The sequence below is a fragment of the Sceloporus occidentalis genome, unplaced genomic scaffold (assembly GCF_023333645.1).
Source record: "Sceloporus occidentalis isolate IW3139 unplaced genomic scaffold, rSceOcc1.0.p SCAF_100, whole genome shotgun sequence".
In the NCBI taxonomy this organism is placed as follows: domain Eukaryota; kingdom Metazoa; phylum Chordata; class Lepidosauria; order Squamata; family Phrynosomatidae; genus Sceloporus; species Sceloporus occidentalis.
In genome coordinates this window covers 1,928,866-2,000,954 of record NW_028317080.1, presented here as the reverse complement: position 1 = coordinate 2,000,954, position 72,089 = coordinate 1,928,866, and the positions used below count along the sequence as shown (strand labels likewise).

At 41.2% G+C, this 72,089-nt stretch overlaps 1 protein-coding gene across 1 annotated transcript; it reads right to left on the bottom strand.

Moving 5' to 3' along the window:
* Positions 1-11,812: 11,812 nt before the first annotated feature.
* LOC149284048 (sprouty-related, EVH1 domain-containing protein 1-like) lies at positions 11,813-40,657 on the bottom strand. The gene is made up of 6 exons (XM_089497226.1): positions 40,593-40,657; positions 23,747-23,921; positions 17,521-17,689; positions 17,059-17,111; positions 13,233-13,382; positions 11,813-12,457 (listed from the first exon to the last, which is right to left on the bottom strand). Exons 1-6 carry the CDS (start codon positions 40,655-40,657, stop codon positions 11,813-11,815), a joined length of 1,257 nt encoding a protein of 418 aa, XP_089353352.1.
* Positions 40,658-72,089: the final 31,432 nt, after the last annotated feature.

Here is a 72,089-nt window from a genome sequence, read left to right as displayed (position 1 = left end):
GCAGGTGGTGGTGTGAAGCACCCAGCATGTTATGTGACCCTGCGAGGTAGCGTCACGGCACTCGCTTAACCGCAACCCCACAGGAAAGCACAGGGTGCCGGATAGAAGACCTTGAAAGAATTGGATCTTTGGCAGTCACACTAAAACACAAAAAGCCGGAGTCTTTTGCCCCAATAAACTGTCACGACCACTAACACCACAGCACGCACCGCACAAGTTCTTCCACATAGAAAACCGCTACCAAAGGAGACCCTTGGCAGCAGCAACCAGGACTTAGATCAGGGGTGTCCAACCTGCAGCCCTCTGGCTGCTGCAGGACTACATGTCCCATCCTCCTCAGCCAGCCCCTTAGCTGAAAGAGCATTGTGGGAGATGTAGTCCTGCAGCAGCTGGAGGGCCGCAGTTTGGACACCCCTGACTTAGATGATCCCAACAGTGAGGAGGCCAGGTGTATCGGATAGAATAGATATGAGATTGCAAGGTGTAGAAGTCAGCGTAGAATAGAATCCAAAGACGAACTCAGCAATGCAGGGGTTAACACAATCAGGATAGTCAGGATAGCTGGGTTGGGACACAAAGCGGGTAGTCGTACAAGCCAGGAGTCAATCACAGAGCGGGTGGTCAGACGAGCCAAACTGTTCACCGGATAACACAGGCAAAGGTACAAAATAGATAGGCAGAAGAGGAGTCAGGCAAGCAAAGGGTAAAAAATTACCAGATTTTACTATTACATGACGTAAAGTCATGATTTTATTAATGACACCGAGGCGAGTATTAAGCTATTCTCTTTCTTTATTCCCAACAGCAGCAAAGAGAAATGAACAAAGAAAACAAATAACAACAACAGCCAATAAGCAGCCGGTGTCTCCAATAACATCACGCCCATTCCCATAATGCTCCTCTTTCTTGCTGGAACCGAAGATCCCAAAGACAGAAAACGCGAACAGCACATCCAAAAGCGTAGAAACAGGAACAGAAGAACCTCCAGAAAAACGCCTCAAGCTGAAAAAAATGGAAAGACATACGGTAAAATGGGCCCGAGACCATTCGCCAGGGTATAAACAACAATATAGATGCATGATAAAGAAAGAGAATAGCATAATATGAAGCCTCCGTAATAAAATCTCAGGCACAAAATGTCAGCCCTACAGATACACGAAGGCCACAACAGGGCAACTAGAGAGAGCACTTGCGGATTTTTAAATCCGGCGACTATGCGAAGCTCCACCCCTCAGATCACGTGACCGCAGATTCGGTCGGCCATCCCTACTGCGCCTCCCACCCTGCCTAGCTGCCCCCCTTTGATGTCGCTGCAGGACCACCGGTGGACCGTAAACCGGTAAGTATAGTTCTTTGAGGGTCTCTGCTCCATCGTGCCTCCGGATGCCAGACGGTAGCAAGACCCCCAGACCCTACCGCTTGTCCCCGATGTTGGCGGCCGGCTACCCGACCACCCCGCATCAGGGACATACTGGAGCCCCTTAGGTGACCGACAGGCTCAAGCAGCCGTCCGCCCGCACTCGTCCGGGACCGAAGAAGTGGCTCGTGGCGAGTACAGGCAGCCGTCTACTCGCACCTCTCCGGACTGAAGGAGTGACATAAACATCCTTTAACTTACTGCCAGGGGGGTAATCTATAAAAAAACATGATTCGGAGGGGGGGCAAGACTCCTAAATATTTTGGACATACACATTCAGATTCCAGGGTGCTGCTGAACCGACCAACAAACAGCGAATACCATTCATCAAGAAACCACCAGTCTAAGGCATAAAATATCGGAGTCACGCTATCCGTCCATATATTGCTTAGAACCGCAACTACGTCAAAGTCTCCCAATTTCGATGCATCCTATATAAACCTTCACGGTTATATCGCCTACCAAGAAGTGGTCCTTAAATACCACCAGCGGGTAACCATCTGCCGGTGGATGAACCAGGGGCAGGTGAGTGAGAATCATGATTGCTCAGCGTGACTTTTCATTCTAGGAAAATATAGTTGCAGATGTTCCAAAGGAACACCCAAGGATTCCACACCAAGCAGGATGTAATCCAGATGTTGCTGATCTCAATGGCTGCGTCACAGAACACTGCGCATGTCTGAAAACCGCAATCACGTGGTTCTTTTATGGAACAAAAAAAAGTGTAATTCTTATAATGAATTACTAGGAAGCAGCAGATGTCATTAGTGCCGGCTTCAATGGGTCCACTTGTGTAGCGAGAAGTTTTGGAGGCTACCAGAGGGCCAACATTCCACCCCAGTTTAGGAAGCAGATCTCTAGCAAATAAAGAATGACAGGGACCCCTCAGATTCTATAATGCCTTCGATCCAAACAGAAACCTAAGGCTGAGCTACTTTCAGACAAACATCCAGTTTGTAGACATAACCATTTACATGAAGAACAAGTCCATCCACACATTACTCAACCGCAAACCTTCCCGAAACACCACAGACATCCCCAAAACCCAGCCGCCAGATATCATCGCATGCGTTCAGATTCTACAGAATGGGATAAACATCTTCAGAACCTCAGGAAGGAGTTCAGCAACCATGGTTTCCGTATAAAAATCACAGACTCTCAAATACAGAAAGCCTTGAATGTCCCCAAAGAAAACCTCCTGAGATACCAGCAGCCACAAAAAGGAGATTGCGGACAATTCGTGGTAACCTACAGACCACAAATGGAATCCGAACACACTGCCTGTGTGACACTCGCTACAAAGTAACGCCGTGTACAGCACAGAACATACATCCCACAGGTCGCTGGTGGGAACATGTATATATTCAATGTATCATTAATCACACCAAAAACAGAGAAAGGCTACTTGTACAGCAACCACGTCACCCAGACGGACCACAAGAATAATAACTGCACCGAGGCCGGCTACTGAGTCACCCAGACGGACCACGAGAATAATAACTGCACCGCGGCCGGCTACTGAGTCACCCAGACGGACCACGAGAATAATAACTGCACCCCGGCCAGCCACCAAGTCACCCAGACGGACCTTGTATATAATAACTGCACCCCGGCCGGCCACCCAGACGGACCACGTGAATAATAACTGCCCCCGGCCGGCCACCCAGGCGGACCACGACAATAACAACTGCCCCCAGAAGCCGCTCTATTGGGGTCCTCAGAATAAAAGCACTGAAGGGGAACTATAAAACACATTTGAAATAGATGATTAACCATTTCAGCACTGATTACATGGACTAAACATGTGCACCGGATTCGTTGCATGTTACCGGAGCTTCGTATGACGTTACAGTGATTTTATATATACACACACACACACATGCTATATACACAATATATTTATATACATACACACACAAAATCTGCCTCTTCCATTTGACCCATACATTTTATAAGCCCAATCATTATTACTTACAGTAGAATAGTAAATGAAATAAAGAACTCTCATGCGTCTCAGTCAGTAGTTTGACTTTTCCTAAAACACGACTAGTCAGGACATCACCTGGGGGCTAACTTAGAATCATTAACCTAAATCAAACTGCAATTGCCTGCTAAAGAGGGCAAGGTGAGGGCAATTTATGATAAAACTTAGTTAAAATATCATATATGGTAAGGGTTCTGTACCTTTTAACATAAATACCTAACACGCAGGAAATAATCGCCCAATATGCACACACACAAATATATATGTGTGTAATATGCAGGATGATAATAGCCCATTATAATGTGTTTGTGCATTATATGCAGGATACAGGATTATAATAGCACATTTTAACATATATATATATATATATATATTAATGGTCTATTATTATCCTGCATATTACGTAATATGCAGGATAATAATAGACCATTAATATATATATATATATATATATATATACACACACACATATATACCTAATATGCAGCATAATAACTGCCCATTATTATATATATATGTGTGTGTAATATGCAGGATGATAATAACTGCCCAATATTATATATATATGCGTAATATGCAGGATAACAGCCCATTATAATATGTGTGTGTGTGTGTGTGTATATATATATATATATATATATATATATATAAAGGTGATAATTGTTAACCTTATTTGCATGCACCTACCCAGAATCCCTTGTGGTTGTGGAAGCACCATGAGATTTCTGAGGGAAAAACAAGCCTTCTGGCTTGTCTGGTGTCTGTAGATGAGTGTTTAATAATACTTCTACTACTATATATATATATACATATATATATATATCTTGGGTGAGCGAGGAAAGTGGGTTTTACTCAAAGTATTTTAATCTCGTAACCAGACTTCTGATTTGTCCACAGATTTGATTCCTATAACAAATGATAACGGCCAACAGGATCACCACCACCACCAAGTCAGATCACAGACCCCGCTCGGAGGGGCAGGCTGTACTTATAATATAATTCACACTTACGCTTCTGTCACAGAACACCATTCGCTGGTGGACTAAACTACGAGGTGCTCCGCGCGGGGAGGTCCACCGATTCTTAACTTGCCACCAAACCAGGCTCTGGGTGCTCGCTGCTCTCTTATGGGACGGGATAAAGATGTTCTTTTAATGAGGGGCCATCTGCGGAGCCTGGGAAGTGGTAAGATTTGTCCCCTGCAGGTGTTAAAAGCCCCCTTGAGCAGTAATGAGGAGCAGGAATGGTACTGCTGCTCTGTAACACTTGCCCTCAATGAGGTTATTTTGCCTCACAGTGAGCTGTAATGATGTCACTGCATTGCATGCTGTGTCTCCACGCTCACTATGAACATCAGTTTCTCCCCCTCCCTTGTGTCCAGACTCTGTAGTCCCACAGAATACGGGCACCAGCATGGGCGTAGGAACCGGAGGGGACGGGGGGGATAGATCCCCCAAGTAACTCATGCGGGGGGGACCGATAATTAAGAAATCCCCCCCAGGGCCAGGGCAACCGATCTTACGCGGTCCGCACCTCGAGCCCTGCTACTTACCTGTGGGAGGGTCTTCTGTACTGCACAGAGGAACCGGAACCCAGCAGAGTTCACGTGACATTACATCACATCCTCTGTGCAGTACCAGAGAACGCAGACGGAGGCCGCGCCCTCTGCTGAAGACTGTGAGCAGCATCGAGGAGCTGCAGTGCAGGTAAGGAGGTGGGGAGGGTGTTTGAATAAGTATGCCTGATTGAGGGAATGAATCTGTGAATGAATGAGTGTGTGTGTGATAGAATGGATGTGTAAGTGCTGGAACCTAGGCATGATTGGACTGTGATTGATGTTAGCAATCACACTCCTATCATGCCAAGTCAGCCAGTACATACTGAAACATAGCTAGCTGCCCCCCTTGTGTATTGATGCTGCCAGCAGTATGGGGTCTGCACATCACTTACAGCCACCGTGTACCAGCATGTACTGGCTGACTTGGCATGATAGGAGTGTGATTGCTAACAGCAATCACAGTCCCATCATGCCTAGGTTACAGCATTTAGTGGTTGGATGTGTAAGTGCTGGAACCTAGGCATGATGGGACTGTGATTGCTGTTAGCAATCACACTCCTATCATGCCAAGTTAGCCAGTACATGCTGAAACCTAGCTAGCTGCCCCCCTTGTGTATTGATGCTGCCAGCAGTATGGGGTCTGCACATCACTTACAGCCACCCTTTACCAGCATGACTTGGCATGATAGGAGTGTGATTGCTAACAGCAATCACAGTCCCATCATGCCTAGGTTACAGCATTTACTGGTTGGATGTGTAAGTGCTGGAACCTAGGCATGATGGGACTGTGATTGCTGTTAGCAATCACACTCCTATCATGCCAAGTCAGCCAGTACATGCTGAAACATAGCTAGCTGCCCCCCTTGTGTATTGATGCTGCCAGCAGTATGGGGTCTGCACATCACTTACAGCTACCCTGTACCAGCATGTACTGGCTGACTTGGCATGATAGGAGTGTGATTGCTAACAGCAATCACAGTCCCATCATGCCTAGGTTACAGCATTTACTGGTTGGATGTGTAAGTGCTGGAACCTAGGCATGATGGGACTGTGATTGCTGTTAGCAATCACACTCCTATCATGCCAAGTCAGTCAGTACATGCTGAAACATAGCTAGCTGCCCCCCTTGTGTATTGATGCTGCCAGCAGTATGGGGTCTGCACATCACTTACAGCTACCCTGTACCAGCATGTACTGGCTGACTTGGCATGATAGGAGTGTGATTGCTAACAGCAATCACAGTCCCATCATGCCTAGGTTACAGCATTTACTGGTTGGATGTGTAAGTGCTGGAACCTAGGCATGATGGGACTGTGATTGCTGTTAGCAATCACACTCCTATCATGCCAAGTCAGCCAGTACATGCTGAAACATAGCTAGCTACCCCCCTTGTGTATTGATGCTGCCAGCAGTATGGGGTCTGCACATCACTTACAGCCACCCTGTACCAGAATGTACTGGCTGCCTGGGTATGATAGGAGTGTGATTGCTGTTAGCAATCACACTCCTATCATGCCAAGTCATATTGCTAATTTTTTTTGTCCAATTGTGGTGTGTTACCTACTTTTATTAAAAATTTGAGTTTTTATTATTATTTTTAAAGGTGGGGGGGTCATTTTCGGTTTTGGCTAAGTGAACCGTGAATGTTTTGGTCCAGAATTTTCATTTTGGTGCATCCCTAGTTCTATTTATTCTATTTCATTTTTAATTATCCTGAGCCCTGAATTTGTAGTCACAAAACTTTCTAGGCCCAGAAATCAGTGAGAGGAAAAGTAAAGGTTTTGTGTTATTTACTTTATTTTAATCTGCATATTTTATTAAAGGCCATATTTTCTCACAGTGAAAAATGAGTGTGGCCCGCGCACGTATACAATTCTGATGAAGTGGCCCACTGCAGAAAAACCTTGGACACCCCTGGGGTAGACAGTGAGAAGGGGGGGGTAGGGAGAGGGTAGCTAGTCTGAAGGGGGTGGTAGGGAGAGGGTAGCTAGTGAGAAGGGGGCGATAGGGAGAGGGTAGCTAGTGAGAAGGGAGGGTAGGGAGAGGGTAGCTACTGAGAAGGGAGGGTGTGTAGATAGTAAGAAAGTGTGAGAGGGGGTAGATAGTGTGAGAAAGTGGGGATCTGATGGGGGAAAATGCTGTCCCCCCCAGATTTTTAGGGGTTCCTACGCCCATGGGCCCTCTCTCTGTTCCTCACCCTCTACCCTTTTAAGGGCTACACTAAATCCTTCCTCCAGCCTCTCAGAAATAGAGTCTGGCTGTGGGCACATACTGCCATCACTTTTCACAATACAGGGGAAAAAAAAAGGAGGAGGAGAAATAAAAAGTGGGGAGAAAAGGGAGAGAGAGAGAGACAATTAGAGATAAAGAGAAAGGGTGGGGCTATAGAAAGGAGAGATACAGAGAAAAATGGAGAGATGATAATAAGGGGGATCAAAGAGCAGAGGGAGAAATAAAGAGAAAGGAAAGAGATGGGCAGAAACAGTAGCAATAAATCGAAAGAGGAAGTTCAATGATGAAAAAAGGGAGAATTAAAGAGAAGGGGAGAGAGGAAGAGAAAGGGGGAGATAAAGGGGGGAATGAGAAAAGGGAGAGATAATTACATAGGAGAGAAATTATGAGAAAGGGGAGAGAGTGTGTGTGAGTATTAAAAGTGTTTGTATCCTGAGTCAAGAATGTCTAAGGGCAAGTGTAAGCCAGGATGTTTATGTGTAGGGGCAAATGTGAATGTGAGTGTGCACTTCCCAATATATCCACTAGAGGCTGATCTTGAGCCATTGTTATGGTATTTAAAGGGACATATACAAAAAAATGTCCCTCTGGTATAGACACTGGGGCAAACGTTCTGAATGAGCTGATCCAGAGACACTTCAAATATCGATACTTTAATTAACCATCACAAATATGTCGTTGCAGAGACCTAATAACAGTTCTTGTGAAAAATCATTAATTGTCTAGACGTAAAATTCAGTGAAAAATGCTCAAAATCATTGTAGAATATGAAGGAGTCAGCTCCTCGTGGTATGTTAGAAGGTAAACTTGCGTACCTTAGAGTCAATTCCTTTAAGTTATCATGTGCCCTGACTTTGGTGTAAAGCATCGGTTGCAGATCTTTCATATTACCTGTAGTAAAGTAGCAGCTGATAGGTTGCCACTGATTCAGTAGTGTCCTTTCACAATAGCATAGGAAGTACTCACTGGTTGCTTCCGAAGAGGTCCGCTTTTGAAATAGAAAAAACAGGCAGCTGCCCAGGGCCCATGACCTTTGGGGCCCCGTACTGCACCTTTCACCAGCCACTTTTCATGGGGTTCTGTGTAACCAAAAGGAACAATGACAATATTCCACTGGTCATTAGGATGAAGAATATTTTTACACCAACTCTCTACCTTTTTATTGAGGGACGCCTCTGCAGATTCAGATACTGCTATGAACTTACAGGAATAAGTGCATCCCTGACGAAAAAAAGATGGAGCAAGTGTTACAAGGCCAGTATAGAGGTAAAAAGGAACCATAAACATGTATTGAGCCCCAATATGTTTCACCTCACATGTCATGTGCCCACGAGGATTGCATGAATGAACACGTATGTCAATGGCTTCAACGTCTTCTTCTAGGGTTCGCAGCTTCCCAGATAAACCATTCCTACGACGAAACCGCCTACATTTACTTGCCTGCAAATATAGGAAGCAACCTCCAACTAGGCCTTCAGCACCATAGGCACATGATCAGGTCGCCTATATGGTGGGACTGGCCCAAGAACTAGAACCTTCCTACTTTATGGAAAAACTGTTGTGGAAACGCCAGCGGAAGTTGTGCAGAACCTTCAAACATCTGCTCTCTGACATCACAACGCGCACAATGATACATTTTGTGCATCGTAACGTTAATGTCACAGATGACATCACCAACCAACTTTAGACGAAAATAGCATTTTCTGCCATGTTTAGAATATGGGCAAGAGGTTTTTGACCACTTCTGTCCGTTGTGGGTCCTAAACCACATGAACCTAAAGGAACATATGTGGATGGGGAAAAAAAAAGGTCTTGGAGAGCGGGTTCAGAAATTCTACGTGGAATGAAAACTTTTAGCTCTTGGCACGAGATATGCTACGTTATACACCGTCAGCCGGCACTTCCTTTGCCCTAGAGGTAAAAGCCATCAGGATAGGCGACGCAGGCACAGCGCTTAAGAGGGTGTAACAGAGAACATTGCCATAGTAATCAATCTATACTGCAGTAATTACTTTGAACTCTTGTGACAAGCCCTTATTATATATTCTGCACCATGGGTTCATTGTTTTACGATGCTCTCCAGTATCTTACAGAATCCGTAGCATATGCGTGATACTCGTTTACTTTAAATACTTTAAAATACTTTATTTACGTTAAATACAAAGACAAAGACCAAGGGCCAATTAAAGGACTAAATGAATGGCTCTTTTCTGCCGTCAGATTCTGTGTTTCTATGCGATATTACTTTGCAATATAAAATGCCATTCCAATTGCACTCCTGCATGCTAGCCCTGCATAATGCATAGTTAAATCAGCCTTTACTCGTCACCTATTTAGCTATACATTTTGCAGCTCTTCTTGTAGGAGATGCAAAAGTTAACCCTGGTTAATAACTATAAAGTGTACTAAAGATATTGTATCACAAGGTTGCTTAAATTGTTTCTTGAATGTCACAGCTAACCGGCTTGGCCTCATTCCAGCCTGTTTGCAACACCAATGACACTTTAGATTCTATTGTGAAACAACGGGGACCCCCCCCAAAACAGCCACCCCTTCCCAGCGCAGTATGACTGCCTTCATTCTAACTACATTTAATAGACAAATCTCATTATTCCCAGCCAGCCAGGTGCTTAGAGGATGATGAGAATATTGAACAGCTCCAACTATCCTATCTGTATTCAGTATAGCGTGTGAGATGGATTTTGAAAATTAAGTGCATGTAACTGCACTTTTGATGTCATCAGAACATTTTTTCCGCAAATGAAGCTGTACCTTTAGGTAGGGTATGCTATAATAGGATTTATTATATATATACCAACCTGTCAATCTTGAGACATACACTTGAGTATGTACTCTTTGCTCACCCTTTATGATCCATAATGACAGATCAATGCATGTGAACTTTAACTGCCAGAAAGGCTGTTTGTCCGACTGAAATGCATAATTCATTTGAAGCGATTTCTTGAATGTCAATTTTACCTTTTACCAGGTGTTACGCAGGGCCAGCTCAGCCCTTCTGGCAGGAGAAGCTCACCGGGGTTGGTCCTTCATATTACATTATGGGGTTTATTCACTACATGGAGAGTTGGAAAGAGTTGTGGTTTGAACGCGCACTTCTCTATTCATTATGAAGGACCAACGCTGGCAGGTTTCTCGAAAATGGCTGGGCTGGGCCAAGTATAATTTAATGTAAAAAGAGAATTAAAAAAAAATCTTAACTATACATTATACGGGGCCAGTCAAGCTCTCCCTGCAGCAGAAGCTCGCTGCAGTTGGCCCTTCTTAAGGTATAGTGATAGTCAAATCCACAACTCTCAACTTTGGCAAACTCTCCTACCAACTACCCCTATAGTGAATAGACCCCAGTGTGATAGGTGTCCTTTCCAAAAAAGCCTCCTAACACCATTCGATCCAATTATTGGCAATGAATTACAGACATCAAATAAAATGTATCACACTTTCACGACAATAATGAATATTTTTGTTCATTGATTTTTTTTCCCCTGAAGAAAATAATACTAAAGGGTTTATATTGTGATTTAAAAAAAATAAATTTTTCATTATACACAGCTCAAGAAAGTCACACAACACGGATCTCTTGACACTTGTGTTATATTCTATGTACCATAGTGTATAAATAATGTGACATAACACAGGTAGATCTGAGATTAACAGTAAACCATCAGAAAAAAAACAATGCACTGGGGAAAAAAACCAGCTATTTTTAACTGTTCTGCTGCCGTAGCCATGAAGGTCACCTTCAGGGCGGCAAGATTATGCCCTTTAATGGAATGTCCCCATTTAAACATCAGGAAAACAGCAGGGGAAGATGGATAAAGAGCATTAGAAACACCCTCCCGAGTCATAAAGTTCTGCGTACCGTACATTTAGTTAAATATAGACTTTTGTTATTTATACATAAAATCACTTGAATAAAACTAGAAATGATTTAGTTCCACTAAAAACCCATTTAGATATTATGCATCTGTTGTTTGCCTCCCACTTTCCTTTAATTTTCATTTGTGTACAATATTAATTATTCCTGAAAATGCATACTTTTTTTTTTTTTTAATCATGTGTTAACCCTTGGCAGGCCAGACATATAGGAAACACATTTACTTCTAAAAGTGCGTGCAAACTTTTGGTCTTTAAAGGGTTAAGGGCCAGGAGATGTGCGGGGGTGGGGGGGGTTAACAGATATCTTTTGTTCTCTTATACGTTTGCCCTCCTATTTTTGTCCTTGTTTAAGCTATCAAATATTTAAACCAGATCAATGTGCTGTCTAAGCCTTTCTTATGGTTAATTCATCTGATCATTAGCCGGTTGGCTTAAGCATTTTTTTCTGTTTGAACAGGAATGGCAAATAAAAATAAAATAATATTAATTACAAAAGGTGTGTGTGTACATATATATATATATATACATACATACACACACATACATACATATAAACTCAGAACTGGCACTGTTACATATTCACGCTGGTCCGTTCTGAACCCAGACAACTCCGGTAAAGTTCTCCTCATGTAGACCTGTCGAGGCGTAACGTAAAACTGCCCACCGCGGTCCAGCAGCCACCTGGCAAATAAAGAATTCTTCCTGGGATCAAAGAATCAGTACGTCATCCAGCTGCTTTATGCTTCCCCCCACAGCAGCCACACATCTCCCCACAGTGGTGACAAGCGCGTAGGGGCAGGTAGCAGCACATACAGGGGGCAATAAATGATAACGTGACTAGAGCCAGCCAGCGGAGGCACAAGTTTTCATCGGAGGTGTCACAAGAGCAAGGGTCGGAGAAGTCTCCTTCGGAGTCCGACATGCAGTGGTAGAGCATGCTCTCTGCACATAGCATACAGCTGACCTGGTAGATGCACCGACGGATGGGGTCGGGAGCATCTTGGCACTTCCCCCTCCCATTCTCTTCATGGTTGAAACGTTCCTGACAGTATATACACCTGGAGCGCTCTCCATCTTCTTTCCGCCTCTTCTTCAGGGAGGACGTTGGTTGAGTCTTAAATACCCCAGGGACTTTCTGCTCTTTAACAGAGTCTCTGCCATTGGGCGGGGAGTAAACGTAGTTGCATTTTTTACTGTCTGTCTTGGTGGCGGGAGGACCGACCTCTGGCTCTTCTCGCTCTGGGTCATTCCTCCAGATATCTGGGTGACGGTAGTCTGCGTATCGCCGTATAATGATGTCCCGGGGATTGATACGCACAATTTCATCTTCATCCTGGAAACTGACATGTCGCATTTGCTTCAAAGGGACCTGAGCGAAGGGAAACACAAACTGTTGGTGATTCACCTTTTTTTGCTGATAACCAGCAGTTAAAGAAGACTTTTCTGGATTTAAAGTAAATCCGTCACCCTGATATGCAGTTATCCCCAGTGCAATACAAAGAACAGACGGGACAACTTAGTTTACAATTAGTAAAGAAAACTCCCGGTCCTTCTTCGCACTTTTTATTTTAAGAGGCATATGTTGAAACATATAGCAATGTTTGGGCATGTTCAAAAATATCATTCAACATTAGCTCTTATTGAAAAGGTACTTTGATAATTGTATATTTAGATTGCGGACTTTTGAAAAATGCTATGACAGACGAGACATTTTTGGAAATGTTGCATTCGTTGTGATGTCATGAGTGATCTCATGATGTAAAAGTCTCCACACACATGTAATGCAAAAGGCAGCTGTTATATATGGGCAAATGTTTTCTCCCAGCTCTCCTGTGTAGCAGAATGCTATTCTTACGGCACAGACAGAACTTGTGCAAGTATGGTCGCCACATCCCCTGCACGCATCGGCACACGTGTGTGTGCACAAACATATACACCAGGGGATCCTCCATACCAGGAGGGAAGCAATTGACACACCACTCGGTAGAGAGGGACAATAAAGCAAATGTCCGAAGACAACGGGCAGGGCTGATCCTTACAAATATCTCGACTTTTATTGGACATTTAAATGTTTTTTTCCCAGGGTCTGTAGGGAGAGGATATAATAAATCTGCTGCTTTGTTCTGCTACAAAAGCCCACTCACCTGATTGTGCACGTAACTCCTTCTGGGGTTGAGATTCTCAAACGGAGAGGGTCTGATGGCGGAGCTGCGGTACAACTCGTCTATCGGGAGTGGATCATGTTGAAAAAAGGAGTCAATGTTTTGAGAGTTGTAATGGTCTTCTCTGCTCACCTAGATTAGGAATACAGAAGCGTTATGCCGTTATCAAAAATGTACAGTTAAAATTAACAATGAGTAAGTATGCAAATAGAAAGCTATTCCTCATTAAAATGATCAATTAAAAAGTACTATATATTAAAAAAGATACCACCAAATATTTGTACTGATTCAAGCATTTATTTTGATAAATAGAACAAAAGGAAACATTGAATTTTACATTTGTTCAACTCTTTTTAAGTTCCTGTTCAGTGATCTGACATATTTTCTAGGGTCTACGTTGAATGCTGACCCCTTTCACGGCACCATGTGTCGCAGAATGCTACAGGCCAATCACAATCCACTTTACTAAATGCTACCAACCAGACACATTGCACTGAACACTATTGGCCAATCACAGCCCATTATCCTGAATGGTACACATTGACCAAGACAATCAACTGACTACAAAAAGGCACGGCAGATACATCCAAAACTGAGACTTCAAGCACCACTAAAAACTTACAAAAGGATTGTTTAAATCGCAACAGAATTTTACATAATGATTATATATGGATAATTGCCATTGATATCACAGTTCGATTCAATATAACAAAGCTTCTTCACAGTGAAGACTCACAGTATAATCAAGGCAATGTTACCATGGAACCAGTCTACAGTCTCACCGTGGAACAAGCTGGAGGGAAAAAGCAAACAAAAAGAAAAGAAAAAAACCGAAAAGAAAATTAGATGTCAGGGAGCTCAGGAACGTATGGCGACCAACAACCGTGCCATGGACCACTTTCTTTCAGCAACTAAAAAGTGAAATACCCTCAAACTCATGAGAAACATCTCTGGATACTCAATACCGCTCAGATACCTTTACCCTTATGGCTCATTTTCTGAACACCGTTACACTACCTTTTTATGTGAGGATATATACAAAATTAATTGATAAGCAACAAAAATAGCCTTACTAGCGGCCTAATTAACAACTAAACCAGCCTAAACAGCTCAGTGTCCAGTGTTTCTCAGTCTTGGCAGGGTGTCCAGACAGAATAATATTACCACATCAATCGACCTCATATGCAAATATATCACTTTTTAAACGAGTCAACAAATTGAATTCTGATGTTGCATTGGATAAAATACAAGGTGGTTTTAAATGGAATAGTTTTGCCCTAGCAGTCTCTTGAATTCATAAAGCTCCCATGATGCACATATCTAAGGACCCTTTGCTTTCAGGTGTCCCCACAGTGGTCTAATGGATAAACTGGCCAAATAGTACTAGGGCTGCAACAACTAATCGATAATAATCGATAATGAAAATCGTTGCCAACGAATTTCATTATTGATTAGTTGAATCGATTTTTATCGATTATAAAATGATGTTTTTTTCAGAGCAAATGCACTGAAAAATTGCCCTCGTTTTATAATCCGTTTCATTCAGTGTGACTCACAGTCCCTCCCTGTAATCACTGTGACAACTGGCCCCGCCCCTTCCTTCTCCCAGTCCACATGGCTAAGACTCTCATCTAACTGTAAGTATAAAATTAATATTTGGGCTGCTGAATGTTAGGGGAGGTGGGGGTTAATTTAGGGGCAGTTAATGGTTGATGGGGTGTTTAGGGTTAACTTAAGGTGCAGCTGTGGTTGATGGAGTCTTTAGGGTTAATTTAATGCTGAGGTTTGAGTGTTAATTTAATAGGGTTAACTTAAGGTGCAGGTAAAGGGGGGGGCAAACTAAGGGGAATCTAAATCCTGGGGACAGTGAATATTAACCCTGTATTTATAAAAGTATTGTGTCAGTGGGCTGTGAATGAGTCTGCAAATCTGAGGGCATTATGGGATATCTGGGGGTATAATGCATACTGGGGTATAAGGCATATTAGGGGGCACAGTGGCATATCAGGGGGTATAAGGCATATAGGAGATATAAGGCATATGTCTGGGAGGCAATGTGGCATATCAGGGGGCACAGTGGCATATCAGGAGAGGACAGAGTGGCGTATCAGGGGGTATAAGGCATATCAGGGGACACAGTGGCATATCTGGGGAAGACGGAGTGGCATATCTGGGGGTATGCGACATCTGGGAGGCAGTGTGGGAAGCCTGGGCCCAAATGTGCATAACTGAGAGGGGGGGCAGGTTGAGGAATAAAAACAAGACATGCATTTTATCAAAGTTTTTTGTATTCTGCTGTTTGTTTAAACATCCTGTTTGTTTATTAAATTATTTTAAATAAATGAAAAATTTACATTTTTTTTATCCGAATAATCGAAAAAATAATCGGCCAACTAATCAATTATGAAAAAAATTGTAAGTTGCAGCCCTAAACTGTACCCCATTGTCTATTATGGGGTGGGATGGTCAATCTAAGCTCCTCTGAAAAGATAGAATATACCACCTTCTTGTTACAGAAGCGTTTTGCCTTTTACATGGAAAATTCTGGTAAGACCTAGGAACGTTGTGGATCTGGGTAACAACGTCCACGCCAAGAGCTCATTCAATGGAAGAATTATACAGAAGCTTTGATGCAAAGATCACAAAAGTACTCAAGTTCTCAGTACAGAACATTCTATGAAATGTTGACTGGGTGAAAAAGCCTCTTCATTTTAATATCACCTGCTGCCTATATGCCCACCTGCTCCCTTACACTCGCTCATATTCAGATATCGAGCCCAAGCTCACATACCTACAAACCCCCCTCCCCTTTTTTCTCTCTCTCTTTTGTGCTTATTTCCTCCAGGATTTGCACTCCTCAAACTTGTATGCTCACTTTCACATTGGTTACTGCAGGCTATGTAAGGCTAATTGTATGTGTCTTAGGAAACCAAAGTCTGAAATAGTATAGAGCAGAGAGGAGTCTGGCATCATCTGCACCTTGCTTACTGCCAGCTTTTAATGCACTTCGGAAATCTGCTTTCTCCCAGCTGCTGGTAGAACAATTATGGTACTGTGGTTGCTATGAGATGAGCTTGATTCCTCCCCAGCCCCCTCCTGAAGCCACAGTTCTGTGCAGGGGCAGGCAAGTCTGGGGAAAGCTATAAAATGTCTCCAGCTGCAGAAATTGCAGCCAGATGAGAGAAGAGTTGGAGGGGGGAGATGGAAGGAAAGCAAAGCATCCCCTCCCCCATTCCTCGGCACACAGAACTTTCCTCCTGTCATCCTTGAGCATCCTACAGGCAGCTGGAAAACTTCAACCGAGTGCATGCATGGGCCAAATAGGGAGAGCGGAGTAGACACAACCAGGGTACAACGGATGCTTGGGGTCCCTATTGATCCACCACCAGAGGATGGTCTGATATTGGAAATGCAACGCCTGCCGCTAGCAATTCTTTTAGGATGCCATTAGGCTTTTTTTGTTTTACTCCCTATAAAGTGGGCTGTGGTGGGATTTACATTCCAGAACCACTGGAGCCACACAACTAGGTGATGGCCTGTGAGTCAGGCCTCTGCTCAAGCAAATGATGTTTGGCTGAGTGTTGGTAGTTGTAGCATATCATGAGCCTGGTCTCACCGAAAAATAAAGTCAATCTGAAAATGTACCCAAATAAGTGATTTCCTTGTCCCCTCCAATAGGAACCGGACCAAAATCACTTCAGGGTGAATAATATTTTTTATTATTATTTAGAGACTGTATTATATATTATTTTTTTTGTTGTTGGAGAAATGGCTCCATTCCCACACAAACTAAAATCACTGCACGTACCTGGGGTCCATCCTCTGGTGCCTCTGCTTCTCCATGGGAGGATGTGGGGCAGCCTACAGTAAACAGGAAGAGATATAAAGGAAGGTTAAACTGTTAATCACCGATCCCATGTACTCTGTTTTACCAAGTATGGAAGAGCTAGTCACTTGTGACATCGCTACATATAAACATCTTAGTGCATGAACGTTCAAGAAAAGTCCAAGAAGTTTTTCTGATAGACAGTAAAACACCATGATCTCTACGTGGCAGCTTTATGTACATATGTATGATGCATGTATCCAAGAAAAGGTAGAAAAAAGACAACTGACAGACGTTAATGTGAATTAACTAATAGTGTGTCAAAAAGCAATAGATTTATTAGCCCAATTTCCATTGAGTCTTGAGCCACCAGGCAATATGCCAAACCACTAGGTTGGTTCCTTCCTTTACATCACTAAAGTTCTCTACTCTAGAAGAAAATACCTTGAGTGAGGTCTTCAATGGCACGGCGTATCCCTCTGTCAAACGCTCTTGCATCTGCAGGACTCTGGAAAGTGAGGCCAAACTTCTTGTCTCCAATCTTCCAGTGGTGGAATGTAGGAGTGACTTTATTATAGATAAGTTCCTTCCTAAGTACGCATTCCAAGACCACCTGTAGAAAAACTTGTTTAATTAGACCAACATCTTTTGAACAGAACGCAACAATACAGATTGATCTACTAAATGTTACCAGTTTGCACATGCTCTTTGTCATGTTTCTATATACCGATATTATTGTATTTCTGTATTAGGCCATAATGTTTTCTTTGGAAGTTATTGCTAAAACAACTAAATACCTTTTAATTGTTTCATTAAAACATTTCATATGTTCATTAATACCTTTCATATGTTGTGGAGACGGCCACGTTTTCACAGAAAAGGTCTTGGCAAAGCCTGACCCCTAGCCACCTCTCTAACTATACCTCCTTAAGTATATGTCCCTCTTTGGCCATTTAAAATGGCGGCAGATTTAAACCATTTCTGGGAAAAGACCTTCCTACTAATACCAAAATCGTTATCAAAGTTTGCAAAAATCAACGGATCACTTTGGACCAAACCTACAACAACCACAGAGCCAACCACCATCACAAACCCAATCTAAAACATAATGTATTAAACACAAACAGGGGTGGTTTGCGGCAGTTGTGTATAATCTTATACAAAGCCTAGAACTGTCCACAAATGTCTATACTCAACAAAAAAATCCCTGCACTTCCCTCGATATCTTTCGGTACCCCTGGAATTCTGGATCACTTTAACCTGGGGCCTCATTTTGTATGATTACATTTCCTACGGAAAGCTTTTTGGAACAGGACCAGATGCAAACAGCTGGAGAATTGTGAGGAGACATTCAGCAGTTCAGGAAAGAATCGGAGACCTCAATGCAATTCAGTCCACACTAAACGAGATTGTGTTTCTTTACACCCTGCCTATGCGTGGACTAGATCATCGATAGGCATGTAGGACAAAGCAACCCACCAAGTACACATCAGTCCGCGCTGAAACACACAAAGTCTACGCATGAGAAGGATGAGTCTGCTCAAGTGTTTCTTGTAGCCTTGTGTATAACCATATGATTTAATATCAAAACACAAATGATTTATTATTATACGTAAGACTATACACCAGTGTTTCCAAAGCACAGCCACCATTCATACCGGGACCAGGTAACTGGGATGTATAACGTGTGTATGTTTGAGTGTAATCTACCACCTTCTCCGTAACGTAAAGCCTCCTTACACTACATCTAAGCCACAGACCCCATAGTTTTAGACCACGACCTATTGTCCTAACCGTTCTCCTCCTTTGAAACATACTTCCCTCGTCTATTCTATTGAATCTCTTATATGCAAATACAAGCCTTTATCCCTTATATTCTTTCAAAGCCCTTATATGTTAATGCAAACCTATATCCCTTATGCATTTATCTATTTAAATGCTAACAGGCTGGCAACTCCTGTAGCGAGTAAATCATGCAGAAAACCAATATTGCTTGAAAAGTTCAGGGCTTTTGTAATGCTTTGTAACAAACCGGGAAGTTGTCTACTGGGTGCATTGTGAAGCGCTCACGAACACTCCCTACAGGGTGATATTATGCAGGGGACCTAGCTGGGCGCTCAGGGTGCAGCTATCGTAACACATCCAAGATGTGTAGATATCTGTGAACACACCCTGAAGCTTGTGCTGCGGCTTGCTGCACGTGTAGCAGAATAATCCAGCTAGGCAATTCGCAAAATCTCAATATATTACATATAGAAAAGCTGTAGCCCTCCTGCAGTTACTTCACGACTAAAATCCCTATTATCCCTCGTTTGCCGAGAATAGAGGCATGCCAAAACTTGAAGGACCCTGTTTTTTTTTTTATCTCCTATGTATAATGCTTAGCGGTTTATATGAGCGGGATTAATGCAACAAAAACAACCAACATGACAGACCCCCAAGTCAAAAAACTTTGGGAAATGGCTTTCCTGGAGCTTTATCCAAGGAGCAACATCTTATTTAGGTAGTCTTTCCTAACCAATGGAACCTTAAATCATAGTGAGGAACCTGCAGTCAAGAGGCCACCAGATGTTAAGTCAATGGTTGTTCCTTAACTACAGGCCCCCGTGATACTCCACAAAGTCTCAAGAGCTGCCATGCTACAGGAGCTAGTGAGTTAAAGGCTGACTTTACTAAATGTCAGGAAGTCACCCTTTCTCCTGTAGGCATTGTGGTGGCTTTGAATGCTGTGTAACAAGATCTACATGTTATAACACCATAAATCTTCACGTATGCAGACCGTGAACAGACATGTGACAAGAGAGGAACAAAACTGCATTGCAAGCACCAATACATACATTTGTTTGGTATTTAAGTATCTATTAATCTGAAAGATTTGTTGCAAGACCAAACAAATGCACATACATACAAAAGGGGAGCACACACAACAAGTAAGAAAACAGCTAAAAATGACTTGTTCAGACAGAGACAATTAACGAGTTAATTATTGTGGTTGTTTTGAGATGCCGGGCGGTACACATTCTAAGCCTACAGTATACATTTGTACACCGCTGTGTAGGTTTATTCTTGGGTGACAGAGATTATGTAGGACGTTGCTGTTGCTTCCTGCAGACTGGCTGGAGCCCGGAGCAGGAAGGTCGCAGTAATACACCAGGATGTGTGGAACCAACATGAGGTTTGACCTGACATGGGTTGGCCTCCCGCATAGATGCTGCAGCTGGTCCCAGGGGGAAGCCTCTTTACGTCTCTCTAAAAATCAATACTCCTGCTGCCTCTAGAGGTCAAATTCCTCTCCTTTATACTTCTGTATAACCAAGGAGGGAAAAGGAGTAAAAGACAGGAATCGGTTCTCTTTATTACCTCTCTCGATTTCCTGGGCTTTATGCCCCACTAATGACGCAAGAGTACTTTCTTTACTTCTAATTATGTCCTAGGGCATCATTCTTTTTTCTCTCTAACTCTCTCTGTCTCTCGTTTCTCCCTTCTCTTCTCTCCAGTGAATAATATCTCTGCCTCACACTCTATGTTTAAGCTCGTCTTGGATGAGAATGGATTTTTGTGGCTTCTAATGTATCACAGCAGTGGGAAGGAAAGTGCCGGACTGCAGCAAATTCCAACCCACAACTTCCAGCACAAGTACTAATTGTGTACACTGTGGGTCACTGACTAGGGATAAAAGGGGGTTAGAAGCAGGTGTTAAATGACAGTCTACAGTAATTACTGTATATGCTTCTACAGAAGATGTGTTACAAAATACATAATTCTGTATGCAGAAGCCTTTTTATTTTCAAGGAAAGGTCATGTTATTTTCCCCAACCTTCCCTTAGCCTGTAGAGGATTGGGCCTTAGCCTTGTTCCTTTTACTATGATGGCTGTTTAACAGATGACCTTACTTCTAGCCATACTTGGGGACTTCAGGGCTACCTCCAGAGCTTTCCTGGTAGTAGGTAGTAAGAGTACCTGGATGAGTTAAAGAGGCACACAAAGGCGAGCCCCAATAGACCTGTAAGAAGCCCGCTTCCCTGCCCGGAGACCAAACTAGCATCTCTGTAGGCTATTTTTTCCAATAGTGTCCCCAGATGAAGAAGACATCCGGCCACTGCCACCTCTGGCAGGAACAAACTGCTTCTTAACTTGTTTAACAAATGATTGATGGGGAGTCCATCCTTTGTATTAGTTTATGAGCCTGCTATACTAATAGATACAGTGATATAACAGCAGCATTGCGCCCCCTCTACATACATACATGATTTCTCCTATAAAAGGGATATTTCTGGAGCCTACAGGTTACATTTTACCATCCTTTGAATTTTTAGAGATGTATGCAAAGTGGCCCCAACAAGACGAACATCAGGGTCTACCATTAACTTCTCCAATCACAAGAACAAACAGAATAAAGAATTCATCGACTCAAACAGCCAGGTCAGATGCGCCAGATGGTAATTAAAACAGTTACAATAAATGTTTCCGAAAGACACGGCGCTGTGCTGTATATTTTAGAGATGAGAAGATTCTACAATTCAGAACTTTGATCTGCAAGTCACTTATAGGCAAAAAAAGATCAAATCCCCTCTGCCAGTGCATTTCAATCCACCGTACCCAGCATCTTCTCCTCTCTGCACTTTACCCGCTCCACCTCCCCTCTGGCTGTGTGCCTAGCGCTCTCTCCCCCTACTAGCAACGAGATTCCAGGAGTGAGAGCTGATTCATGCACGACCCTGCAGCTCTCTCCCACTAACAGTCTGTCTCCTTCCCGAGGCTCATTATTCTGTGCCAGAGACACTGCTCTGTCGTCATGGAGATAAGCGCACAGCAACAAGCATGGCGTCCAAGGACCGCAGATGCACGCTTTATGGATATGAACGCAGATATGTGAAAACAGCCAGATACTGAACTGAGAATATAAAAAGGGAGAAAAGAAAAAAAAAAAGGATGCAGGTAGACGGGACACAGTAGGATTCCTATGTTTCGCATCATATTGCTTTGTTTTTGTAGGGTTATTGTTGACTCCATGCCAACTCAGGTTATAAGGCTCATCGTCTCAAAATGGTTTGGACTGATACATCCGATGTTGAGATAATGACAATGGTCTCCTGGTACAACGAGCCACCATGTATATGAGGAACATATGTAAAAGGTTTAAACAACCAAGGGGACTATATACCTTTAACTACTACTACTACTACTACTCCTACTACACCTAAAAAAGTCCAGCAGCAGCAGAGTGACAGCTCTGGGCTCATTCTGTTTTAGTCAGCAGACCTACTCCTCTCGCAGGTGTACCCAACACAAACCCATGAGATCAGTGGGTAGTTCTCCAGCCGTAGCATAACTACAGCTCCCATTGGATCATTGAGCTGGCCAGGGGGTAGCTGAAAGACATGATAGTTGTAGTTCTACAACCACTAGAGAGTTACTTGTTCACTACCGTGTATAGATGGTGGAAAGAATAGCAAACTGATGCTGCTGCAAGTAGTACATTTAAGAACTTAGCCTGCCGTCTATACAGTGTGTCGCGTACGCTTTCTTCCCATATGCTCCTATATATATATATATATATATATATATTTTTTACACAAGCTAGAAACACACACTTATCTTACTGCCTACCTTCAGGAAACAACATTTTGGGAAAATAGGATGCACCGATTTTCATTATTGTTATTATTTTAGGGGAGTATGGGTGTGGGCTAGCATTCTCTGTGTCCAGGAGCACATTGACAGCAAATCACGCAGATTCTGAGGCCCGGGACTGGACAAGCATTTCCAAAATGCACATTTCTGGAGAATTACTAAATGTTACCAACAATAGCTACATGTACAGCCTGCAAAATATAACATTCCGCAGACTGCTGCCAATTATCTGCATATTCCATAACACTTTTTGTTGTCTTTGTGTTAACCGGAAGACCATATCAAGGTCTTCAAAAGCTGACAAGGCCTACAAAACACGTAGGCATAGATAAAAGAAGAAGCAAGTACAGCGCGTAAAGGTAAAGGCAGGTGACACGGGGAGATATGTGTGCAAGCAAAGTGCACCCCAGGATGATAACATAGGCAAGCCCAAGGGCAATTGTAGCATGTTTGGGATGAGCCAAGCACCAATCAACTTTATTACTTAAAGGACATGAACCCAGGGCAATAAACATTGCATGCTCTTCCAATTAAGCATCTTCAGCATTAAGTTCGTTAAGCGTGAGATATTTTGTCCTGCTAAAAGTCGGCTGATGCTATTACAAGAGTAGTAGTTCTTTCTGATCAAATTGACAATGACTTTAGAATTAAGACCTTCTTTAGGTCAAAGTAATGTTTTGGGGGCCTCGAAGGGGTTCTAGCGGACTGGTTGGCTGGTTATTAGTACATATGGTAAGTGATGCGGTGAAACAAGCACATCTGAGAAGGACAACAATTCTTGCAAGGACAGAGACCAAGCACAATGCCGCAAAGAAAACAAAATAAGTGGGGCTAAAAGCTTAAAGAAAGAAGAAAATGGGTTAAGAAGGCGTTAACTGTAAGAAGCTCTGAGGAAGCGGAAACCAAAAAGATTGATAAGTGAAAAATAAGGCGGAACAGGAAGTAGGAAGAGATACTGACAGCGAGAGAGGGCCGCGCACCGCATAAATGAGCAGCAGGAGTGTGTTACGGAAAGCACTGCGCTCGGATCGCTTACGGTTTTGTCTCTAAGCCGTTCTCCATGGACGAGGAAATCAGCACAACCGTTATCTTCAGGGTGGAGATTTTTGTACACGGTAACACAGCTGAGACCACCTCCTCCTAGTGGTAGCCATCCACCACTCGAGTCATCCCGTGTCATCACCACAGCTCGCACGCGGGCGTAACTGTCACTGCAAGAGATAGAAACACAAATGCACGCTGGTTAGCTACACCAGTTCAGTTATGAGCTTAGAGTCACAGAGGAAGGGCCAGTTCAACCAGTTTACCAGTCGGTGGCCCATGAATTAGTCTCTGTTTAAGTACCTCTCAGCTAAACGGTTCAGGTGTTCTGTTAATGACCAGAATGTACACACGTCACTCAATTAATGCCAAAGACACTTTTAGAATAGAAATTAAAAAAGGTATACGTGAATATCTATAAGCGATTTTAAAGATGCCAATGTTGGAACACCAATTTACCCATTGAAATAACGTATTTGTTGCACTATACCATCTGTGTTTCAACATTTTCGTTGTTGGTAGGACTTGAGGACTGAAGGGCTACACAGCGGAGCAGTGAGATTCTGCATTTAATAGCCTCATTTCTCTAAAATGGGTCTATCTAGCAAGATTACAGCTAACTCACAATGATTATATTCATCTTGGGGTACTCACCAAAGATTGGTGAACTTGTAGTACCTTGGACATGGTGTATTTCTCATAAGCTGTTCTCCCAAGTACAGCATCCACTGACATCAAAAAATAACTTGATTTTGATTAATCAATATTATTATTATTAATATTAATTATTAATTAATAACTTGATTAACTTGAGTTCACCATGAACCCCGCTCTCAAGAGTGAAAAAGTATGCCTCCATTTAATTTGAGCGGTCAACATATACTAGCCTTGGGGACTGATAAACACTCAAGGCTGTCCTCATGGGAATTCATAACATAAGTATGATAACGCAATTTAATCCACCAGTAATCATAAGAAGATCCTGGAACCCAGCAATAAGGGGTACTCTTACTTTACTTTAAGTAAACCTATTTTAGGTTTTTGGGTTTTGTTTTTTTCTTACCAAGATTAAGAGAGAGGAAAGTGGCAGAAAGGAATGACACAATGTAAATTCCAACTCTTTACTTGAGAAATAACTGGAATCGTTTATATACCAAAAACCTACACGTTTTTGTAGTTCATTCATTCTTGCTTAGGTAAACCCACAAATCAAGTATACCTATTTTTTTATTTTTTTTTATTCTCAAACAAGACTTCAAATTTGCTGCCCCCAACCAGGTACAGTAACTTAACACATGAGGAAACAATTATGAGGAGAAACCATTTAAATCCTGAGAACGGGAAGTTGCCCTACAATGCAATTGGGAGGGGGGGGGTAGTGAAAATGAAAAAGAACATAAAAAAGGGTTACAATTTAACAATTAGATTAACACACATTAAGACTACCAGTACTGATGGAGGAGAGACCCTGCTATTGGAAATTTACAATCTCAAAATTAAGAGATCTCCTTCTAGTGTCATCCACATATGGTGGGTTTTTACTACACATACATTAAAACAAAAAGTGAACACCATTAAGTTAGTTTATTTAGTGAGCTGAGCCCCAAAATGTAATTTTAAGTTTAAAGCAGCTGTGATGGCTTTTAAATAGAACAGAGAAGCCTGCCTACTCCTTTTCATGCAGTATGACTTTAAAACACGCATTCCACCCAGAACATTTGAGAAGAGCTGGGAGGCGAGAGTGTGCATTCGCAAAGATTAAATCTGTGGGAGGGTTGCGGAAGTAAAGGGCTTTGAAGGATATAAGAAGGGTTGTGTTGTGGATCTGAAATTTAATACAGGCTGTAGAGAGATTTCATCAGGAAGAAAGCAGAGACGAATACAGGGATGGTGATATTATTCTTCTAGCAGGATCTTCAATAGACTAAAGTTAGAAGGATGTGAATCCAGCGCACAAAAGACAAGATGGGATAAGTATGTGCATTAGCATTTTAGAGATGCCAGAAAGAGATAACATTCTTATAAGAATCTTATAATTAGAATTACAACATTGGGGGGAAAAGTTACTATGTTTGGAAAGAAATAAAAGGGAGTAAAAATGGAACAGGATTGTCATCGTGTTACTGACTTCACAAACATTGAAATATATAAACGGCAGTGGATTGTTGGAACCATGGCTGCCAGTTGGGCATACATGTTCAGACCTCCCAAATGGCCAAGTTTTAGACTGAACCCATTGATGACGGAAGGGATTACGAAAGAGGGGTCAGTTTACTAGTTGCACCAGGAGCAGTTCTACAATACAAGAAAACTAGTTTGCTGCTCATGGGAGCAGACCGGAAATGCAATCTATGGCCCAACCTGTTCTCCGCTTCAGAGTTATGCCTCTACTGAAAATGTACTACACCCCTTCTATACACCAACAATGCAATGGCAACAACAAGATATACTTGGCAGAGTTGTTGCCCTTGTATCATATTTTATGTAACAGTTTTCTTGCTCCGGGCTTAGAAAGGATAAAGCACAGAAAATGCCATTCACAGATTCAGAAGAACCCACACATTGTGAATGAGGCCTAAAGTCAGGATAGAAAAACAAAGACAACTTTCTCCAAGCAGGGTAGTGTCAAAAAAGATGTACACAAGAAATGAGCAAATGTGCAGAATACTGAAACTCCAATATGTAATAACGTTAAAAAAGTATATCTGTCATCCAAGCAACAAGTCAGGATTAGCACAGGAGAGACACAGTTACCCATCACAGATGTGCAGTGTCTCAACGATACCCTTTTGAAAACCAGGAACATACCAGCAAGATAGGAACATTGCTTCTGTAGCTAAAAGCATGGAGCTGGTTCTCTTATGCGTGTTTGCCCTTCAAATGTCCAGCCTTGAACCAAATGCCCATTTCAGGCAGGCATTAGGAGGAGGACAGAAATGGCTATAAAAATGACCTCCATCTAGCAACCATCCTTCATGGCATCTATAACTAATTGAGCTTGAGTGCAGACTCATTGAGCACAGATGGACCCTTTTTCAGCTTTTGCATATGGTAAGAGCTGTCAGGAACAAATTGTAAGCTCACAAGAGCAAGTCTGTCTTCTCCATCTACACAGTCTATGAACTTCAGGGTAAGAGATGGGTTCTTCAATTAAAAACTTACAGAATACATCTAGTAAGGGGCAGGGGGCAACCATACTATAACAAACACAGACAACCCTTTATACAAATGTTTGTCCAGACCGCCATCTTAAAAGAAAATGGCAGTGAAAACTGTGTTCTGCGTTACTGCATAACTAGATAGACGGAGGTTTTTTTTCGCTAATGAGGGAGTTTGAGGTGTAATAATTCTACAGAATCAGTTAGTGCTTATTTATAAAGCACTAGTAGATCCCATAGCACTATTACACTGGGGGGATAATACAATATTACAAATGATATGTAAATGAACACTATAGTGAATTAACAATAACAGGAAGACACATAAGACGTACTGGTATGGAAAGAGAATGCATGCTTACAAACCTATTAGTTTCCCCAATCGTTAAACAGTCACAGGGGTTACATGGATCCTCTTTAAATTATGCATATGTATAATTAAATTGTAATATTAGGGAGCGAACATGTTCCGGATAGTGAGTACACCCCAAATATTTACCAAGTCCAGATGCTAGATTGGATGGAAACTAGGAGCAACTTTATCTCTCAGATTTTGAAAAAAAGCCATTTTATAAAATACAAAGCCCAGAAAAGCGGTTTCTATGACAATGTTTAGTTGCATTGCCATTGCTGTGTGGCATTTACATGCCAATGGGCCCCCAACTGGATGGAGTACACCATTCCACATGACAACTACTTTAGCTCCCACCCAGCAACAACCCATTGATGTAACCAGTCATACACAAACATGGGGTCCCTACAACATATACATTTATATCAATAATATTGTTGTTATGACCCTACAAGTATAATAATAATAATAATTTGTTAATTCAAGTGCATTTGCATTTTTACTTATTTTTTTCATCCACTGTTTTTAAACCCCCTTCCAGCAAATGATTAACCTATTTTTCATCACCAGCACCCGCGTATCAATCAACACCAGGGATTTCTTTCATTGCAGATATAGCAAAGTGAGACAGAAAGCAAGAGAGACAAAAAGCACAAGAGCGAGAGAGACAGAAAGCGAGATAGAGTGGGACAAAGAGCGAGCAAGACAGAGCGAGCAAGACAGAGCGAGCAAGACAGAGCGAGCAAGACAGAGCGAGCAAGACAGAGAGCACATGAGGGAGAGAAAGCATGAGAGAGGGAGAGAGAAGGGATAGAATGTGTCAGGCAAAGGAAAGAGAGAGAGGCAAAGAGGAGCGAGACAGTAATGGAGGGCAAAGCCAAGAAAGATGAGAGAGAGCCAGGAGTGAGCCACAAAGTGAGGAAGAGATAGCAGATTAATAAGAACTGAGAAAAGGAAGAGGAGGGAGCAAGTGAAAAACGAGACAAATTAATGGAGAAAGGGGAAGCATAACTTCTGAGTAATATGGACAAATAATGAAATCTTGTGGAAAGATGACACGTATTACGGAAATAAACGGAGATAATGTGTGTATTATGAGGGAAAAGCATTAGGATGAACAAAGATTTTTTCGTTCTGTAATTTTGACACAAAAGAGTTTGTCATCCCTCCCTTTCTGCACATCTTACCACGGAGAATGATCTCAGGGACTGCACCGTCTCAATGTCTTTACACTTATTTCTCTATGCAATTCTACACTGCGTTTGGGCAGTTTGCTATACCGCAGCTGTCGTTGAATTGAAGTGTTTGGTATACTTGTCTTAATCCTGGTCCAGGTAGCATGGGTTACATGTAAAAAGGTGATTTTAAATTCATAACAACTGATGGAATGAGCCAATTCCGCCCTACGGAATCCACTTTTAGATCTGTGTGCCTGAGTCACTTTTGAAACATAACCGTGTGTATTAGGCTGGATTCGTTATTAGCGCATACTGAGGAAGTGTAAACCTGTCTGGAGACATTCCCAAAAGGCTGAGATTTAAAACCAGTGTTGATTTACAGAAGGGTCATGCTAAGCAGACAACTCAGGTCAACATCTGAATTCAGATTCCAGAGTGCTTCTCAGGCACATGGGACATGAGTGACCGAGCAGGAGCCCCAGGCTTAAACAGCTCTGAGTGATGGCCAAAAACTTGGTGACCTACTACCCTATGTCTTAGAGAATCAAGGCTGTTTTGAAAGGTATCCATCATTTAAGGAAAGCTACTTGATACATACAATACTGGTACACAATATGCAGGAAAACCTTGCAATAAGGGTTACCAGACAGACTGTGCCAGCGATTACCCCTCTATTTAAAAAGAATATCCTTAAAGAGGAACTGTCGTTTTCGCAGCTGTCAGCATAAATTAATTCAGCTACCAAAACTTTTAAGGTACACAACTTCATATCTGAGAATCTAGAAGTGTATTCTGCAGGTGAATTATTCCCTATGAAAAGAATGTGGTGTATATTCTCCATTCTATAGTTGGCCAGTCTTGGAACAATTACGACGTACGAAGGGCAACAGTATAAATTAACAATATGACACGTATCTTGGACATCTGATATATCTTCAGTACTTAGTACATATCCATATGGCATTCTATTTGTGCATACTATGTGTGCATACTATGTGTACATTGATGCAGATTTCTATATTACCGCTTATTTGTAATGCTTATTATCTGTTTCTTAGGGTGGCATGTCCACCCTGTGTCATATTAGGATGTTATAAATATCCATCCCTTCATATACCTCATTGAAGCCTACTGAAAGCTTCTCGTTCACCTGATGTGGACGTGAAGCCTTCCTACATTTATTCTTTAAGCTAGATGGAATCGGCCTCAAAAAGTGCCTCGCCTTCTATTCCTAAGGAACTTTCCAAAGTTCCTTCAATTAGTTTCCATCATTCCATTATCCTACAATTTCCGAGCGAATACTGAAAGCAAAATGATCTGACGCCCCTTTTTGTTTTCCTGTTGATTTTAGAAGACACTTTGCCTGTCCTGGTACCATGGGGTTAACCTTCAAGGCGCTCTTGATGAACTTGCTTATCAGTCATTTCCTCTCCAGGCCGCTCCCGCTGTCCAATGGTTAATCATTCACCACTTACTGCAGACGCTTATCAAGCAGATTAAATGCGCAGATGGGCCCGGCCAAGTTAGGAAGTAGACCATGAATGAGGTGTGTGGGGGCATTCATTCCCACAGCCTTAAACCAGGAAATTCTTTAACCAAAAGAATGAATAATAATAATTACACACGCCTCTGTCCAAAACACATACCTCAAGTAGATAACCAGCTGAACTAAGTAAGAAAGCAATTTTTAAATCACTTGGTCAGTCTGTATACAGACATTCTTGTAACAGGAGTTACAGGGGGTCTACCAGGACATCGCTACTGCCACTATAACCGGCTACAGATGGGTACATCGAATAATGTATAACACTGGATAAAAACCTCCGCCGCCAGAGTAAAAACATGGCACAGGATCAGATCCAAAACAGACTAATGTGTATTAGGGGAAAACGAAGTGCTTTCATACGCAAAATGCAAAGCCATCATGGGTAAAAAGACAACACGTGTACCAAACAGCGAAAATCTAATGACAAGGATGTAACTGAAATAATCAAGTATTAACAGGACCAGGTTCTATCACAATTTTTACTCAGCTATTTGTGGGAGAAAAGATAAACCAACAACTTAAGGCGAAATACACTATATGGACAAAAGTATCGGGACACCTGAGTATTACACCAACCGGGACTTTTATGACATCACATTCATTGTCCAAAACATTTTGGTATGCTGAAGGGGACATACTAAGACATTTTGGAGAATGCTATGCTTCCAACGTTGTGGGAATGGTTTGGGGAAGGCCCTATTCTATTTTAGTGTGACTGTGCCCTAGTGCCCAAGGTCCATAAAGACATGGTTGGATGAGTCTGGTGAGGGGAAACTTTACTGGTCGCACAGAGCCCTGACCTCAACCCCATCGAACACCTTTGGGATGAACCAGATTGGAGATTGCGAGCCGGGCCTTCTCATCCAACATCAGTGCCTGACCTCACAAATGGTCAGCTGGATGAATGGGCAAAAATTCCCACAGAAACTCCCCAAAATCTTGTGGACAGCCTTCCCAGAAGAGTGGAAGCTGCCATAGCTAGAAAGGGGGGACCAACTACATATTAATGTCTATGTATTTAGAATGTGATGATATAAAAGTCCCTGTTGGTGTAACCATCAGTTACTCCAATACTTTTGTCTATATAGTATAATTTTCTCCTAATTTTAAAGGCAGGGACTGTAGCTCAAGTAGTGGCCTATGTTCTGCTCTTGCCAAATGATGCAAGACTCTTCTGCTTTGTAATTCATCAACTTTTTCTACCTAGCGATCGGCTTCACTTAAACCCTCATTCTGAAACCTACACCTAAACTTGAATAATGGAAATACCCAAAGCTAAAGTTTTCTAAAATTACAGTTAAGGAAGTCGTACAATTAAATATATTGCATTCTAGGAAAAAAAGTAATTGTATTAGTTAGTGCTAGTTTTATGACAGTTTTATCTCTTCCAATTCTATTCTTTTAAAGGAGGGGGGATTGTGTAATTATTTTAAATGTATAAAGTTCACTTAATAACACACATGCAAAAGGGCAGAAGTACTATGGCCTGAAAGTGAAACAGTAGAGACCAACTAATCTATCCTGCTGAGAATCTCAGAATTAACCCCCTGTCAAAAATAAGGAAGTCTCTATTCTATGGTTAGGAAAAAAAGAAATATACAAGTTCCTCGTCTATTTTTATTGTATACCAGTAATTTAGAAGGGGAATCACATAATCGTGGCCTATTCAACTGATGTACCTAGGTAAAGCCATAGTCCTATATCTGAATCAGTTGAATTGAGCAAAAGACAGAAAAAAAACATACATTTTAGTTTTTTCAGGGGCAAAAAAGAAGCTAATACATGGCAGCATTCTAAAATATTTTGTTTTGCTCACCTTATAACAAGGTGGCAAAAAGAAAGCATTCTAATTTTTGTTGCTTTTTATTGCTATTTTAACATTTTATTATTTTAATAATCCCTACAATACATAGAAATACAAGCAGAATGAACGTGCTTCCGGATTAACACAAAGTACCTCTCCCAAAAGAAAGAATACTTGAGAAACACAAAGACTGGGGAATTTTATTGACTAAAAAGTAAACTGAACTTGGTACTGAGTGCTTGAGAGCTACTGTGACCAAAGGGGAGAGGATGAGCAGTCTGGCAGAGCTTTAATGACAGAGACACTGAGGTTTATTCACTAAAGGGAGTTGTTAGGAAAGTTTATAGTTGTGTTTCAACTCCCCAACTTGGCTATATATTAGAAGGGCCTTCCCCAGTGAGGTTCTGCAGCGGAAAGAACTTGGCTAGCCCTGTGGGCTGGTTGGGGATTTCAGAAAGCTACCTAGTTACTGGCCTCTTAAAATGCAGCTCTCTGAGATATGACATCATATCCTATCACTCGGGGGGGGGGGTAAATAGAGGGGGCTGGGGTGCTGCCCTGGGTCATGCTTATGGCACCGCCCAGCCACAAAACCCCACCGCAATATCATTTAAATCCTATAGACAGGAAGCTCTCATCAGTTGCATCCCCATGGGAGTGTGTCTGTGATGTCATTACACAGTGACTTCATTTCCCCTGCACCAAAGAAGGGGGGGAATAATCAAGGATCAAATCCTGTAATCCAGAAATAAAACTTCTGTAAACAGGAAGCTTAGACAGCTGCTCTCATGGTAGACAAATATATATATATATATATATATATATATATACACACACATATTCAGTCTGTAAACACAACATGTATTTTGCTTATTTTAGTACCGTCACATTGATTTACATACGGAATCACAAAATGTACCCTATGAGAAAAGTGACCATTTTTCCAAGTCTCTATTGGTTTAAGGCTATTTCTTAATGTTACATTCCAGCTTGTAAAAAGATTTCCTTTCTTTGTGTCTTAAATAAATATGAAGATAAGCATCTAAGTATGCACATATCTGATAAGGATTTAAAGGCGCAGTCATTCTCGTCAGCCCACCTTTACAAACGCAACTGGAATCAATCAGTTGGAAGGGCTCAGGGCTTTAATCCCTTACTTCTTACTTAAGTGGATCATAGAGGTGTTCCTGTTTAATTGCGCGCTAATGCCATGAATGCCAGGTTATGCAAAGACAATGTTATGTTACGAAGTTTGTAAGTGTTACAGCTACAACAAGACGGATACCGATTGCTCAGAAAACCCAATACGACAGGAATTACTCTGTGGGGTGTACAAGCCATTTCATGACACATAGGACAATAGCCCAGTTGATATTCTGTTCATCATCTAAAATGATTAGCTTTCCTCATCAGGATACATAGAGCGTTCGCTGTTCTTGCGCAAGGAAAATAACTGTAAAAAGATTTTCCCCCTATGATTTAAGGGAGAATCCAGCAGCAGATCACCAAATGTCATTCCAAAAATAAACGGAAGTGTATATAAACACAATAAATAATAAGGTTTCACGTATTAAAGAAATTAAGAGAAATACAAAGGTTACGAGGTAGTTTCACAGCCTCATATATGGATATTCTTTAATAATAATATTAAAAACAACAATAATAATAATAAAACTTATAATATTATTATTGCAGTATAATTCCAGATATATTTAGGTGCCTTTTTAATTAAGGCATTGATAGCATATGAAATACCGGTAACACAAACATAAAATGTCATGTTTAGCATTATTGCGTTGTTCTACATGGTCAAGACTATAGTACTATTATTGTCCATTTATAGATTGTCAAATTATGACTTATTTTCATGATTGAATCACATTTCGTGGCGATTACTACTGGGAAGAAAAACTCACGCAGAGAGTTCTCAAGGCCGCTTTTGAAAGCGAATAGTCTAGATAAAAGGGGAACAAAAGCAAGACAATGGGCTGAAAACACAGAATGCTGAAGGCTCTCGTGTTCTCGTGTGCAAGAACCTCAACCAACATAAGCCTAGACTATGGATTGCAGCCAGTCTGTATTGCTTCCTGTTACTGATAAAGAAGGCTTTGAAGTGAATAGCTATGCTGGTCAAGGTGTCTGCATTGATAATGTCGGAGCCCCTACCAACCACTAGCATCCTGTCTTCTTTGTCTAGACACGTTTTTTTTTTTTTTTATACCACTTTTAATGGGAAGAGATATGTTTAAACATGCCATGCATGCTCAGGGGTCATACCATCGCGTAATAACAAAATCAAGGGTTTTTTGCAAGAATATTAGATAAGCAAAAAAATCCAGAAGCCCACGTTCTAAGTCTATCTTCAAACTACAAGTATAATCCTACGGCAATCTTAAACAATCTTTAAGCAGAAGAATAAGAAATTAAAGGAGAATAATATAATTCATGAAGGTTTTTAGAAAGTTGTGAAACTCACAATAACTCCTGAAAGTCCTGGCGGACAGCGGTGAAGCACCCATAGCAACCAATGGATCTCCCTGTTGGCTACTACATGTTTGCCACTTTCCACTAGGGTTGATCTTTTTGCATAACCTTCAATAAGTACATATTATATTTTGTTGCTGATAATACTGGCTGCAGTGCACTAAACAACAGCCAACATTGACAGTTATAATCTGAAGATAGGAGCCCTTCACATTAAAGAGGAAGTCCTTTAATCTGTTTTGTTTTTTTTGCAATAAACTTTAAATCGGCAGACCTGGCCATTTTGCAAGTCGTCATGTGATATTTATGATAGTCATTGTGACTTTCTCTGCTCAAACATCACACTGAGCCGATTCTTTACAGCAATGCTAATAAAGTCCGTTCTCCATAGACATTAATTAGTCAGAGTATCTGGCTGGGTGATTAAGACTGAGCCATTCAATTGTTTACCGCAGGCAGTACGATAAAGAGTCAAGAGTGTTTGTCTAGTAAGTCTAACTAAAACAACATAACAAGAAACCATACAAATTGCTAATAAGCAGCTGCTTGAAAACATTATGCAAAAACTAGAATTATTGTGAAAAAACATTACAATAATAGTAATAGTTATTTGGTTGAAAAGTAATTTATTAAAACAAATGATAGGGATATGACATCATATGCTGGCATGCAGCAAGGACGTGGCCTCGTAGCCGATTCCATCATGGCGACTGGGGCGCTGACTGGGGTAATAGGTGACAGGTTCATTACGTGTAATACAGGGGTCCTAAAGGTGAAAGATTCACTTTCATACATCCTTTCGTGTGAAGAGAGGAAGAGATTCCTTAAATAAATAGTTATGTACATTAGTTCTTATTATCACATGCTGTAGATATCCTAATGCTGAAGGCATTGACATGATAACTGGGTTGGCGACAGGCGGACAATCTAGGGCGGAAGAAAAAGCAAATTTTCTTTGAATTTTTTTTTTTTTGTTCCTGGCAAGCGCATCCCAGACAAGATGGGTAGTTACATAAACCTTGAAAGAAGGCCTTAAGATAATTCAAAGATGAGTGCTTACATAATGCAAGCAGGCCTACGGATAATTCAGTGCATGAGAGCTTTTGGTGGTTTTTACATCAGACACGGGTCTTTGTAAAAACGACCCATGTGAATCAAATGCCCACAAGATGTCCAGAACATTACGGATCACAAGCATTGCTACGGGAAACTTCACAAAAAGGTTCAAGTCTTTCAAGGATGTTTCACTCGTATTCGGTTGGGATTCTGGATCTACTAAATTAAACAGTGAAAAATATGGATGTGGTGGTTGGGGGGTTAACTGCAATAGAAAAGATGAATCAAGAGACTGACCAAAAACAAGAAACATATGAGCAGCAATCAGATGGGGGAGAACATCCACCCACGTATGTGCAGCCAGGCTATGCTCACTGCAGATGCTCAGTTTTCAGGAACTGTATCACAGACAGGACTGACTCAGTGCAAACACTCACTGCCTACTCTCTCTGTCATCAACAAGGCTTCTTCATGCGGCCAACTTTTGGCACTTCCGAACGCTGGAAACCAAGCAACAAGCGCCATCACAGTAAAGAAAAAAAACAGGAAATCAGATCCTTCGAGCCAAGGCCACATTCTCTGAACTTCTGAAACACTAAGCAGCCCCTTACATATGTTCAGGGCCGGACTGGTGATGACAAGGCAGCTCTGGCACTTTAAGGCCAGCAGCCGCAACTTATTCTTTCAAGCTTACATAGCGTTTGGCCGAGCATATCCAGCTGCTGGCCACATACTGTATGGTTGTCGGCCAGAGTACCACTTGGCATACGCCCCCCAAGATAGCCAGTGTTGCCTTAAAGGGTTACCATAAGTATATTAGGGAGCACTGCATGTTGGTGTCTGAGGCTTCAGATGGACAATGGAAAGAATCCCATCACAATTATAAACACTAGAACAACATAACTTTCATGCAAGATCTGATCCAAGAGTATCCTATAAAAATGTTCCACTGAAACCCAGTACAAGCCAGTTTATTTATTGGTTACTTGGAAGAAAATGAATGTGCCACAGTAGTCAACATGATTTTCTTACAGAATAGGCAAGATGGATCCAACCGTGCAATTTTGGGTTCCGGGATGGTTGTTGAGCCCTTAACGTCAAAAGACTTGTTGATTACTGACTTGCCACTAATGGACGTAGCTGGTGGAACTAAATCCCCAAATAGATTACAAAAAAACCCCCAAATGAACGCTACAGAAAAACTAAAATTGTATTACAATAACCTGAATATAAGGTAGTAAACTAGTGAAACAAAGGAACGTCTAGAATTGAAATCATCACTTCACACGTGTAGCGACATGATCTTAAAACATCTTTTAGGATTCAAAACAGGATACATAGACGGAGAAGGGACCACAAAAATTTGTGTCACGCCACCACACAGAAGGTGAACCGAAGCCAACGCATTACCGCCTTTATAATTCCACCACCTGCAACAGGATATTTTAGATCAATGGATCTTGAAGATTGTAAAAAAGTGGAATATTTCATGCTGAAGCATGATGGGATACAGAATGCAAAAAAACAAAACAAATCAGAAGTTAGGACAGATATTGTCTCCTGGTTTTAGGGTCTCTTGATGATCTAAAGCCAAAAAGTATTACCGAATACTAAAAAACTACAAAAGACCTAATTGTAAAATTATGTCTTATTGAAATTTGATAGCAGATAAGACTCATTTGGCCCATCTAGTCTGCCCATAATTCACGAAGACTCAGACCTTGATCGTTCCATGGCCTACTTAATGCATGTATAAATTCCCTCGCTGTATTAGCCTCCACCTCCTCTGATGGGAGACTGTAGGGAAGTGAAACTTCCTTACATTAAAAAAATATTTGTAAACCACTGCAACAAAATACTAATTTAGACTGTAGCATCCGCGGCAGGCCAGACAGGAGTGCCTACTCCAGAAGATCGGGAAGGGAACACTAATGGAATCCCACTAGGAAGAAGTGCCTCCGGATATGAATGGAATAGCCCAGGGTTGGAGTATCTATGGAATGCACAGCTCATTCCAAGGAGGCATGTCGCTGAACAGCACCCTCCCATTCATCTGAAAATGGTAATCCGGGACCTATGACAAAAGTGCATTTAACGGGAAACTACTAATATCCTTGGTGGTAAATACCCCCCACCTCCTTCTCATTTCCCTTTTAAAAGGGTAGACGGTGTCTCCCACATCCTATTATTGCACCTGTGAACAAAGCCCTAATGAGGAACACAGCAGGTTCTTCGTCCTGATGAATACGAAGACCAACCCCCATCGATACATGATATAATCTCTCAATCACGGAAATGGGGTGTCAAAACTGCATGTGTCCTCGGGCAGAAACCCATATGAATGGAAGGGACGCCACACAGGAGTGTCAGTAAAAGGCAACCCCCTGAGGCAGAAATGTATTTTAAAAGGGAATTACCCTTCCCCCTCCTGAGGAAGGTGAATGCACAAACTACCCCTTCCCAGCCCACAAATGTGCTCGGCCTCCACAGGTGAGATTGTCTACACGCTGCGAATGCGCTCAGTGCTGTGAATGGACACAGGTATTTTATGAATGGAGGCGGGGGTCACGTGACACCAGAGCCTCCCTGCACTGATATTTCCCACATAGCTGTGTCAACAAGCAAAGGAGGAGGCGGGGGTAGCGGAGGGAGAGGCCAGGAAGGAGTGGGGGAAGGAGGAGGGGGACAAGTGGGGGAAGGAGGAGGGGGACAAGTGGAGGAAGGAGAAAGAAGCAAAGAGAGGGAAGGGAAGATTGAGGGGGAAAAAAGGATTAAAGGTGCATGAGAGAAAACATTATGTTCAACATACACAAGCTTTACAGTCTAGTTTTAGGAGAATTATTGAGCAAAACAAGTAGGTATATTTGGAAGAACAGGAAGTGTGGGCATGACGGGGTGAACAAATAATATATATAGCGTCGTACACATATCTGCACCTAGTTTAGGTCTGCTTTGGTATGGCCCACCACCTCTCCTAAATCACACAGCCATGTTCCTCTCCCATAGCTTATTCCTGGTCACCATATCATACCGCTTTCTGTTCAGTACGTGCTGCCCTATCTACCTACTTCTCAGCCTATTTTTCCCTAAGCCCCCTTCCAGCACATCAGTCTGTACTCTCAACCCCCCCCCCCATATCTTCTGGCTGCCCTCCCCCCAACATGTCACAGAATGTGAAGGTGACTTGGGGAGGGAACATTTTATGAATGGGATCCTGCTATGCAAATGAGAACAATTCACAAAACAGCAGCGCAACATGGCGGCTCGCAGCACACAGCGAGCAGATGCAGCACATGGAGCAGACACGCTAAATACCATGCACTTAAAGGGAAAATATATAAAAATCCACACAGACTTCTGAAAGCTGAGAACCAGATCATTGAGCAGAGATCTGAAACTTGGCACTTTACACAAGCGAATGGCAACCAGGACATTTCGTTCAGTGAACACTATAAGATGACACTCAGCACAGAGTACGCCGCAAGCGGACACCAACCCACTCAGATGTTCCCCAGCATAGCCATACATAGTGTGCCTAAGATGGCACTTATGAGATCAGGTACAGAGCAGAGTACACCGCCAGTATTCACAAAAGCAGAGGGTCTGAAACTTATTTTTGCTCAATGCCATGTCTGAGCAAAATACGGAGAGCAATAGATAGAGAGCAATAGAAAATCGCATAAAAGTGCCATATCTAAAACAAGAAGCAATGGCTGCCTGGCTCCTGGGATCTATGCAAAGAATTTTCTAATTCCACGTACCCAAAAAATCTATATGGAAAATGACACCCTATATGCAGAATACAAGACCGAACGAAACCCACCAACATGGAACTAATGAAATATACGCATAGGCATATATACACCCAGGGCCTATATACCATATTCACACATGTAAACATTTTTATACTCATATCACACATATAGCACCTGTTAATCATCAACCCAATGGTACATACAATCACCATACACAATATATACGTGCTGTGCAACCCTTTATCACGGTAATCACAGCAATACCTAATAACGTGTAACATGTATATTACATATATGAACACACGTGAAACATCACATCCTGGTTCTTTTTTCTGCTATATACTGTTGATATCAACAAATACATGGTTATAAGATAAGTTAAATCTATTATCCCTAAAGGCATATTGACCACACCATAATTCTGCATATCACATCCTCAAGAAACAATGTAGCATGACCGGGTGAGTCATACAGAAGCTCAGCAACACGCTACACGGTTCACATAATGCACATAAAAGAACAGACACACATACATGAACTCCCGTACTTATTTGTCTGACTACATGCATTAAAAATAACAGCCGTAAAGTAGAAGCACATACATATACACATGTACCGCACACATACATGACTATTTGGAGTCATGCACCCAAGCACACATTCATAAGACATGAATGCAGAACTATGTTTACACGCATACAAAACATGCTACTACATTGCACTGCATCCGCACACCATTCACATGACATGAAATTATGAATGAGCAAAGCATGAATTGGTTGACTGCAAAGACACAAAGTGGGACAGAAGCACAAATACAGGCAAGGTATAGAAATTCATGAAAGAGCAATCATTACATATAAAATCCGCCATGTGAGCATTTGACATACATAACCAGATAGTAACATAATCAGCATTCACCTATACCTATAAGTCCCAAAACAGATCTTTAAGTAGTAAGAAGATCTAGAAGAACATACAGCATGAGATCCCTACAGAGGACTGCAAACAGATGCCATCTGTGCAGCCATGAAACGTAGGCCAGCTGCTGCAGGCTTCGATTCGGAATCGCGGAATCCAGATCATATACTATGTATCACCAAATGCTATACATTGTATCCATCTAACCATATTATTTGTGCCTTCGATGTATGTATTTGGGAAAGAAAACAAAACACCTACACTACATGGCGAGAGGTCGTTACCTTTAATGCCAATCATGCCATGCATAGGGCTGTGTCTGCTACAGTATATAGGGTGGGTATGCAGGTATAGGCAGAGTGCAGTATATACTGATCAGTGTGTAAAGAGTGCATAGAGTATATATATATATATAGATATAGGATAAGGTGTAGCGCTATGGATTTCGCACGCACAGCAGAAGCGCAGATGATACGGGCACAGTATACATCCATATGGCCGGCTATTGCAGGCTCGGCGCACAGTATAGATCGTATACAGGTGGCACTCACTCTGGCTCCTGGTCTCCGCTCATTGTCCCCCTTCACCGAGCTCCGATCCGGGGCTGGCTGCGATCGGCCAGGGCGCGGGGAGGATCCCAGGAGAGCCGCATGGTGAAGGAAGAGGGGATCCGGGAGGCGATCGGGGTATTAATCCGGGGAATGCGCCTAGCAGAGCTCCAAATCCAAAGGGACACAAGAGAGAAAGCGATCCAGAGCCGGGGCCAATCCTGCACCAAGCATCCGTGTGAGTGCGCATCCAGAGTGGGGCCCCCACCTCCCCGGGGCTGCCGCTCCACCTCCTCCTCCTCTCTCCTCCTTCCACTGGGGGTGGGAGAGAGGGAATCAGCTCCGGTTGCACAAACTCCATGCACACTAATACACACATGCTTACCAAGCCCAACTTTACTTTTAAGTGGCCCTAACTTTGGGGCCCTTATCCAGATTAGTTTAATAAAATGACAAGGTTTACGGCACAAGAGTTACTTAAATTCAGGGCATCTGCTCAGTAAAAAAATAAAGGATTTGAGGTGCATTTTCTGACCCCAAAAACAGATTTTAGAATACCCAGACCAGGAACCCTACACATACACAGTGTAATCATATAGGATTATTGTGAATCACAGCAAAGCATACTTCTGGTCTCTCCTCTTCATCCACTGATGGCCCATGGGCTGCTCTTATGGACTAGATCTGTTTGCTGATGGCTATATTATTATTTATTATTATTATTCATAATATTATTATAGGGTAGAGTGGTGTATACAAGTATATACCCACCTATAACTGCTACATATTTCAGATTTGCAGGGGTTAAAATTATATATGATGACCCCGGCTTTAATAGAAAGTAATAAAACAATAATTACCCATAAATAGAATAGAAACAGAATTTTGCAGAAGATAAGAACATTTTGACTGATATCGTCTGTCCTGATGTAACCATATAGACCTTAACGAGTCCTCGGTCTCGTCTTACATTCAGGATAGCCATGCGCCCACGTGTGTCCACGAGGTGGGAATTCAAGAGGGACATTTTCTAACTTGAATTTCACCCATTGGTCGAAAGACAAAAAAAAAAAAAAAAAAAAAAGCATTTCAAATAAGTCAATTGTCTATCCTACTTATTAATCTGGACAACCTGTACAACGACAGGGATACATCTACTTCAAGCTCTGCCGGGGACTGCACCTGCAGAATGTCGTGATTTGCCTCCAGGAGATCACTGCGGAACAATGCTGGATTCCTAGGTTAGCCCGAAAAGAAATAATAAATACAGTTTGCATATACGTCGGTGTTCTGTACTCGCGATGCTACTACAGCAACGACCATGATGGCCAACAACGTTGACAGTGGCTCCATATCATTCTCATGATGCTGCGCCCCATCGGAATAGGTTGGGCAGATTAGCCCCACCCATGCCCCACCTTATCCTGCCCATGCCCCACCCCTTGATCAGGGCTAGTGTTTTGCCCCTCGAAAAGATTTCTGTGGACGCCCATGCATACACCCAAATTTAAAGAAGATATGACATGATAGAACTTTATCAGGAATGTACCTATGGGCCTCTCCTCTTCATCCTCTATGGGTCCTCTTAGACCAGGGGTGTCCAATTTTTTTCTGCAGTGGGCCACTTCATCAGAATTGTATACGTGCGAGGGCCGCACTCATTTTTCACTGTGAGAAAATATGGCCTTTAATAAAATATGCAGATTAAAATAAAGTAAATGACACAAAACCTTTACTTTTCCTCTCACTGATTTCTGGGCCTAGAAAGGTTTGTGACTGCAAATTCAGGATAATTAAAAATGAAATACTTCTATTTATTCTAGGGATGCACCAAAATGAAACTTCTAGACCAAAACATTCACGGTTCACTTAGCCAAAACCGAAAATGACCCCCCACCTTTAAAAATAATAATAAAAACTCATATTTTTAATAAAAGTAGGTAACGCACCACAATTGGACAAAAAAAATTAGCAATATGACTTGGCATGATAAAATGCTGGTACCTAGGCATGATGGGACTGTGCTTGCTGTGAGCAATCACACTCCTATCATGCCAAGTCAGCCAGTACATGCTGGTACAGGGTGGCTGTAAGTGATGTGTAGACCCCATACTGCTGGCAGCATCAATACACAAGGGGGCAGCTAGCTAGGTTTCAGCATGTATTGGCTGACTTGGCATGATAGGAGTGTGATTGCCAACAGCAATCAAAGTCCCATCATGCCTAGGTTCCAGCACTTACACATCCAACCAGTAAATGCTGGAAGCTAGGCATGATGGGACTGTGGTTGCTGTTAGCAATCACACTCCTATCATGCCAAGTCAGCCAGTACATGCTGGTACAGGGTGGCTGTAAGTGATGTGCAGACCCCATACTGCTGGCACCATCAATACACAGCAATCACAGTCTCATCATGCCTAGGTTCCAGCACTTACACATCTATGCTATCACACACACACACACACACACACACATTCATTCACAGATTCATTCCCTCAGTCACACATACTCAGTCAAACACCCCCCCCACCCCCTTACCTGCACTGCAGCTCCTCGGTGCCGCTCACAGACTTCAGCAGAGGGCGCGGCCTCCCTCTGCGTTCTCTGGTACTGCACAGAGGAAGCAGGACTGGAGCAGAGTCATGTGATGTCACGTGAACTCTGCTAGGTTCCGCTTCCTCTATGCAGTACAGAAGACCCTCCCACAGGTAAGTAGCAGGGCTCGAGGTGCCCATCTTACGCGGGCTGCACCTTGAGGCCTCATGTTGGACACCCCTGTCTTAGACCAATGGAGACCCTAAGCAGCTATTTAATCTTCTTATACAGCCAGCCACATAATTACCATGACCAGGAGGGACAAGACGGGTTGACAATGTCGTGAGGGACAGATAGTGTCAATTCCAGCAACACAGCTACAAATTAATATGTCAGATTGTGATCAGGTTAGGACACCAGTGATTACGAAGCCTAAACTTTTAGAAAAAGAGCTCTAGATGAATCAATTTGTTTCTTGTTTAATGTGAAATGAGTTACCGTTATTGGGTTACAAAAGGCGGGTAAGAAAAGCAGGCAGGGTTACTGTGAGTACCGAGGCTGCTATGTATTCAATTCGACAATCAGTACAGATAATGATATAGACTTCTACTCATTGTTAAGATAAGCAGATATGGTAGTCTAGAAAACAATGTTACGGAAGATACGGTTGCCAACAGATACAGCATTTAGTCTCTTTATGTTGGTCTCTGTGTATGGACTCTAGACTAGTATGTATCTGTGTCCTGGCAGACAAACAGCATGCCCACACATAAAAATGAGGGTCCAGACCTGGACAGTAGCTCTGGGGACATTTATCATATGGAGCTTATTGAGGTTTATTCACTAAACAATGAGTAGAGGTGGAGAAGCCACATATTTCCGAGGCACAGTCAAGTGACAGCTGACCATCCTCCCAGGCCTTAGCGTATGACCCACTTGGAGATCTTGACTTAGCACATCCACCCTTAACTACCTGGATTGCTAAAGAGAAGACGCCCTTGGGTGAATATACTTAAAGTCTCTTGTAGCATTTATTGGTAGATTAAGACATTAAACTATTCCCACCAAGGCAACTCATGTCTTCCATGATTGCCTTAGAGCAGGGGTGGGCAATTAATTTTCCCATGGGGCCACATGAGAAATTGGAATGGTTTTAGAGGGCCAGACCTCTACAAACTACAAACTCCGAAGCCTTGTCCATTTTGTTAACTTATGTGCTGTTTAATAAAGTTATTCAAGCCTACGTCATTGGTAGAGGTGCTTGAATAAGTAAGGCCTGAATAACTATTAGCACAGCACAGAAGTGAACAAAATGAACAAGGCTTCGGAGTGCATACCGTATTTTTCGCTCTATAAGACGCACCTGCTGATAAGACGCACCTAGATTTTAGAGGAGAAAAAAAGGAAAAAATATTTTGAGCTAAAAAATGGGCTAAAATATTTATTACAATAACTGAATAAGCTATGAACACAGTAAGACACACGCAGTAAGACACACACAGACACAGTAAGACACACACAGACACAGTAAGACACACACAGACACAGTGAGACACACACAGACACAGTAAGACACACACAGACACAGTAAGACACACACAGACACAGTGAGACACACACAGACACAGTGAGACACACACAGACACAGTGAGACACACACAGACACAGTAAGACACACACAGACACAGTAAGACACACACAGACACAGTGAGACACACACAGACACAGTAAGACACACACAGACACAGTGAGACACACACAGACACAGTAAGACACACACAGACACAGTAAGACACACACAGACACAGTGAGACACACACAGACACAGTAAGATACACACACACACAGTAAGACACACACACACAAACACAGTAAGACACACACACACAGTAAGACCTCCCTCCCTAACCCCCCTTCTCAGTATCTCCCCTCTAACTCCCTAACCCCCCCTTCTCAGGATCTCCCCCCCCGCCCCGGTCACTTACCTTAAACTCCTGTGTTGGAAGCGTGAGGCGTTTGTCTCGGGTGCCGGCGCTTCACTGCTGATCGCCGGCGTCTGACGTCATATGCCGGCGCCCAGCGTAAAGCGCCGGCACCCGAGACAAACGCTTCCAACACAGGAGTTTAAGGTAAGTGACCGGGGCGGGGGGGGGGACACCGGACTCATTGGTGAGTCACCAGGACACTCTTTGCGGGCCGGTCCGAGCTATTCAGCGGGCCGGATGTGGCCCGCGGGCCGTGCTTTGCCCAGGTCTGCCTTAGAGGAAGGGGGATTAGCTCCATGTTCCCCGATCACCTTAAGGATTTAGCTGACCCATTGACCCACACATACACACACTTCCTGAAGAAATGGTCAAGGAGAGAGAGGAGAGGAATTTTCTGCCCTCCCTCTGAGGAGTGGGAATCCTATTAGACCTATAATCCTAGAACAACTAACCTACTCCTAGAAATGCTCCCTAAATGTACACATCCTTCAACATGTGGTCATAAACAAAAGTAACAGTGTCTCAAAAATGTGAAGCATGTGGCATTCCACTGTGGCCATTGTTGTAATTATGATAGGGTTCCACAAAAGATCCTGATGGTGATATCTCTAGTTAATTTAACCTGCAAAGATAAATACAGATGTGATCACGTCTTTTGGTAGTTATGGCTTGTATATTATATCTTGTGTTTGGGGACAGCCACACTAAAGTGGCATCAACAGCAGGAGCCATAGTATTATCTGAGTGAAGGACTGGTCAGCGTGAGTAAAGCCTTTCCAATGAGACATGAGTCAACATGTTATAGGAAATATGCAAACCTAATGTTACATCTGTTTATAATTAAGCAATCAAAATGCAGAGGAAGCGGATAAGGAAAGGGTTTATATGTAACACGTTACTTTACATTTTTTCACTACTGATCGGCCCCCTGGTGGCCCAGCCGTGACCGGACAGGTCCGTTCTAGAGGCTTGAGGACACAAAAGATGGGATATGGAATTGCTGATAACTGTATTTAAGAAAGAGTATCAGAATTGTGGACGTGGTTTAGGTGAACACAGTAAGGGAATGTAAGTGGGGCTGGAGTGGGGCTGGACTGGGAATGAAAAGCAGCCCTGGAAACATTTGGAGATCAGCACCATATAGTTTATCTCGCGGTCGAGCTCTCATACCCACACACACCCCTTATACATACCCGAGTCACACTATTTTCCATACAAATAACTATAAAACATTCTTTTATCACATTATTTGTATTAAAATACCAGAAAGCAAAAGAGTTAAAAGGCCCTAATAAATGAAATACATTATACATAATAGAATTAAATATTTAATAAAAGCGGTTATTGAGAAAAACATTTTTGTTTTTATTTCCTTTTATTTGCCAACTTGCCCCCCCCCAGTTATGAACATCTGCCCCCAGGCTTGCCACTCTGCCTCCCTGATATGCCTTATACCCTCCTATATGGCACTCTGCCCCATGATATGCCTTTTAACCCCCTATATGGCACTCTGCCCCATGATATGCCTTTTAGCCCCCTATGTGCCACTCTGCCACCAGAAATGCTTTATTACCCTATATGCTAGGGGCATATCATGGGACATAGTGGCATACAGGGGGTTAAAAGGCATTTCTGGTGGCAGAGTGGCATATAGGTGGTTAAAAGGCATTTCTAGAGGCAGAGTGGCATAAAGGGGGTTAAAAGGCATATCATGGGGTACTCTGCCTCCAGAAAAGTCTTAACCCCCCCCCCGACTTACCACTGCTTGTGGCGTCTGGTGAGGGCAGCGGGTGGAGGCTTGCATTGATGAAGTTAAAGGGGCCGGTGTTCACGCACCGCGCTGCCCAATGGCCATGCCTCAGCTCTTCGTCCCATTGGGCGGCGCGGTGTGTGAACGCTGGCCACTTCAACTTCATTAGGTGCCGGGAGAAGGTGGCCCGAGGGCCGCTCGCAGCCGCTCAGTGGCTGTTTTGAATGTGGGTCTGCCGGCCGACTGGCCCACGGACCGACCGGCCCACCGGCATATGGAAAACAGTATTAATAATAATATCAGTTTTAATATAATATTTTAAGACATTTGCTGGCAAAGCAAATTTCTCTAAGGAACAGTCTAATGGAAATATTATCCTATTTTCCATTAAACACAGCATAAGGTATATCAAAGATGTAAAACGGAATGTCTTAAATCATCCTTTGCCTTATCATTCAGGTTTTACAATTCTAGTATCTACATTCCTGTAAATAATAGCAAGCAAAATACCTTTAGTCTCCGTATTGACCTCTGTGTAAAAGCTAAGTGGACGCAAACCCATAATACCGAGATGAAGCTGTAGATTATAGGAAAGGAAGCCGAACCTTGTGGAAAAAACGTAGTAAAAATAAAACAATAAAACTATGTTGTTTTTCTATATTAAACAACTTTACTCTCTGTTACAAATTTCCCTAACAGTGTTTCTAACGCATTCCACATATACTACATAGACTTCAAACTACGTCTCTATCGTGTAACTGGCTCATATGATTTCAACCAGCATTTCCTGGAGTCTGATAAAGCCCACATTTTGGTTTCCATCAAAGCATGTGATACACAAACCATCTAAAAACAATCATATATATATCATACCTGAAATATTAAAGGCTTGATTTACATTTTTCAAGTGAGGGTGTCATTTGTTTGCTCACTGGATGAATGTTCTTCCTTTATGTGGCAGATGGTGGCAACTTCAAATGCATTTGGTGAACATGAATAGTACATAGAAATACAAGTGTTTTACCTACACGGAGATTTGATCTATGCTTTTGATAAGTCTAATCCAATTTCTAAATTAAATAATGCCCTATGGAAAGCACCACCCTGGCATTTTTAGGACAGGTGCGCTTTTATCTGTATGATATTCCCTCCAATATAAACCTCAAACTGACATCAATTTTATTATCTCACCAAGAAGTGGAGAAATTCCACGCCAATGTCTACTGATATGCCGTGCACCTATATGTTGCACCAGTAGCTTTTGGTTTCTGTTCCGTATAGTTGATGGGAAACTAATGTGACCCGAGACTGTAATCAATGAAGTATTATGAGTGATTAAAGTGTCTATGATTTAGCTAGATATCACCCCTTGTTGGTTCAGGTCTTTGTGAACTTCAGATCTGCATATCCATATTTCTCGCGTGATGCCTGTTACACCACTAAGGAGGTAAAGCTTCCACCATTTGTGTGCAAAAACATGTTTCAGTATTTTATATTTAAGGTTTTAACTGTGACCATTGTAGGTTACACATTGTAAACGGTTCTGTTTCCCCTCTCTCCCCACAGAATAATTATCCTCTGTTATCTTGAGGCTTCTTTTCCTCTGTCTTCTCCTGTTCCTTGATTCTTCTACCTTCTTTGTCCTTTCTTCTATATTTCCTTTCCTCTGTCCATTTCCTAATTGAGTTACCTAGCCTTATCCTTTTTGTTTCCCTCGGTTAGTCTTTTTTCCCCCTACCCCATTTTTTTCTACTGTAATTGACATCATATGTGCCTTTTTTTAGGACAAAAACCTCAAAGTTATCCATTTCTAACTATAATAACTGTGAGACCATGGAGACACTGTTGATCACTTCACAGTACAACAAAGTCTAAATGCTAATTGTCCAATTTTCCCATGGGGTACTCTGATACCAAAAGTAAATAGTACATTAGGCAGCCTTTACTCTTCAGCTGGATCATTGTTGTGCTCTTATTACAGAGACAATTGACTTTAATGCCTGGCTAAGGTAGAAGAAAGGGGGAAAGAAGGGATACACGAATGGAAGGGCAGGGCCACCTGTAAAGAATGTGGACCTTGGGCAAGCCTCCTTTAGTAGGCTTGCCTGCCCGCTTCAACCTGCTGTCAGCAGCCATCCCTAACCATGTTACCATACTGACCTTGTATATGTGCAAGGATAAAGACATGGTTAGATTAGGTTGGTGTGGAAGAACCCGACCAGCCAAAGAGAGCCCTGACCTCAACCCCATCAAACACCTATGGGATGAACTGGAATGGAGACTGCGAGCCAGACCTTCTCATCCAACTAAGTGCCCTACTGGGAACAAATGCTCTACTGGGTGAACGGGCAATCATTCCCACAGAAACTCTCCAAATTCTTCTGGAAAGGCTTCCCAGAAGATTATGAATGTCTATGTATTTAGAATGTGATGTCCCTGTTGGTGTAATGGTCAATTGTCGCAATACTTTTGTCCATATAGTTTATGTATATGTACTATTACATGCTTGTCCCTTCTGAATTCCATATAATTTTTTCCAGTTCTGCTATAGGCGGCATAATAAACACAGACATAAAAAACGAAACTGATCTAGACAGAAACACATTTTATCGTAAGAAATCATGCCTGGTGTTCTGCGACATTTGTACTCCACATTCCGTCTGACCGCTTCCTGTATACGAGGTACTCAAACAGTTAACCAGTGATGATAGGGTGAGCAAAGGGATGTATTGCACACTATTACGGCACTCCAATGATTAAAGGATTCCTCACCGAAGAGGAGAATAAAGTGTGGGCGATTAGGAACAGTTGTGGGAGAAATCGGGAAAAGGCTACTGTCTTGATTCATGCTGTGCAAATCAGTAGGCGGAATTATATAGGATTGTCTGCCAATGCAAGGCAAACAGGAGGAGACAAATAACATGTTAACGCTTTAAATACTGACTTTTATGGAACCCTCTGTTACTGCACACACCATAACAACTATACAACTCTCCATTGTGAAGTTCGGAAGGGAATATCCTGGACGTCTAATAAAAACTACAAGAATTAGGTACAGATTGTGGAATAAGTGTAGGATATGCTACCTATGGGTTAGGATGGATACTTGCTGATACACAGCAGAAATGTCAGACTTCATTAGTGGTTCCTGTGTTCCATGATAATTGAGAACTTTAATGTTGGAGGCTCATTTAAAGGAGGGAAAGGGGGCTAATGATGATTATACTTATGATCTGCCTTGGGGGCTCACATCAATCAACTGACCTGGACTCTCCAGGAAAGGGATGTTTGTAACTCACGGTATCAACATGTGGCTAGTAAAATCACTAGTAGTGAATAGCAGATACTAGATACATATGAGACTGCTCTTTTGAGCGGTAAGACATACGTTTGTTGACATGACACACAAAAAGGTGTATACACAGCGTGGTTGTTTAAACAAGAATATATCTTATCATTAAAAAAATAAACTGGGTTTAGGGTTAGCGTGAATAACGCAGCTTCTGGGAAAATGACTAGCTGCTTAAATGAGGTATGCAGACTTTAATGTTTTCCTGTTGGTGGGGAATGTTGGTGCCTTCATTTGCCATAATGAGGGGCAGAGGGATATGTTTGCAGAATTTAGGAGGAAGGCAGATCAATTCAGCAGCCAAAATTGATTGATAATACTTATCCACATAGGGCTAACTGTGACATACCAAAGCACTCTCAAAATGATGTCTGTCTTTTGTTGTATGGTGTCATGCTTCATCCATCAGCTCCAGTCTCTTCTCTTTAATCTTGTATTGGATCAACATATTATGAGCTGAACAAATTTATACAACATATACTAGCCATCTGAAATCAGTTTTCATGATTCCCATCAGTTTAAGTGATTCCTCTTTTGGGATAAGCCCGTTCCCCATGTGCTGCTGCTCAATGGGCTGGTTGGGAAGATCAGAGATCTCCATCTTATAGATTACATAGGTTTATGCTTAGAGTGCTGCAATAAGATCTCATGTCTCAGTTCTCCGCACGGAGGTTTGGAGTGTTAGGAACAGACCCAACTTGAGACTGGTCCCGAGGGGCTGGAGGCAGAGCAGATACCACATAAGTACGCTTAGATATCCTTAAATACACATAAACACCCTCTATATAAATATAGAAGAAGATTCTCAGTTTAATAGACTGAATAAGCACTCGACTTGAGATGAAATATTTTATCTTCTAATTCTATTCCACTTTTTGGGGAAATTTAGGGTTGAAATTCTAATAGATGTCCCACTACCCTTTAAAATAATCAAACACATCCAATGTGTTTCTGATGGCCTCTGTACATCTCTTACATTATAAAAAAAAAACAAAAAGCAAAAGAACAATCGTGAATAAACTTTATATCGGAAATGATTCCAAACAAAGCAGGAAAGGATGTGAGGAACACGATTACTCTCCAAGGACTTGCACGTTGTGTAAATCAGTCTCAGTATCGAGGTTCACAATTTGTCCAAATCTTGTAGTTCTGAGGAAAGATGAGTATTAAAATAACACACTTATTAAACTGTATACTGAATAAACTGTATACTGAATTCCATGCAACTTCTTGTGCTCCACCTTAAATCAACAGGGCAGCCCATCAGAGTTCTGAGTTTGGGAAACCATTGCCTACTCTTGTAAGATTAGTGAATGGATATGGTTCTAGGTACATAAACAGAAAAAAAATGTCACTATCGACAAGACTCAGGGCAGCGATATTCAGAAGGCAACATTATGGATCTATATAATTAAAAGTATACTTAAACAAACACGTCTCTCCTATCCATGTGGCTGTCTAGTGGATAATATATTAGCTGAATTACTGCGCATTAATATTATTGGTTATTGCCATACCTAGGAACTTCCACAGGTAGGCTACCTGGGGATCTCCTTTCTTGAGGAGTGGCTTTAAGAGGGGCAGAGCTAGTCATGTATGAAACCATAGCTAGAGACCTGTGGGTTATCCCCATGCAGCCTTAGATAGGCTGGGACTTTGAAGGTAAATGGATGGAGTGGGGCATGGTCAATTGGCACTTAGCTGCCTGGAGAAAAAAGAAAGTGACCCGGAGACTCAGGGAACCAGTGCTTCACCCAGAGACTCCAGAGTGTTTATTTTAGCCTAAGTTTATTTTGCTGATTAAGTAGGTATAATTGTATTCAGTCATTCATACTAACACTGGTTGTATAACTCTTGGTTTAATGCCACTCAGTTTAAAATAGGGTCTCTACCAGCTGGCTTTATGGCAGAAGAAGTGAAACACATCAATCAAGAAAATGTATCATGTGGACAAACTAAGTCCACAGCAAATCTGTACATGAAGCAGAAATAGTAGAATAAACCCGAGATCCCAGGCACGAAAGCATTACCATTACTGAAGAAAATACATATCCTTCAGATTTATGTAAACAGAAAACCAGCAAAGAACACATTGATAATTTGTTGTTTCTTTAGCGGCACTAGTAATTTTGGAAGCAATAAAAGTATTTTAGCTTTCACTTCAATGATGTGCTATAACTATGCTAATTTTGAACGTCAAAAAAAAGGTCCCAAATGTGTCAATTTCTCCTTGGGAAATCTTTATTCATCTTGATTTCTTTTCAAATAAATAATCCACTTTCTGGAAATCACACCATTGATATTGCTTTGCCAAGACCGTAGCTACTTTCTGCCGAAGAAGATGTGGGTACTCCCTCTGCAGTGTGATTATGGGACTATTTGCGGGAATACTCATTCAACACGGACCCAATAAATCATTTCTGAACACATGAGCCAACCTGGATTCCTTCCAATGACTTAGTGAAGGCTTCACTTGTATAAAACGAGTGATCATACTAATGGATTACGGTGTGAAGAGGAAACAAAGTGTCTCTTGCTGGGCTCCATAGAACTGCAAAAAATCTAATTTTACATTATTTTGATTGCAAGTGTTAACTCTTCGAACACAGGGAGAGACCTTTACTTTTTTTCTTTGGAAAATAATTGTATCTGCACAAAAGGTTGCGCAATAAGTCGATATTTGGACTGCAAAAAGAGATACATCGCACACGCTTTTGTATAGATCCAGTTATCTTCTAAAGACAGCCGTAAAAGGGTTAAAACCTGCAAAAAAAATAATTAAAATTATTTGGAGCACATTAAGAAAACACAACTATGGCTTTTTTAATACATGTGATTTTGTGCTACGAGCGGTTGAACCTATATATTTGTATATTGCTATACACTTTTTATGACTGCGACTTGTGTCTTGTGAAGAATATTATAACAAATTTACTATGTCTCTCTTTGAAAAGGAAGCAAAACCCCCCCAAAAGCCTGCCTCTTTTGGAAGATATAAATCAGCATGGATTCTCCCTGTGGGCCTGCCTGTGTGGTACACAGTTTTGAAGGACACACATGTTGCGGGGCTAAAGCTCGTAGTGTCCACCTTCTGAGAACATTTCAAAGCAAGCATCCCATCTGGTTTCCTTTACACAAATCCAGCCCTATAACCACATATTTAAACAAAGCTGCATTTTATTTTTGGAAGTAACCTTAAGGCTGAAGCTGCGTGCCATTCATCTTATTCTGGTGGCACTGGTATGGGGCACTGAACCCTTTGCCGGATTTACTTTTCAGTGAGTTATGAAGCAACTGCTGTGTCTGTTGACCAACACGGGTGACAAGTGACAAAAATATTAATTTGGCTCGGTGGTTTCTTGCCAACAAATATATTTCTATATATTCTACAGAAGACATTCTAGCATGGCCGTTTTCATCTTCTATTTCACTAAAATAAGTATTGCTAAATAAATATGCCTAAAGTACTAAAAATTAGGTATTTTTGATTTAGATGAATTGGATGATCTGTGGTTCCATTAAAGTATATACAACATTACATGCCAACATATACTTGTTGCCTTTGACATTTAAAATGTAGGCTTGGGTATATTACTACTTGTATAAGAGAATATCCACAAAATAGTTAATTTGGCAGACAAGATCATTATATATATATATATATATATATATATATATATATATATATATAATGTATAATAAATATTTTTTATTTTTCAGAATACAATAAAAAAAAAATATATAATAAAAAAAATATATATATATATACAAAAAATATACAAGCTTCTTTATTTGGGATGGGTATTAAACTTGTTTTTCTGCCAAATAGAGACAAGCATGGACTTGGCTGCCTGGTAATGCCAAGCGGAAAAGGAGCACAGCTTTCTGGTGTCGGGTTTTTGAGAATTGCTGCTCAAATTCATAGCAGCGAAGAACTTCAACTACACAAAGTAAGTGTGGTTTATGTTACTGGATCGAGTCCTTGGATGAGCAATAAAGAGGTGTAAGAGCCGCCTGATCGAAGCCTTATTGGGGCGATACGCATAGCGATATAGGAGCTGTGCAATATTTCCACCTTTATGGGGATCTTTTACGGTAACCGCAAGGGATCATTTATTTTACATGGAAGATACTATATTTATTAAAAATATTTTCTAAGAAACTTGGTATTGATCTTGTTTTTGCAACTTTTATTCATATTTGAAGGAATCTATTTTATTACTTATTTAGTTTCCAGGCATTTATTTTTAATGCATAGCTAAATCAATAAGTAAAGTAAAGTTAAGGAATCTTTCACATTACCGATGCATTACGTAGGCCCAACTCAGCCGCTCTCCTTGGGATTTGACCTTGATAATGCAAAGATAGACCTCATTTTATAGAGCATCATAAGCTTAAAAGAGGTCTGGGTCCTGGATTTACATCTTTTTTTGTCCGAGATAATGCCAAGTCAGTGGCAATCCATGGCAGAGAACCCCCAGAGAAAGGAAAACAAGCAGAACGCATATGGAGGAATGCCATTCAGCTTTTCCTTTCTATTCTCCCTTCTCTGTCTTCCATTTTCTTCCATCTCTCCCTCTTCTCTTTCCTTTTGTTTCTCTTTTCATTTCTCTCTAGTCTCCCGCTTTCCTCTTTCTTCTCCCCTTCTCCTTCTCTCACTTCTCCTACCTCTTTTCTACCTTTGTAGTCTCTTTATTTTCCCCCTCTCCTTTCTTCCTTTTCTCACTTACCCTTTGTCACTTTTTGGATTCTCCTCTCTTTTCTTCCTAACTAAACCAAACGTATTAGCAACTACCTGTAAATCCACACCCATGGATGCAACCTTTCAAAGAGTTTCCAGGAAACAGATATCCAACCAAGCCAGGAAACTGGCAAAGTACCATAGTTGTAACACATATCCAACACACATTGTTGTGCATTTTTTTCTGTTTAAGCGGTGTTCGAAAAGAGTAATATTTAGTTTTCATTATATGCCAATCCAAATCATAAAATTTTCTTTTTTTTAACACTGGTTAGCATGGTAGTAAGCAGCCATATTAGCGATTGGATTTCAATCGGTCAATTTAATATCTAATCCCCATTGCACAGGTTTATACAGAATACTAAAATGTAAGGTTTGATCCACTTTAAGTAATATAGACCAGTTGTCATTGTTATCTTGGCATACAACTTACTAGTTAAACATTATAGAAATACTCATTCAAGGCCCAGAAGTATTCTCTCAATAATGTTTTAGTGAAAAACTTAAACCTTCCTGCAGCATCTCAGAACAGGGAAGTCTGTCCATCAAGGAAGAAGACAGCCAAACCTCGGTTGGTGAAAAAGAGGAATCATCAGTGAGTGGGAAATCACGTTCATATAAGTTACGGCGGAGCGTCAGAACGGCACTAGCCAAAGAACTTCTCCATTTCCCTGCACCACAAGAACATTTTCTGACAAACATATCTCATAAGTCCTATATAATTTCAATGTATGTAAGAGTATGTGTTCAGCTTCTCTTAACTTTATAACTTAATAATAAATGAGTTTAAAGAAGATCCATTGCATACCCCAAACCTGCATTTTACAGTTAAGGAATAAACCAATGTACTGGTGTTTACTGTTTAAAACAAACAAAAAAAAAAAAACAGATTCCAGCCCGGTCTGAACATGGATTATTACTTCCTATTCACATGAAATGAATGTATCAGAATGTAAATAGAGCAGTGTGGATTGTGATGTCAGAGGGTGACATTTCTCCTTTTCTCTACCGCTGCGACATAATATTCTTTGCTACCAGGGTAGGGCTGGCACAGGGACCGGGGGGTAGCTGAATAACCCCCTTGCTGCCACTTGCTCTCCCAGTAACTAACTTAACACTTGCACACACACTAACATACACACACACATACAAATTTACTGTGACACACATACACTAACACATACACACACCTCTCACACACACTTACACTAAAACATACTCACTCCATCACCAACAGGGCATTAAAGTAAATAAGATTTGATTTTAGGTTTTAACTGCCCTGCCATCTATAGAGTCCATATACTTGTCATATTTAGGGGACTTGCAGAGAAATAAGGAACAAAACATATTTCTTAAATTATGATGTAATAAGTACATATTCAGCTACACACCCAATGTGTATGTGTGTGTGTATATATATATATAATATATATATATATAGTAAAAGCCAACCAAATGATGAGAGCATCTGCATGATTATTCCTCCACACTATGCTATTTCTTGTTAAGTTTCAAATTCCCAAATTTCCAAAAGAATTACACAGACTAAAAAACAAAAAAGCAAGGATTATTATTATTATTATTATTATTATTATTATTATTATTATTATTACCATTAGTTATGTATGGTTCAGGAGTCCATAAGTTAAGGGTACTGAAGAAACAATCTATACTAAATTCAAACAGAATTAGTAGGTGAAAGGTCAGTGGAAAAGACTAAACTTTCATCATCCTGAATTGTTGCCTGGGGTATCATGTGATTGAAATTAACTTGTCCTCTGAGATAGATAATCAACCATAATAAGCCACAAACATGAGACTTTGTAAGAAGAGATGAATATGCTGATATGCGCAAAATATATGGGTGTAAAACATACATCAAAGAATAGAGTAATGTCTGGGTAAGTGCATGTTACGAGAATGTCTAATAGTCTGAGTGTATAAAGCATGCAAATAACTTATCCAAGGGAATGCAAACAAATTAAATCTAAATGAACAGGGGTACCCTAGACCCCCTATCAACCTCGTAGGGTGGGGAAATAAAATATCAACCCTTGTGGGGATTTAAATTCCACCTATACCCCCCCACCACTCCATATCTTGTGTTCAATTGGTCGGAGGAAATGGCATAAGACAAAATCTCACCCCACCACTTAAGTTGTGTGGAGGGGGTCTCGACCTTTGTATGCATTATGCTTTGGGTCATGTTATTGAACGTGTAAAATTAGTGAACACGTATGTGCACATGTATTAAATCGCAAAAAAAAAAAAATAGCAAAACTATTTTGCCTAAAATATAAGCCAGTGGTGTCATGTGTATACTTTGTAATTAAATAACTGTAGACTACAGCCAGTTTCAAAGTGCCAATTTCTTCACCAAGAATATAGGTAGTTTCAATCTATGAAAGCTGGTGCTCCTTCTCCAGTATAGGCAGCCAGCTCTAGTGATGGTCATGCTCCAGGGAGCTCAACCTTTAATTTAGAGTCCAGTTAGTGGTAAAAGCTAATCACACTATTCAGAATTAAATGTTAAGCCACCTGGATTTCCTCATATTCTATATAGGTCAGGAAGAGCAATGACTCCTTATCCTTCATTATGACTGTATATTGGAATTCCTCGGTAGAAGAAGTCTTACTGGACTTGGAACATTGTTGACCCCCTACATAGTGATTACCTCAATGGCAACGGTTCTGGCAATAAACTGTTGTGGATTTAGTTACATCCTTTCCTTTAGAGATAGAACTGTCTCCTATTAACCTTTTAACACTTTAACTCCACAGGACATAATACCACAACCCTATTTAGTTGCACATGATGCCCCATGATGTATATGTACAGCATTTAGCATCAGGTCATCCCTCTGCCAATGCACAGGAGATTATGTTAACGACCAATACTGTGTAACAAAGCTAACACTGAAAGCCTCCTATAGCGCTCTTCTTTAACGGGTTAAAGACCGCATTAAACATAAAACACTCATTTTCTGGGTGATTTCACATATATGTAGAATATATTTCACAGTATCAGATACATTCTCCTTCTAAAGAACTTGTAATGATTTCTAGGTAGACATCATCAAAGTGACAACTTAAACACGCTAGTTTAAACTTGCTGCTACTTTTTTTTGCATTTATTTTCTCTATATGATCAAGGTTTTTAACAGTACAGCTTTTCCAAATCAGGTAAATGTAAACTACTGAATCGCTTAAAGATGCATTCAGAGATACAGGAAAGAGCTTCTTATTTCTTAAATGTTTATGACCTGCAGCACCAAAATGGAACAAAGCCAAACTCAACGTCTACTGCCCAACCCTAAAGATCTAGTTGCCTTTACAATAGCCCAGTGTTTCCTCAATACCTCTGCTAGATCCTGGTTTCAGGTTTACGGAAGAGGATATGGCTTACATTTGTAATAGTTGTTAAATAATTAGGCTAATTGTGAAGGACTGCGATTTCTACCAAGGTAACTTAATTTAGCATCCTGTTAGGTTCATTGAAATCACTATTTGCTGTGTATATATATATATATATATATATATATATATATATATGTGTAATAACATCATCATTGATAAAAAGTTTGATAGAATGAAGAATGTTTTCATTTTCTGCTCACATTTAAAGAATACAGCCGATGTTTGGTGGTTAAAAACCACTGGTTTTCAGATAGTCTCATGGTACAGTAGGGGTTAAATGCTCACTCAGAGAAGTAATAGGTTCCTTGTGTGTTGGAGGTCAATTCATCCTGCAATGTGGGGCCCATCTGCCGAAAAGCTGGGGTCAGTGAATATCTGTCCCACATGAGTCCTGTAAGTCTTACAGCCTCACCCTACGAGAGCGGAGCTAAAGCTGCCTCATCTCTCTCTGCTGAAGAGAGGCCGCTCAATAAAGCCTTTGTTCATGTTGTGGCCGTGCCACCCTGCAGCCTCAGCAAGTCTGTCTGAGTGTGGAAGTGCCAGCTTCTGACCTAACAACCACTTCTCGACACCCCCCCACACCCTGCTTTTTGTTTCTAAAACCTCAGATGAACGCTGGCATATAGGAAGCCGTCTCCTCCAGCTGCCCCCTCCCGTTCCCCTTGCCTTGTTGCTCCCTCTGAATATATGTAGCCTGTATTTTACAGAATCAAGCAATTGAGAAAGACGACCAAGAATGGGATCCACCGAAAATAACCCAGGAAGAAATGTATTCTCTAGCTTTGGATGTTATGGGTGTTTTTGTTAATAGTATAGAAACGACTATACAAATACTGCCACAAGCACACAGTGCGGCGAATTGGGAGTACATAGATGTGTCACTTTTTATACTAATGCATTATATATGCTGATAATACTATATGTGGCTGTATAAACTCAGTCGCACACTACGTGAGCATAAAGACACAGAATGCGGCCATCAGGCGGCCACTGGCCTTAAAGTAAAAAAAATATGTAGACTTCCATAATGTGTGGCCGTATTTATATTGAACTCCCTCACGCCGATCTGTACACCCTTGCAACACCAGGCACAAATAACCAGAAACGTGTCATTTCTACTCTAATAATGGGCTACTCAAGTGTCTATCTAGAAGTCAATGCCCTAGATTTTGAAGTCTACTGTTGATCCCCATACCAGCTTGGGGCCACTCTTCACCAAAGCCACCCTTCTCCGTTACCTCCATGAGATTAACCAAATGTATCTCTACAACAATAAAACTCTGTGTCAGAATGCATTCTAGCGACTCGCGTCGAGACCTAGGAAACACTTATTCACTTAGAGACCTAGGCAGTGCGTGACCTGTTCCCACCAAAAACTGCTGGCAGCATGATAAGAAAAGAAGGCTTCAGCAACAAACCCACCATGTGCTCACAAACCCTTCACCTTGACACCTCTTGACACCTGTAATAAAGGTCCTTTGTATGTGGAAATGTAGGATCCCTAATCATATTTATGCTTCACTGCCCCTTTAATACAATGTCCTGTATGGGGCAATGCACTAATAGACTTAACGGAAGCCACTGCATCCATATAACAACATGCATGTTCATGATGTCATTTACCCAGCTCTGTAGTATTTCCACGCTATGGCAACACACGCATGCTTATTTATTTCCAAAAGCAGCAATATAATTATACCTTACTGCCCTGGGGCAGGAAGCGAACAAGTATGGGTGTAGAGATTGGATGGCAGTCATTGCCACACACAGAAGCCTCTCATCACTGTGACATCCCCGCAAAGTAAAAAGGCGTTACACGCAACCACAGTTGTGTCCTATTTATTGCATAGAACGTCTGCCAATATGGATAGTTGCCCAGTTGCTGGGGCACCACTGAGACTTGGACAGCTTGTGTTTATCCCAAAAATGGGTCAGTAACTGATAGGTGCGGCTTGATGGATCTGTAACTCATTCATGACAGCTAGCCAGGAAACCATATCCCGGCTACAGTCTGTGAGGCTGAAGGAATTCAACTTTAATTCTCCTACCTAAAACTGAACTTACATACTGAACTTTAAACTGTATCCTGTATTTACGCAACTCCAGAGGGTATATACTCTCCAAGCAGATAGTTGGACCAATTTAAAATCCTTGATCACAACCCGTGATGCCGCCCCCACCTTGCTTGGGGGCTGCCCTAGGGTTGATTTAGGGCAGCACTCTAGCTGCCCTGACAATCTGCTTTCACAACCACCATCATCTTTGCTGTGTGTTATTATACAACATGAAGAAGGCATGGCTAAAAATACTACGCAGGTTGCGCCAGATGGATACCTATTGTAGCCAGGCAGGTTACAAGCAAGATCTTCCCATATGGCCCATTCAGTAGCGGTCAGCAGGGAGACTGATTTCCCAAAATGTCGATTTGCCCTATTTTGTGGCAGAAGGGCTTCCCCCAACAGCTGGTACACAACACTGCCTCAATGCCAACTGTTCAATCTATATTATTAACAAACATAAAACATATACAACAGAGGGGTGTTATCTATTTAATGTTGGGAGGCTTTTGCCCTTATACTTCATTTCCAAGTGGAGAACCTCCCTCCAGAGCTTCAGGTACAATTCCTCTGGATCAGCTCTGCATGGCTTCCTTCCATTCTCTTTCCTGGAGATAGATCCCGGTGGAAAGGAATTGTCCCTCAGACTAGGAAGCAATCCCGCCACTTGCCACCAATGTCACGGAGCTGGCTTGTCCGACCGACTACCTCTACTGTCTTGCACTCCCTTAGCCTGGGACAACACACTCTTTCCCTGGTTTCCCAGTCACTAGCCAAGACTCAGTGTAGGGTATAACCAAAACGAAGACTACTTTATTTTAGACACACATGGCTGGATATATCCAGCAACACACACATTAACATAAAACAAGATATTGGGATAGAAACCACCCCTTAATCTGCCTCCTAGAGACAACAGGGGCAGTAATGGGATTAACAATACAATTGGGTCCCAACCTCCACTATCTATTACTGACCAAAATCAGTTTCAGGGATTGATGGGGGTAAATGTCTGTAGTGGAACTGGGGGGAGGGGGGACTGACTTAAACAACACATTAGTACACCATGGGGTGGTGGGGTCTGATATGCAACTAAAACAATGGTGGTCACTCCCTGGTTGCAGATCCTGGCTGTCTGCCAGAGATAATCCCCTTGGCAAGTAATGAGATAATATCTTTCTGGGGTAGCCACAATGGACTTTACAAAGTCAGGGCCCATAGTCAGTAGAGAGGAGGCTGGCTGTCAGGCCTCTGTAGTGGCCCCAGTGAAGGAGGGTTCTGTCACATCCACTTTATGATCAATATATCATTAGAGGCCACTAGTCAGGCAGCTGTAGGGTTATATGTTGTTGACTATATAGTTAGCAGTACTATTTAGTAGGGTGCACGTATTTAAATATACACAGTCACAATGCACAAAGGGTTCTTCTACATTTTCACCAATGAATAATCATTCACATGGTCTATTCATCCTCTGCACTGGACTAAGACTATAAAACTCTCCTTCTGAGATCATTTGTTCCACAGCCTGTTATACTTTCCAGCGAGTGGGTGCGGGAGAACGTTTTTATTATTTTGACCTTTCCTTTAGATATTAATATTTTTGTTACATTTATACCTGTAATGGAGTGGTTTGAGTAACTTTGCCTTCTTTATAAAAATACTTACCAACATAAGTGTAGGAGCTCCCAAAAATTCTTTTAAAAGGATAGCGTTTTATCCTATACAGATTTTTTTGGAATTGCAAGTAAAACACAACGTAAAAAAAGAATTCCCCAAAACAGCTATCCATAGATGTAGCATATTATTGAGTCCCTGAGCTCAACAATAACCCCCCTAGTTTCTTCAAGGCTGCTCTGATATATTTGCCAACCCCACCACCCACTTCCTACGCCCATGCCTGCCAACATTTTAAATTAAAACAGAATTTCCACGCACATCACAGATTAGTACAACTGTATATCGTTATACAAAAAACTATATTCTCAGTTCAGGTAATCAAATGTTAACAAGGAAACATAAAAAGTGGGGTTCCCAAGTTAAAATAAAATAAAAGTTTGCCCTCTCTGCTCTGGTGGAAATGATCACCCATAAATTGATATATATATATATATATATATATACAATACCCACATTTGTATAACTATTAGCTACATAGCACCACAAATAGAATGGGAATGGTAATTTTTTACCAACAATAAGAAAGCTTTTCTTAGAAGCCATCCACAAAAGGACAGGGACGTAACGGTAGTATTATAAACCCAAGATACCTAAATCTTCTCATATATTTTGGAAGCACCTGCGTTTATGACATTTGCTGCACTTTTCCATGATATTCTAAGATCTGCAGCACATCTTTCAAAGAAGAGTAGGGGGGTATATTGACTTCCAACAAGACCAGATCAAGGATTGATTAAGGTCCGAGTCTTGGGGAAAAATGGGAAGACTAGATGGGCTGAATTGGTCTTATCTTCCATCAAATTCTATGCTTCTAAATGTGGACCATATCTTGTTTATCAGGACAGTTTATGTTATCAGCCTGGAGAAAATACCTACATCAAGTATAAAAGTAAGCGCTAGGAAGAGATTGTTTCTTGTTCCACATTCCAAAGGTGGCTAAATATAGCAAAAAGAGGATTGGAGGAACAGGGGTGGGGGAGGCCAGGTTCATGGAGAAGCAGAAGACAGAAGAAAAAAGACACAATAAGAAGCGGATGAAGAAAAAAGACAGAAGCAGGAGGCAATAATAATGTAGATAGATTTGCGGGGCATGAATCTATCCCGAAAGAACATGTCGCCCCTGTCAAAATGCTGCCTGGGTCTCATGTAGAGGACTGCTTTGGGAGGCGGGTCCTGCGGGACCCACCAAAAAACTTGCGGCCGCCGGCGGTCTTGCGGGCGGGAGCGGGCCGCCAGGCACAGTAATCCTGCGCAGTCCCGCAAGGCTGCCTTCTCGCTGCTCCCTTACAGTGTCTCCTGGCTTGCTCCGCCCAGGAACAAAATGGAGTCACGTGATGTGATGTCACTTCCCGTGACTCTGCCTTGTTCCTGGGTGGAGCAAGAGAAGAGATGCTGTAAGGGAGCAACTCGAGGGCAGCCTTGCAGGACTGCGCGGAAAATCTGCAGTTCAGGTAAGGAGGTGGGCTTGATTGGCCACAAATGTGGCGGGAGCGGGCGGGATTGGCCACAAATGTGCCGGGAGGGGGCAGGAGTGGAACACCCACATTGCAGGAGCAGGCGGGATTGGGCAAAAAATCAGCGGGAGCGGGATTGAAAAAGCCGTCCGGCGCAGGGCTCTAGTCCCATGCATAAAGTAAAGGGGATAGGGGACAACCCTGATGAGTACTGCTAGAGTGTAAGCTTGCTTGCAGGGCACTTGTTACCTAATGCATTGGTTTAACTTACTCTCTGAATCCTGGTTTTGCCATACCTTTTGACTACATGGACTGTTGGAAGCACTCTATAAATTGTCACGTTATAAATAAAAGATAATAATACCAGTAATAACATTATAGATATTATATGTCTTATATAATAGGTTCTTTTACATCAGATTTAATGCTCCCTTAGAAATACTTTAGTAGATTCAAACGTCAAAAGCCCCCTCTGCTGCTATTGACACACACTGAAAATAAACATGACAGGTAGTAAAAATAACGTCATTAAGGGATGAACATTGATTGCCAATTCAATGGCCCTTAAAACCACCAAATCATTACGATAAAGTCCAAGGGTTTTTTCACTAAAGTAGACATTTGCAGGAGAGTTGCAGTTTCAACCTGACTTTATTGTGCATTATGAGGGGCCAAAAAGAAACTTAATCTACAGGAAGGGTTACTGTGGCCCTGCATAATGCATAGTTAAGTTGATGAAATACTCTCCTGTAAGTTAACCTGCAAATTAAGTTAATTAAGGAAAACAATGCAATACATATGTTATTTTAAGTATATTCTAGCAATTTTAACAGTTTGGTAAATGTTGTGTACTTGCTTTGTTCTTTTTTGTGTCCAATGGAGACCCTACCAGCTACACACACTGTTGATGTAGTAGCGCCACCTAAGGGCAAATCAAGAGTTGTATAAGAAAGTAAGGCGTCAACACAACAGCACACCCGAGCAGAAATTAGTAGACATTTTTAGAAATGAGTGTATTCTTAACATAGAACAGCAAACAGACAGTAGTTCCACTTAAAGGACATCTTCTTGATACAACAGAGGTAGGGTGTCTCCGCAGAGACTCAAATGGACATATAGGGGAATAAGAGAAAAGAAAGACACAGCGTAACAATGTATAAAATGTAAAAACTGTATCAATGCACTGAGAACCAGCTCAAGTGCTAATCAAACTCTAATAATCAGGGTTACCAGAAGCCATCCCTCCAAAGGAGAGAAGAGAGGATTACTAATTATTCTAGACCTCGCACAGCAGATTTGAAATATCCCATTCGCTTTGCTTCCCAAATATAGACAGAATCATCAGTGAAGAGAATTAGAAAAGGAGGCATATAAAATTTCAATTGGATGAGGATACCACTGCGCTATGTAAGGAACAACTTCATGGCTATGGAATAATTATTTCAATATCTTTTTATTGCTCACATATCAAACGACTGTAGTCCAGTAACTTATTGACAGAAAAGGCAAAGGTGAATGTGGACACCACAAAGTATATGTTAAAGTAAAATGGTACACCACTTTGCCATATATATAAAAAAGGACAACATACTAATTCACATATCGATTAATGGTCCATAGAGCATATAAAATGTAATAGAACAATAAGTAATACAAAATACAACTTGACAAAAGAAATACGCATTGCAACTCAAAGTCGTAAACAGCGTGAAGCCCAAACTATCTTCAGTACTTCCAAAACATGCCCTATAGAAAGTATAGCCATACTACACGCCCCCTAGGCGACCCGATGTAATAAATTGACGCCAAGAAAGCCACCACATCTCACTGTCAGCTCCTGTGCCCTTTGACGTATACACTAGATTTTCCAACACCTGTATCCTATACACCTCCGCCACCCATTCACCAGGTCGACACCTGCCACCAGTGTCGAGGGATCACTGCTTTTGCTACATTTAACAGATAAACTGACAACGACCTCTTGTAGTACCCCAGAAACCTAGGAGTGTGATGCAACACAGGGATCATCAACCTCGCTGATGGCAGCTACTGCCACTTCCCAGAAAGACATCAACTCCGAACATCCCCACCATGTGTGCCATGCCCCTGTAAGCACCACCAGCATCAGTCCGACCTGGCAGGGAATATTCTATTAATATCTACCGGGACCTGATACAACCTACTGAGAAGCTTATATGCTGCCTCCTGGCCAAGTGCGGACATAGAACATTTCTGCGCGATAAGGAATGTTTTATCCCTCTCCGCTGTATTTTATACCAGAATACAATCATTATTCTATACGGTTTTTGGCTCGTACATTATATACCCGAGCATCTCACATTCTGTCAAACCGTAACTCTTATGGGGAAACTTAGGAAGGATGTAGATAGCGACAATAGGGGCTAAAGATAATGGACGCTGTACTGCCCATCAGGATGAAAGAGTTGGGAATGGACAATGGGGAAAACCATAAAGTATATCTGTATTACATGCGATTTTTATATAAGAAATACGTAGGGTAGACAGCTGTATTTTATTTTAGATTGTTTTTTCATGATTCGGGTACCAAGCCTGCCTACACGCTCAAGATCTTTTTTAGTTCCTCGTTTATGCTTGGAGCTTGTATACATCTGACGAGAAGGCGTCTCAGCTGTGTTGTTCCTGAGTTCCATCTAACAGGAGGGCGGCTTCTGGTAACCCTCATTATTAGAGTTTGATTAGCACTTGAGCTGTGTTAACTGCTTTCATATTTTATACTTTGTTACACATGAGTCTCTTTGAAGACATTCTACCTCTGCTGTATCAAGAAGTTGTCCTAGTTCTTTTGATTAAGGAGATTATTGTTTTTGGTTTACCTTTGGGACAATATGGAATTTGAGTGTCATTGGGGTTTTTTGCCATTATCTGGATCAACAGATATGGGAACTTGGAACTGATGAACTTGATGGTCTTTGTGTCATTTCTTTTGGTTTGAAACCGACCATCATGTATATTCGCTCAGTTATAGGAACTAAGTTAGGCGCCTTGATATAAAACAATTTTGTCAACAACTCTTGCAGCAACCAGGCTATACAATTAGGGAATGGGTGACTATAATTCCTATCAGCCACAGAAAAGGAGTGGTGAGTGGGTGCTTACTATTTCTGGAAATTTGTCGCCATCTGCTGGACAATCCTTGCATTGCACACCAAGCGCTAAGAATACATTTTCATGATTTTTAAGTCCTGCTGTAGTAACCAAGGGGACTATTCACGAAACACTCATTCACTAAAACCAGACTGCATTCAAAACCAACAATAACATGTGAGGCAGTTATCAGTGCAAACACAGAATGTAAAATCCTTACTTAAAGGTTCTGTTCCACTGTTTCCCAACTTTTCTTAGATTTTTACATTATTATGTACTACTATGGTGAACATCTTAAATAATAATAATTAAAAAAAAACATACTGTTTTGCTGTATTTTCTTGTTGAAAACATTAGGGGCCTCTTAATCTTTTCTGGCTGCATTGCTCTGGCTCCCAATCTCTTACATTACAGAAGCATCTCTTACATCTTTGAGGTCTTCTAGTTTAAAGTGACTTCACTCCATCACATCTATCACACATCACTCTCATCATACCTATCACACATCATAACTCACTGGCCATCACTGTGTATTATGTTTACATGACAGACAGGTTACCTTTACTTCTCTCTACATGATGCAGCACTTCAGGGATATTTCAAGAGGCTCCTTAGGTGGGACTGCACCTTTAACTTCATTAAAATATGTTCAGTCCTAGACAATGTTGTCCAATGTTGGAAAATGGTGAAAAAAAGTAAGTCAGTTATAACGTCTAAAACTTTATGAGAATCATTTCCTACTTCACCTTCAGCCTCCTTGCTCAGCACATGATGCCACAAATGTGAACACTTTAATAACAGGATATGGGTTTTAAAGGTCACAGAAATTGTGTAAACTAGATGCACTCGATACTAATAACCCCAATCAATCGGAGATTTTTATACAAAATAAGACATGTTTTCCACATTGGCTTTTCTTTAAACCAACATTGCAGAGGACACATATCGAGATAGATCCTCAATGAAATGGGGGAAATACTTAGAGACACTTATGGCTGCCCAACAAAGAGTGAATTTGCTGAGTGTTCCAAATTATGTTGTAGCAGTTTCTAAGTTCTGCTGCACTCGATACATACTCATTAGGGGCAACTCCAGATGTTTGGGGGCATAAACAAAAACATTTACAGGGGCCCCACCTTTAAAACATGTAATACAAAGAATAATAAAGCATGAACTGAGGATGCACTATTTATTGCTACTAATTGCTATTAAAAGAAAATACATTACAGTGATGACTTTATGAGGAACCCATCTTACTTGTCTCGGTTGTCCACCGTCTTTCATGGTCTAGGGAACCCCTTAAACAACTGACGGTCATAAGAAGTTGCTTAATCTGCTTATTCTGTAATTCTATAGTTTAAATATACGTAAGGCCAGAATTGTATTCATTCCAAATTTTGCATTTATCCCTAATGATAATAATTTTTCTAATGAGAGATTTTTTTTCCTTAGCGGTATGTACATAAAAGTCAGATCTAGAGACCAGCTGCCCCATGACAGAAAGACTACTGGCATAATTCCACATACGGAAATTTTTTTTTTTAAAATGTTTAAAAAAGCAGAATATGCTATAGGGAAGTGTAGACAGAGTGCATGTGTAGAAATAGGCAGAAACATAGGCTTCTTCTAGCAGGTGTCCTTAAAGAAATCTGCCTACTGGTATAAATATCATTTATGTCTAATATGCTTTATTTTTAGTATTTTTCAATAAGCCTAGGGTTAGTTGTGCCTGGGTGTCTTCGGCACCCTCCACCCAGATAACAAACACGTATTAATTATTCAACCTCGCTCTAACATCATGGACTAACACACATTCACTCTACTACCATTATTATTAGTAACAGCATACGTGCACACATAACACCATACACTCACACACTAACAACATATGCACACACCTCAACACAATATGATCACACACACAAACACTGTACACTTGCACACACACTACATACATATGAGATTGATGGGGAAATAACACAGCATTCAGCAACGTTACAATATTCATTCAGCAACGTTACAATAACAGATCAATAAATAATTCAGAAGGCATAATCATGTAGACCCCGAGAACAGGAAGATAAGATGGCTGCTCCCCTGGTGTTAACATAAGGTGGTTATCCTTAAACCTAAATGTGTATAAACGTTAGTCAATTATTTGTAGCCTACTGTAGAATAATAGAAGAGCTGGTACTTTCTAACTTACACAATGAGGCCAGGAATTTCTTGACTAATGACGAATGTTATGGGCTCTCTTACTAGTGGCACCAACGTATCCAATTCACTAACCCAACAGTTAAGCATATCTTATCATAGGGGCTAGTGAATAGTCCTGGTATATAATTATCTCAAGAAACATACCACATCTCAGATCAGAAGTTACAAGCCAGCCTATAAGATCTTACAATTTTGATTGCCTGTTGCATGGAGGCAAGGAACTCAAGTTCTTTGTGAGGCCTGCATCCCAATTCATAGCATGATTTCCAGCTGAGAAAAAAATAGAGTACCATCTCTTCTACAAGCCATTCTAGTGGCACATTCCCAGAATACATATGGAATTGTATCTTAGGGAAAAACAGCCACAGATGTAGCCAAGAACAGGAAAAACAAGAATGAGAGAAAAGAGTGTGACAAAGAGAAAAGGAGAGAAGGATGCAGACAAAGAGAGACAGCTTGTAATGGATAGAGTGAGAGAAAACGCAAAGGAGCCAGAAGGACAGAGGCCGCATCTTTCAAAGGCCAATTCAATGCGATAATGAGGCAGAATATGAGCAAGGAATGGCGACTAGAATTTTGCATTTGGAGGAGAGGATTGTACATGCATTATAATTAGCACAGTCTGCGTACTCTGGCAGTCCAGATTTTTCGTTATTCTCAAGAATGGAACCACAGCTCGGCAGAGACTTTGTTAACTCTTAACGTCCCAAAATGGCCTATTGGACCCAGTCGTAGAATCTGCTGAATAGGCTTCATTCAGCAACGATGGGTTAATCTTGATGCAGTCTGGCCGGTGCCTTTTCTGCCTGGCACAGGCTACGGCTACTATATTTGCACAAGGTTGTTCAGTGAGATCTGCTGATCTGGATCCTTTCCATAACAAATGTCAGTGGTGATTTTTCTTGGCAGCACAAATATATTTAATCTTTTGATTACACAGATTTGCATCTATGAGCTATTAAAAAATTCTGGAGCTGTCCCCCCTAAGGAGGATATCTGAGTCTACACAGGAAATGTGTGAGGAGGGCCCTTCATAGTTACAGAGACTGTTTCTCCTCAACAGGCAAAATTAGGGAGAATGTATCAGAAGAAATGTATTATTACATGCCAGGACAAGAGCAACAAAAAATAAAAACCTAAAACCTAACTCAAAAGTCCTGGGCTGAATGTTCATCTAAGCACCGCTAGTAACAAATACTACAGGGCCCGTTTGTCTGGCATATCCAACCATAAAACGATATAACCAAGCTGCCCACTACAGTGGAATGTTCACTGTGGAAGATCTCTAATGAATGAGTACCATCTAGAAAAGATAAGTTATTTAAGAATTGTTGCACCTTAATCTCACTTAGATCAAGGACCTCTCTGAATCTACCAGTAATGATGCATTACTGGACTTGGTGATCATAAATCGTGCAAGAAAGGGATCATTTCGGAAACTGATCACAACATGGTCTTTTTTAAAATGTATTTTGATAAAAAGTTTTGTATGAGGTCAATAAAAAAAGCTTCATTTCAAAAAGGCCAAATCTGATTTATTAAGGTCTACTGAACAGACGTTACGGTGGAGTAAAGGTGATGGAGAACTCTTCCACTAAAGGTCTACTAGTAAGTATATAAACTTGGGGGAAAAAATAGAAAAATACTAACTATTGTAGTAAAAAGCTAAACATTCCTACATCAGCGGAGACAGAGAGGAGAAAGAGAAAATGACTGCAAAATTCACAAAAGAAGGAGACTATAACTTTACCATCAGAGTTTACATTGTTGATCCAGGAGAGAGTTCAGGAGCAACCGAATACACAGAAAGTTAAAGCACCTGAACCAGACGAGATTCAACGCTGAGTAGTTTCGGAGCTTAGTCCAGCAATTTGTCAACCATGTCTAGATTATAGGAAAGTAAGGAACGTTTTTGAGGCTGAAAACCATAGACTAACAGCCATAGTGGGAAAGCTATTTAAACAATTACTTAGAAATGTATGGGATGATGGTCTATTTAACAACATCATTAGTATGAATCGACATGGATTTATAAGTAATATGTCATGTCAAACTAACTTGCTTGCTTTTTATGAAACTTCAAGACACAGTGTGAACAAGGGAAAGCAGTGAACTTGATCTTTCTGGATTTTTATAAGTTTTTACTAAAACATATGTACTTGCATACAGAACTGATTGAAAGGCAAAATACAGAGGATTGCTATTTCAAGTTGGAAAAACTTGGTCCCATTGTGTTGAATGCACAAGACTTTCTCTGGATGGCTCCTGAGCAGCTTCTCCTACACAACAGAAATTATTTCTCCACAAATGCTTGTAGTGATTGCAGAGAGGGGACCATGCAGTGCCACCATGTATGAGATAGGTGGGATTCACTTTGCCAACCACGTATTAAGTGCATGGTTGTCACTGAAAAGGTTAAAAAAAAGTTGGTCTTTCTAGATAATAACTTTGTTTTAGTATGGGTAATTTTGATCTAGGGAAACTTTGATTGCCTTTGGAATAACTTCTTTGATCAAATATTGGATAAAATGCGTTTTGCCTTCTTCTTGATTAAGAGATATGTACAGGTTAAATCACTTCAAATCAGAATTTTGGCATGGCTGCACAGGTATAGCTCTTTTTTATTGATCCACTTAAGCCAGTGCTGTGTTGGCTTTTTAGGGGATTTTTTTAAAATCATTTCTTATTAACTTTATAGGGTTTTGGTGCTGTCCCTTTTTTTGGATGTGTATCACTTAGGACTGGATAGTGTGCATTTAAGTAGAATAAGGTAGGATATTGACCATTCTTTTACTCTATAATACAAAATATAATGTATGCGCTGATGATTTTGAAACTTAATGGTAGTCTCTCCTCCCCCTTACATTTAATAATATAGTAATAACTAGGTCTGACTAGCCCCCTCTTGAACAATTAATCCATATTAAAGTACTTCCACCTTAAATGTATTCACTTGACTCATAAAATCCCAATCTGATTATTGAAAATAAATCAGTTGGCAAAGGGGCACCCTATGTATGGGATTCTGGGAATGTTTAGGCTCTAACCCTTTTGCCCTCTGGTAAAGATAGCCATTGGAACAGCTGTATTGAATCCCAGAAATTATTTTCTAGTATTCCTTATATTATATGTGATATTAATAAAACAACCAACACATTAACATGAAATGAAAATAAAAACAGTAATGACAAAATTAGAATAACAAAGAAAACCAGTGCGCCATGT

Excerpts from the sequence above, each read along its gene's own strand:
- LOC149284048 (XM_089497226.1), bottom strand. The coding sequence starts at position 40,657 with ATGCGGCTCTCCTGGGATCCTCCCCGCGCCCTGGCCGATCGCAGCCAG. Across the intron at positions 17,690-23,746 it reads AACGGCTTAGAGACAAAACC|GTGGTCTTGGAATGCGTACT; the intron begins GTAAGCGATCCG and ends GTTTTTCTACAG. Across the intron at positions 13,383-17,058 it reads CACCAGAGGATGGACCCCAG|GTGAGCAGAGAAGACCATTA; the intron begins GTACGTGCAGTG and ends TTCCTAATCTAG.